The sequence below is a fragment of the Elaeis guineensis genome, chromosome 4, assembly GCF_000442705.2.
Source record: "Elaeis guineensis isolate ETL-2024a chromosome 4, EG11, whole genome shotgun sequence".
NCBI classification, from domain to species: Eukaryota; Viridiplantae; Streptophyta; class Magnoliopsida; order Arecales; family Arecaceae; genus Elaeis; species Elaeis guineensis.
This window is the reverse complement of record NC_025996.2, coordinates 126,158,879-126,230,967: the sequence shown is the minus strand read 5'-3', so window position 1 is coordinate 126,230,967 and position 72,089 is coordinate 126,158,879. Positions and strand designations below refer to the sequence as shown.

General features: G+C 38.8%; 1 protein-coding gene across 2 annotated transcripts; it reads left to right on the top strand.

The window, feature by feature from the left end:
* Window positions 1-22,680: 22,680 nt before the first annotated feature.
* Window positions 22,681-40,765, top strand: LOC105042454 (filament-like plant protein 4). 2 transcript variants are annotated; one of them, XM_010919679.4, is made up of 7 exons: window positions 22,681-23,033; window positions 23,355-23,429; window positions 24,799-24,925; window positions 28,579-28,756; window positions 28,974-31,407; window positions 31,558-31,612; window positions 39,957-40,765. In XM_010919679.4, the coding sequence occupies exons 3-7, from the start codon at window positions 24,815-24,817 to the stop codon at window positions 40,413-40,415; spliced, it is 3,237 nt and encodes a 1,078-aa protein (XP_010917981.1). In that variant the 5' UTR covers window positions 22,681-23,033; window positions 23,355-23,429; window positions 24,799-24,814; the 3' UTR covers window positions 40,416-40,765. The 2 variants fall into 2 exon arrangements, with proteins under 2 accessions (XP_010917981.1, XP_010917980.1); XM_010919678.4 differs by lacking the exon at window positions 23,355-23,429.
* The last annotated feature ends 31,324 nt before the right edge of the window (window positions 40,766-72,089 follow it).

The following is a 72,089-nucleotide window of genomic DNA, read 5'->3' as shown; positions in this document are numbered from 1 at the left end:
CCATGCGAATACTTTTTAGAGATAGGGGCATGGAGATTCTGACCTTGTGTCTATTCTGTAAGATAGAGGAGGAGTCTGCAGAGCACACCGTTCTGTGCTATCCTAAGATGAGGGTCATCTAGAGACAAGCGAGCGGCTATCCATAAGAGACGAGTATTGATTCGTGACTGATTTCCTTCTTGGACTTATCCGTCAGAGCGTGACTGATAGGATGACTGCGATTGGTTGTCGGTGGTCGAATGGCTTATATTGCTTACCAAATTTGGCTGTCGAGGAATAGCCTAATCTTTGACGATAAGGTGATTCCTACTTGTCGGGTGGTGGAGAGAGCTATCTGTCTAGCTCTAGAGTATTGCCGGTTTGGCACCGCCATTCCGTCCCTTGATAACCCCAATCATTGGAGCTCTTTGGCTGTCCCGATAGTGACTCATAGGGTACTATCCATTTCTTGGGAGCCCCCACCCTCGGGGTTTGTCAAGATGAATTTTGATGGTAGTGTCAAGGACAGAAGAGGTAGTGCGGGCTTCGTCATTCATGGCCCTGATGCTAGACTCTTGGCGGCTGGTGGTTCCCATCTCTTTGAGCTTTTTATTCCGAGTGCGGAGCTTCATGCCACCTGGGCAGATGTCATCTTTGTCAGGCAGCAGCTTCATGCGGAAAAGATCTACCCGAGGATGACTCTGTTACCATCATTGCTTGGATCCAAGGAGGTGCAAGGCAGCTCGAGGTTTATCCACTTATTTGGGATGTCTGGACCTCCTTCTGTCAAACTATTGCGGTCAGAGTTCAGCATGTTTACAGAAAGGCAAATACTGCAGCAGATTGAGTGGCGGCATATGCTGCGGAGCACTCCGATGACTGGATTTGGAGATAGGATGAGAATTGCCTGCTGGTCTTACGGTATTTCGTGCATCTTGATCTTTTGGGAAGAAAGATAAATACTGCAGCAGATTGAGTGGCGGCATATATTGCGAAGCACTCCGATAATTGAATTTGGAGATAGGATGAAAATTGTCTGCTTGTCTTACGGTATTTCGTGCATCTTGATTTTTTGGGCTCCGCTCGCATCAGAGTAGTGTGACCGCCCTTTTGTATCAAAAAAAAATGAAAAAAAAAAATTTATTGCATGCACCAGGTGCCAGGAACCAGGGCAAATATAAGGGGTAGCGTGGCGCGTTATCCACCATGGGATTTGACGTCGTCCAATTGCACCTGGTGTATGAGGCCTAGTGAAGGGAGAAAGAAATCGGCAATCTTGCTTGCATTTTTGCCGAGGCCCTGCCTACTTCAAAAGTGGCAAAGAATTCGAGCCGCAAAGGACTGTCAATGCGAAATTTTCCTTAATTACCCAAAGAGACATGCAATGCACTGGGATACAATCCCAATAAAGCTAATACCAACTACGAACTCCCTTCTCCCTTCTCCCTCCAAACAATCCACCAAGACTTGATAGATCCTGGTCAACCCTTGGTTCTAAAAGCATGCTTGAAGGAGAACCAAATCGACCTAACAGACTGGAATCCAATGAAAGGTTGGGCCACAATGTCGTCAGCTACCCCACAGCACACAAGCTTGTCCCCGTTCTTGCCATCCTTTTCAAAGATTGTCATCAATCAACAAGTTTATGTATCATAAGCCCCTAGAGAACTTTGACTTTTAAGAGGCATGATTCCCTTTCAGAGATACCAGGCAAGAGGATACTATTCAAAAATCAGAAATGAAAGAAACTAAACCGAGAAAACCCTATTGCTCTCATATCATCAAACAGGTTTGACATAAACCAACAAGATCTCATATTCAACTTCGTCATTTGAAAGCGATCCCTTTGGTCCCCTCTTGCATCTAGCTCTTCTACTCCACAATCAAAGAATCTAGCTTCCAAGCAATGTTGATCCAGAGTCCTTTGTGACCCACATCAAAATGTTAATCCAACTTCTAAGGAAAAGTCTCTACCACTAATCCTAATAAGCAATATATAACTAACCCTTTGAACTTGTTGCGGCCAATCCCTTCGTCGCCTAGTCGCCGAGAACGAGCGCCTGCAAAAGAAGTCTGCAATGACCGGAGATGACTCCGGCGGGGACCCTCCGACGGTCAAGTCAGAAAAGAGACTAGGCAACAGTAGACAAGAATCAAGGGAACTCAACGAGAGAGGGTGAGAGCGAGAGCTAGAGAGGAGGAGGGATTCAAGGGTTTCGGAAAGACCTCCCAGCACTGTTGCCTTCCCCGATATATATAGTGGAGCGCGGTATGGCGCCATCATTAATGGCGCAGACAATGGAAGAATTGTCAAATCGCCGAGGGCTGTCAGAGCCACCGTGAGGTTGTCAAATCACCGTGGGGCTGTCAAATCACCGTGGGACTGTCAAATTGCTAGGGTTGACCCATGCCTTAGGTAGGATAATGCCCCAAGGTGGCTGTGCCGCATGCCGGTGTCAGGATTGGCAGCCTCCAGCAGTCGTACGGCGTTTGGAGGAGCCGACCGACTATAGGTCGGCGGCTGGTTGAGGGGCGTCGGGCGGAAGCCCAGGAACCCTCCGGCAATCAGTTGGGCGCGTTGTGGGAGTCGGACATTGGGCTCCATAGTGTGGCCGATCGAGAGCGGAGAAGGTCTGCCCGACCGACATATACTCGGTCGGTCGGTGACTGCAGCCGTCGGTCGGCAGAGTCGGGCGCCGGTCATGCAGGCCCGACAGTGAGTCGGCGTGGGTGGGGTCGGTCGGTATACCCCAACAGTTGCCCCCCTCCACTCCTAAGTCGGATGGTGCGCTGGCTAATGTCTTTGTATGGGCGGCAGCATTGGGCGAAAGGAGTGGATTCCCATTGCATTAAGTCCTGATTCTGACGATCGTACCGCTGGCTGATCCGATGTCAGGTGCCTCATGAATGCCAGGTTATTCGCCGGCGTCAGACGTCCCATCGACGTCAGATGTCCCGTCGGGATCCCATCAGTGTCAGATGTCCCGTCGGGGTCCCGTCGGTGTCAGATGTCTCGTCTCGTTGGGAATGCAAACCGTCGTTCCCGTCGCCCCTTCGGGGATGCGAAACATCACGGCCTTTTCACCACGTGGCAGGTGGCCATTGGGCCGGGTCTGCTCGAGCGGATGGAGGTGACGTGACTCGATCTGAGGATGGGTGCGTCGAACCGTCGGGCCGAAAGATGGCCCGAATGTCACCACGTGGCGCGATCTGGGAGTTCCTCATTGGTCGTGCCTCCATCTCGACCGTCGGGGGGCACTATATATACAAGGTCGCCTGCATCCAAATTTCTACTCTCCCCATTTTGCTGTCGAAATTCTGCCCACGTAGTCCCCCATTCCAGGTAATCGTCTCCGCTTTTCTTCTTAGGAGTCTTCCTTTTCTTCTGGGAGCCTTCATCGTCGCTCGCCTTCTTTCTTGCTTTCTCATGGTTCTCTTCCTCCTTTTCCTTATTTTCCGTCTTCTGTTCTGGTTCATGGCTAGAACATCTCCAAGAGGAGGTCGGTCGGGGAACCCGACTGACGATCCTCGGTCGACCCCGAAGGTGGAGGTCTCTTCACTTTCGGGGCCGAACGTCGATCGGCTCTGGGAGCAATATTGCATTCCGGAGTAATTTCGGCTGTTTGCCCCTGGTGCCAACGGTCGGGTCAACAGCCCGCCCGAGGGCCAGGTGGCCTTCTACGTCGAGGACCTCCGAACCGATCTTCGCTTTTCGGTCCCGGAGTTCGTCCGGAACGTTCTGGACTATTACGGACTTTGTCCGACACAACTTGCGCCGAACTCGGTTCAGCTAATAGTCAGTTTTGCCCTGCTGTATCGGCTTTTGCCGACTATCCCTCGGATTTCGCTCTTTCGGGCATTTTTTATCCTCCGACCCCACCCTAAAGTCCGAGGGTGGTGGTACTTCAATCCTCGAAAGGGGTTTTCTTTCATCACCGGTCTTCCATCGTCGATTCATGGATGGAAGAACCAGTTCTTTTTCGTCTCTTCTTCTATTCCTTGGGGATTCCCTGCCCGTTGGAGGGACCCCCGAACCCAGCCGAACGAGAACAGTCGGGTGGAAGCCGGGGACCAGGAAGACTTCCACCGCCTGAAAGATATTTCGGTGTCGAAGCAGAGGGAGCTCGTCACCGAGCAGACCATGTACGACGTCGGTCTCAGTCCGGTCCCTCGCTTAGGTTCGCTTTCTGTTTTCCCCCTCCTTTCTTCTTTCCTTTCTTTTTGGGTGCTGATCATCTGTCGTCCTCTACAGATATGCCGCCGAGGGGGAGACTGACAGCGGCCGACGTCCGATAGTACGCTGTGCGGAAGAGGTCGGTGCAAGGGGCCGGACCATCGCGGCCTCCCAAGAGGCCTCAAGTGGCTCCACCGAGCGAGCCGGCTGGGGCGGAGGTGGAGCCCGTTATCGCACTGTCGGCACTGACGGTGTTCGTCGAAGTCCCATCCGAGGGACCATCGGTCGAGGGGGCAGCCTCGCCCGAAGGAAGGGCGGCCGAGGAATCGATCGAGGACGTGCCGGCTGCTCAGCCGGCAGAGGAGGATCGGGAGGAGGCATGCGAGCCCGAGCAACCCGCGTCTGCTGCTGCCGCGCCTTCGGGGGATACTCGGTCGGGCTCAAGCATGCCATCCTTCTCCGACATCAGGGCCTGGATGTCTGCCCGAGGGAAGGCCCCGATGGCGTCCGGCGACGAAGGAAGGTCGGCCGGTGGCGGGACGTCGACCGACTCTCCACTGCCCGACGGAGCATCGGCCCTGGCCAACCACGAATTGGCCAGGAGGCTATGCCAAGCGCTCATCCTTCCGGCCGACATTGAGGCCATGAAGAATCAGCATGTCTCTGACATGCTGTCTTCGTTTTATCCGACCATGATCCGGGTAAGTCTTCATCTTCTTCGTTTCCATTATCATTTCTCATAAGTTCGGCCTTCTGACGGTCGGTTTCGCCTCTCGCAGCTGATTTACAATATATCCGAGCTGGAGGTCGGATACCGAAGATTCGGCGATCTGCGCGCGGCCTGGAAGGACAAGGCTGCGGCCACCGAAGCCGATAAGGTTATACTGGTCGACCAGCTGTAGCAGTCGATCGATCGGGAGGCCCGACTTGAGGGGGAGATCTCTCGCCTTACTGAGGAGGTCTTCCGACTCACAGGTGCCTTGGCGACTTCGGAGTCCGAGCTGCAGTCGACCCGGGATGACGCCAAGAAGAAGTCCCGAACCATCCGTCGGCTGCGTCACGAGAGGGATAGCTTCGCCAAGGAGCTCAAGGCCGAACGCGAGCAGCTCTGAGTAAGCCTCGAGAACCTCGCTAAGGCCGAAGAAAGTCTGTCCATCACTCAGACCGACGCAGACATCGCGAGGGCGGAAGCAGAGTCGGCGAAAGAAGCCATGGGTCGGGCTATAGAAGACTTCCGCGACTCGGAAGAGTACCGGGAGGAACTTCTGGAGAGCGGCTTCCTCTCATATCGAGTGGGGTACGAGGATGCTCGGGAAGCCGTTCAGAGTTTGTACCCGGAGCTCGACCTCGACAGCATCGTTCCGTCAGAGCCGAAGGCCCCAGCTGTGGAGGAGACGGCCGACCCATCACTGGAAGGTCGCACCACCAGAGCGGAAGTCGAAACAGACGCGGAGCAGGCCACCGAAGGTCAAGCGGCCTCCGAGGGTCAAGCGGCTCCGACTCCCGAAGCCCGAGTAGATTCGCCGACCGTCCCCAGTCTCCGCCCGATGGAAGAGGCCGACTCTGAGGACTAATCGGTCTTTTATTTTTCTTTACTTCTGTTTATCATACTTGTATTCGGGCTTTGGCCTAGTTTTGTAAACTTAGCCCGAACTTCTAATGAAATCGAAGTCAAAGTCTTTTCAGCTTGGACTCTTTTCCTTTGTATATCTCTCTTCTTTCATGTGTCATGGGATACTTTTGAACACATAAGTCACTAACCCGATAGACTAGCTAGGACGTTCGGTAACACGCACCGCAGCAAAGGCGGGGCGAATTCCGACTTTGGATCAGCCTCTCGATTGTCGTATAATCCGACGATCGAGGGCTTAAGTTGGACATCTGTCGTCCGGTCATGAGTCGGACATGTTCGTCGAGTCGAAAGTCATCCGGCCCCCGGGCATGATTCGATGGTCGGATCATTTCACATGGTCCGATAGTCAAATGTCGCTCGAGGCGCTTAGTCGAATGGCGTCCAACGCGTTTAGTCAGAGAAACGATGACAAGTCGGATTTCCATTGCCCGGACCTAGGCCGGGTGCTTACGTCGCGTCGTGTGATAATCGGTGGTAAGCCGAATATCCTTCGACCGATCGTGACCTGGTCGGTAAGTTGCGAATGCGACATTGGTCGCATCGGCGTATTGCTTTTCTTGGCCGAGGCAGAGTCGGCGAGTCAGCCGATCATTTTGCCCGGGGTTTTGACTGTAGAAGGAGTGTGACTCCCGTTGTCGTGGATATATCGGCCCTCTTAAGCATCCGATGCATTGTCTGCGATCGGACCGTTGGTCCCCAGTGGAACGTTAGGTTCACGTCGGGACGTCGGGGGCTCGCACTTCTTGGCGAGTGCCGACCCATAGTCGAAGAGTCGAGATTCCAGACTCTGAAGTTTTGAAACTGAATTTGTATTTTGAGTGAGTGGATACAAAGTTCATTGGTAGTACGACTTTAGGTTGTCGGCATTCCAGGTCTGGGGAATGGCATTCCCGTTTAGAGTCTCTAGTCGGTAAGCTTTCGGTCCGTAGATGTCCGTTACCTTGTAGGGTCCTTTCCAGTTCGGAGCTAACTTTCCTTGGTCTAGAGGCTTCGAGACCTTTGCCTTTCTTAGGACTAGATCCCCAGGCCTGAAAAGCTTTGGTTTGACCTTGGCGTTGTAATATCGGGCCACCTTTTGTCGGTAGGAAGCCATACAGAGTTGCGCTTCGCGTCGGAGTTCGGGCAAGAGGTCCAAGTCGGCTCTCCGACACTCGGAGTTGTCTGGCTCGCGATACTGCTCGACTCTGGTCGATGGTAACCCGATCTCCAGCGGAATCATGGCTTCCATTCCATAGGCCAAACTGAAAGGTGATTCCCCGGTCGGGACCTGGGGTGTCGTCCGGTATGCCCACAGGACAGAGTTCAACTCCTCGACCTAGAGGCCTTTGGCTTCATTCAGTCGGGTTTTGAGTCAATGCAGTATGGTCCGGTTGGTCACCTCGACTTCACCGTGGGACTGTGGGTGCCCGATCGAGGTCAGTCGGTGCGTGATATGGAATCTCGCACAGAAGTCCCTGAAGTCCTGGTTGTCGAATTGTCGTCCATTATCGGTGATGATGGTATGCGGCAATCCGAACCTGAAAATGATGGACTTCTGAACGAAGTCCTCCATCTTTCGCTCGATAATCTGCGCCAGAGGCTCAGCTTCCACCCACTTGGTGAAGTAGTCGATGGCAACGACTATGAACTTCCTCTGGCCAGATGCCGGAGGGAAGGGATCAAGTATGTCGACCCCCCACTGGGCGAAGGGCCACGGGACGACGATGGGGGTGATTTGGCTGGCTGGTCGGTGTTGTACGTTGGCGTACCTCTGGCATGGCTCACACTTCCGAACCAACTCAGCCGCATCCTTCCTCATGGTGGGCCAGTAGTAGCCCTGTCGCAGGACTTTATAAGCCAAGGATTTGCCCCCCAAGTAATTTTCATAGATTCCTTCGTGTGCTTCTCTGAGTGCGTAGTCCGCGTCGGTCGGTCCCAAGCATCTGAACAAGAAAAGTGAGAACGATCTTTTGTAGAGTCAGCCATCTATTATCACGTATTGGGAGGCCGACCATCGGAGCCGTCCGGCCTCCATGGGATCTTCAGGGCTAATCCCGTCGGTCAGGTACTGGACAATCGGATCCATCCAGCTTGGTTCGATCGCGAGCTGTAGCACCTCCTCGACCTTGTCGATGCTCGGCTGCTCGAGATTCTCCACGAACGTCTGGCCCAAAGCGTCGTAAGCTGAAGTCGCCAGCCTGGAGAGTGCGTCGGCCCGAGCATTCTCCGACCTAGGGATGTGGAAGATCTCGAAATATCCGAAGTGCGCCACAAGATCTTTCACCTTCTGGAGATATTTCGCCATAGCCGGATCTCGCACCTCGAATTCGCCCTTGACCTGTCCCACGATCAGCTGAGAATCGGAGAAGACTCGGAGGCTGTCGATCCCCAACTCCTTCGCCATCCTCAAGCCAGCGAGGAGCGCTTCATACTCGGCTTGATTGTTGGAGGCTTTAAAGTCGAATCGGAGGGCGTACTCAGTGACCATCCCTTCCAAGTTGGTGAGCAGGAGTCCGGCCCCGCTCCCCTGAGCATTCGAAGCTCCGTCGATGTGCAGTACCCAGGTGGACCTCGGGTCAGGCTCAGAGACCGTAGCTCCTCCGGGGTTCTCGCCTTTCGATCCTTGGTCAGTTGTCGGGCATTCTGCGATAAAGTAGGCCAAAATCTGGGCCTTCAAGGTGGGTCACGGTCGGTACTGTATGTCAAATTCGCTGAGCTTCATCGCCCATTTTGCCAGTCATCCTGACGTGTCGGGTCGGCGCAATATCACCCTCAGGGGCTGGTTGGTGAGGACCACAATGGCATGCACTTGGAAGTATGGACTGAGTCGTTGTGCGGACACGGTCAGGGCGAATATCATCTTTTCTGTTTTCGAGTATCGAGCTTCAGTGCCACGGAGCACTTTGCTGGTGTAGTATACAGGTTGGTGAATTCGGCTCTCGTTCTCTCGAATAAGCACTGAACTAACCGCTTTGGGGGAAGTGGCCAAGTAGAGGTACAGCGTCTCCCCGGCTTCCGGCTTCACAAGCAATGGTGGGGAAGCCAGGTACCTTTTCAGGTCCTCGAAGGCCCGTTGGCACTCATCCGACCAAGAGAAGCCTTTCACCTGCCTCAGGGTTTTGAAGAACGGGAGACATCTTTCAGCCGACCGAGAGATGAATCAGCTAAGGGCGATGATTTTTTCGTTCAGCTGCTGGACCTCCTTCTTGGTGTTCGGGTGGCGCATGTCGATGATTGCTTTGATTTTCTCGAGGTTGGCTTCGATTTCTCGTTGCGAAATGAGGAACCCGAGGAACTTCTCCGAGGTCACTCCAAAGATGCACTTATTCGGATTCAACTTCATCCGATGTCATCGTAGAGTGCAAAAAGTTTCTTCGAGATCCCGAACGTGATCTATAGTCTGCGCACTCTTCACCAGCATGTCATCCACATACACTTCCATGTTGCGCCCGATCTGGTCTTTGAAGACCTTATTAACGAGTCACTGGTAGGTAGCTCCGACGTTCTTCAGTCCGAAGGGCATTATCCTGTAGCAGTAGAGGCCCTTTGCGGTCACGAAGGCGGTGTGTTCCTCGTCTTCAGGCGCCATTCGGATCTGATTGTATCCGGCAAAAGCGTCCATGAAACTGAGCAGTCGGTGGCCGGACGTCGCGTCTACCAGCTGGTCGATCTTTGGGAGTGGGAAGCTGTCCTTCAGACAGGCGCAGTTTAGGTCGGTATAGTCGATGCAAATCCTCCAACTCCTGTTGGCCTTTTTGACCATGATGACGTTGGCGAGCCAATCGAGGTATGTAGTTTCTCTGATGAAGCCTGCCTTGAGTAGCTTGTCCACCTCTTCGTCGATGGCCTTCTGTCTTTCAGGAGCAAAAGACCTTTTCTTCTGCCTCACTGGTCTCATCGCTGGGTCGATGTTGAGTCGGTGTGTCATTATCTCCGGGGGGATGCCTGACATATCCACTGCCGACCAGGCGAATATGTCGGCATTGGCCTTCAGTAGTTCCGCCAACTGTCGTCGCTCGGGGTCGGGTAATTGAGACCCGACCCATACCTTTCGGTTGGGATTCTCCGCTATCGAGATGGGAACGAGCTGTTCGGCTGGTTCACCCCGTTCTTCCTCCTCCCGTTGGTCCAACTTGTCGATCGTTAGGGAGCCCTTCAACTCCTCGCTTTGAGCAGAGATTTGAAAGCATTGTCGAGCGAGCTGTTGATCTCCGTGCATCTCTCCGACTCCATTTTTGGTCGGGAACCGAATCAGAAGATGATACGTCGAGACTATCGTCTTGAGAGCATTTAGTCCGGGTCTTCCAAGTATGGCATTGTAGGCCGATGGCACTTGGACGATCGCAAAGGTCAAGTGGACTGTGCTTTGTCGTGGTTCGGTTCCAGCCGTCACGGGCAAAGTAACATCCCCTTCTACCGCGACAGCGTCTCCAGCGAAGCCTATCAGGGGTGTAGAGACTTTCTTGAGTCGGTCGGCCGATAGTCGCATCTGGGAGAAGGTCGAGTAAAACAAAACGTTCGTTGAACTTCCATTATCTACAAAGATTCTTTTTACATCATAATTTGCTATTGTTGCCGAGACAACAACAGCATCGTCATGAGGAGTTTGGATGCCCCGAACATCTTTATCTGTAAAGGTAATTATATCGTTCGGGTGCGGCTTCTTCGTCGGCTCCCCTCCAGCAGACGTCCCCAGGCCCAGTCGTTTGAAAATCATGTTGATGACCCCGACCGTAGGCTGATTAGTCGTTGCTTCTTCAGTCGGCTGGGGTCATCGGTCGGCAACGGGGTGAGTCGGCAGGTTCCTCCGAAATTTGTCGAGATATTCCAGGCGTATGAGGGCTTCGATCTCATCCTTAAGTTGGATGCATTACTCGGTATTGTGGTCGTGGCCCCAATGAAATCGACAGTACTTCCGTCGGTCAAGGCCCTTTGCCTTCAGAGGCGGAGGTCGTCGCAGATATTCCTCCCCTTCGATCTCCATCAAAATCTGCGCACGAGGAGCAGAGAGAGGAGTGTAGGAGTCATACCTGGGGCGTGTCGGCCTTGGACTCCACCGTCGGTGCGACCTCTGGTTCCGCCGTGGGGGTGAGACCCGACCGTCGGTCGAGGGCCTGCTAGGCTTGGTAGGGTCCCGACCCTTCCTCCGCTTCTCCTTCAGGCCCTTGGACTCGATCAGGCACCGGTCAGAAGCTCCTTCGTCTGCGCGCATGTACTTGTACGCGCGCTCCAGCAGTTCGGCGTACGTCTAGGGAAGGGTCTTGTCCAAGGAGTAAGTAAATCGGGACGCCCTCAGCCCCTGCTTCATGGCCGAAATGGCCATATCTTCGTTGAGGTCCCAGACCTCAAGCGTGGCCGCATTGAATCGCGTCACGAAGTATCGAAGTATCTCATTTTCTCTTTGTTTGAGGAAAAAAAGGCTGTCTGAGGTTCGTGGTGGCTTTCGGCTGGTGCTGAAGTGGGCCACGAAAGAGTGCTCGAGCTGTCCAAAGGAGTGGATACTTCTCGATCGAAGACTGGAGTACTAGGCCCTGGCAGCTTTGCGGAGCGTGGTGGAGAAGCTGATGCAAAGAAGAGCATCGGTTGCCCCTTGAATCGTCATGAGAGCTTTGTAGCTCTCCAAATGGTCGATCGGGTCGGTGGAGCCGTCGTAAGGCTCCACGTGTGGCATCTTGAACCGATTGGAGATCAGTTCATCGAGGATGAGTCGGGAGAGAGGTTGGGTGGTCTGAAAGTCAACGTCGTTCGAGGACTTCTGTCCGTCCACCTATAGCTGGGCAAGCCGATGGTCGATTTCTTCGAACCTGCATTCGTAGTTGTCGATCCGTCGGTGCTGAGAGACCCTGGGGGTGGAGTCTCCGGAGGAGTCCGAGAGAGAGGCGGACGGTGTTCGCGGTTGCTTCTCCTTCCTCACTCGCTCCAGCTGGGAGGGAGATGACCGTCGAGATCGATGGGTGTCGCACTGCGGCCGCCCCTCCTCCTCTTGGTGGGAGTGCTGTGGCGGGTGCTCCCGAGGAGGCGACGGAGATCGGTGCGGGTTTTGGCGGCTGCTCCTGGAGGGCACTGGTCGTGCCGTCGGTTGCTCCGTCGGTGAGGGCAGCAATCGGATTGGTCGTTGCTGAAGGCTCTTGACCGCGTCTGTCAGCACGATCATCTGCTGCATGATCGCTGCGATCTGTGCCTCCGTGGTCACCGTGGGATGCAGAGAGCTAGGTTCCGCCATAGAGGGTGGAGGAGAGGCCTCTTCCCGATGGAAAGAGCGCATCGCCGATCCGGTGACTCTCGACCGTTGAGCTCTTATTCTTATCATCTTAGGAGATGTTTCGAGTTTCGTGGGGGTTACAATCCCTGGTGCTGTCGATGACTACCACCTTCCCCTTACCTGGCACGCCAATCTGTTGCGGCCAATCCCCTCGTCGTCTGGTCGCCGGGAACGAGCACCTGCAAAAGAAGTCCGCACTGACCGGAGGTGACTCCGGCGGAGACCCTCCGACGGTCAAGTCAGAGAGGAGACTAGGCAACAGTAGACAAGAATCAAGGGAACTCAACGAGAGAGGGTGAGAGTGAGAGCTAGAGAGGAGGAGGGATTCAAGGGTTTCGGAAAGACCTCCTAGCACTGTTGCCTTCCCCGATATATATAGTGGAGCGCGGTATGGCGCCATCATTAATGGCACAGACAATGAAAGAATTGTCAAATCATCGAGGGCTGTCAGAGCTACCGTGAGGTTGTCAAATCATCGTGGGACTGTCAAATCGTCGTAGGGCTGTCAAATCGCTAGGGTTGACCCATGCCTTAGGTGGGATAATGCCCCAAGACGGCTATGCTGCATGCCGGTGTCAGGATTGGCAGCCTCCAGCAGTCGTATGGCATTTGGAGGAGCCGACCGACTATAGGTCGGTGGCTGGTTGAGGGGCGTCGGGCGGAAGCCCGGGAACCCTCCGGCAATCAGTCGGGTGCGTTGTGGGAGTCGGGCATCGGGCTCCATAGTTTGGCCGATCGAGAGCGGAGAAGGTCTGCCCGACCGACGTATACTCGGTCGATCGGTGACGGCAGCCGTCGGTCGGCAGAGTCGGGCGCCGGTCATGTAGGTCCGACAGTGAGTCAGCGTGGGTGGGGTTGGTCGGTATACCCCAACAGAACTCTTCTCATCTCATGCAACTAGGGCTAGCTGCAGTTTGGATAGTTTAATTTGGGATTCATGGCAAATTCTAACCCAACCAGACCTCTGAATCCCTCAACCCGATCTTGTGTTGGGTTGGGTAAGTTGGCTCTCGTCAAATTGGTCGGATTTAGTTAGATTATATCATTTTACTCGGATTAAATCAAGTTAACAATGGGAATTTTTATTGAAATGAAGACTCCATCATTCATAAATTTCAATGTTATACATAATTTAATAAGATTAGAGATACACCGAACATAAATATGAATTATTTATTTATTTATTTATTTACTTATTTATAGGGTAGGTTAAGTCAAATTGCTTTAGAATAGGCTGAGTTCATGTTAGGTTTGTGTTAGATTCGGGCTGAGTTGAAGGTCAATCCTAAGCCAACCCCACTTGAGGTCTGTTTAGGATTTTTAAACCTAAGCCCAATCGGAATTGGCAAAGCTTCGATCCAACCCAACCCAGTGAATAGGTTGAATGAGCAAGCTTGGGTCAAGCTTAAGCCTTGTTGCATGCTCTATGCAACTCTAAATATTCCCTGTCAAAACAAAAAACAAAAATGTGGTACGAGCCAAACGTTCAATATTATCCTCAATCCCTTTACACTATTGTCTTCTAGCCTAAGTATTCTTTGGCTCCTTCCATCTAATCCTCTTTATGTCTCTATGGCCTATTGACTATACATTAGAATGAAACTTTAATGTTGTAAGGTTAGGAATGCAAAATCAAGTGATACAAAAGCTCATCCTTGACAAACTTCAGAAAGTATAATTGGGGATTAAACGTACAAGCCTACAATGATGATTTCCAAAAAACGCTTGAAAAATAGAATGAGAAGAGCTCAACCAAAAGTTCGCATTACCTTCGAGAAGGAAAAAGTCGATCTCTCTAAGCCTTTATAACCAATCTTCTTTCAAAATGACTAGGAAAACAGAAACCTAAGGACATGGATCAAGCTGATAAGGTTTTTTAAGAAAAGTCCAGGATGAAAAGGAAAGAGAAAATAAAAATATATTATTAATTATAAAATATGATTATGAACATATTTCTAAAAATAAATATCCGACTTGCATGAGTGGTCAACAAAATAGACTACCAGAAAGGATGCTGGACAACAATTGAAGGCAGTAGAAAAGGATATTGAAGAAGCATCATAAGAACTATAAAAGAGAGAGAAAGAAGTTAACAAGAAGAGCTGAGAAAGAGAGAAAAAAGAAATTGATTGAAGAAGGAGAAGGAAGAATGGTTCACTCCTAGAAAAAAAAAGGAGAAAGAAAGCTAAGAAACTCTTACATTAATTAAACTAATTATATAAATCCTGAAATAATCGATCTCAAGTCAAATGATGTCACCATCTAAAAAAGATATCTTATAATTGAGCATGGTATAGCTATTTCGGATGCAAAAGCAAAAACAATTGATGGCTAAGTTGGACGGAAGCACCGGTGTAACTACCAATATGTGAATTAAGAAGGATGGATGGAAGCGAGTTCTATTGCGGGCTATCTCTATCTAGTGCTGACTTTTAAGTTGGTTAGGTCTTATGTAACTAGAATAAGATTTGAGTCGATAAGACCAATGCAACATAAATCAGTCTACTGGTATTCATAACTAATATCTGAAGTATATACCTAAGAATTAATTAGCCAAAAGCTTTCAACATCCCATAGATAATGACCTCATAACACCTCACAATATTTTTAGAATTTGGTGAGCATTCTCAACAATATAAAATTAGATTTAGCCATCCAAAAACTCCAACTCAGGCACATCAAGCTCATCATTGCGACCACTTGCTAACTACAACAAGTTCAATGCTTAACCAAATCTTATGAAGTCAATTAACAATAAAACTATATAATTACTTAATTTGGTATTGTTCAAGTGGCTGTTTATATAATTTTTTATTGTATAAAAATAAAAATTATCACTTCAAAGTGTGCATTTATTATTCACGCCTAAACTTGGACTCCAGGAGGCAAGAAGGACTAAGCTGTCAATGGGCTGCCATGTACCTGAAGCCTCTAAAATAAGCAGCCAGACATGACGTGGCCATGTGAGGAAGGTGGCGCAGAACCGGTCTTTCCAATGCCGGACTCGTCTGGCCTTCATTGCCCACATCGTATCCGCCAACTACATCTACTAATTGGCCGTTCTGGCCGTACAGCGTGGAATCCTCGTCAAAATGGGTACGTGGCAGCCTCACAAGACGAGTTGAAAGTTATGGTATTTGATAGTTTATGCATGCTGCCAATAATCCGGTTGAATGGCATTATGGTTATTTCAAATAGAGAATGGGGTCCAAGCGGTCATTTACGGAACTCGGCATGCCGCTCCTTCCTCCTTTCAGCCGACGGCGGCCGACCTTTGCCACATGCGATATGCCACGTGTATACCATATGTCACGATGCCACTGGTAGACTCACCCCGTTGATGATCCTACTGCACCAATCAGGCGTAGACACGTCATCAGAGACAATCTGGTTCTCCTAGTTGCTGCCTACTTATTTTTGCTGCTCCGTCCGGTTAACGACATGGTTTCAAAACTTTGAATCGCTTCCTTTTTTATTAAAACAAAAAAAAAAAAAAAAAAAAAGTGGTCTGCCGATGCCACGTGTCCCGAGGTCGTGGGTCCCACATCCAGCGGGGCGAGCGGATGGTGGGGCCCGTAGTGAGTCGACCAATTTGCTGAGCCGCCGCGGTGCTGCAGGTGTAGGAGAGACGCGGCTCCGTGTGGGCCCCGCTGGAGGGGACCCGGTTTGGCTTCCGCCGTGGGAACGTTGTCCCCGACGGTCAAACCAGTGGCTGTAAATTATTATTATTTTGAGTCGAGGGAAGGGAAGAGCGAAAGAAAAAGACCGAAAACTCCAGAGTCGGTGCCGTTTCTCTTTTGTCAGACTGGCACAGGTGGGAAGAGGCCTGGGGTTACGGAGAAACAATGGAGACATTCCCAAGCAACAGCGCACCCACCGTTGGAACAGGACCCCTGACCATAGTTGTCATATTTACCCTGGGTTGCTGTCACCTCATCCATTGATAAAGAATCTGAACTCCGCACCGTTGCGGTTACAAACTGTACAAACAAAAAAAAAAAAAAACAATTATTATTTAATAAAAAAATTTCTTCAAAAATATCAATAATATAAAAATAAATTTATAATAAAATTATTTTTTAAACTCATGATATTATCATAATTTTAAAAAATATATATTAATCTATAATAATTTTTTTTACTGCTATGATTGTGTGATTTTAGAGGTTGCATATCAGTGATAATAATTTTTTTTATTAACATAGTTCTACATCAGTTTACATTATTTTTTATATAGAGTTTGTTATTATTATAAATAATTCTTATAATATATCGAATAAAATTAAAATAAAAATCATAAAATATTTTTCTCTCTCCTCTTTTCTTATTGCATATTCTATAAATATTTTATTACATTAGTTATGAAATAAAACAGTATTGAACCTACCATTCATCTCAACAGTTATGGCAATCTATTTTTTTCATAAAATGATTATTCTAAAATTTTAATCCAAATCTTTAAATCATATTTCACTTTTTTTTTTAAAGAGATGTATGTTAAAATATTAAATAATTATGACTACAATGATGTGATCGTCACAGATAATATATTTTGTTAAAAATTATTTATATTACCTCTTTTGAATTATGGGATACAACTCCACCTTCAACTTCAACTCCATAACTCTAGATTATTTTTTTTATTAATTGCTAAAAGTCATCATGAAAATCCTATTCTCTTATTTTGGATCTTGTCTTTTAGCTCTAAATACTACTTTTAGACTCTTTCTTAAAATCGTATTTTGTAAGCAAACTCACACATTGCATGTGTGCATGGTCCTAGTACTAGATAGTGCTACCACTAAATAACGCAAACTTCAATTAATGAGGCTTGATGAGGAATGTTTTCATCTTCAAAATGTGTCCAATATCAAATGATCAAACTCTTATTAATATGATGGCATTAAAGCTTTTGTAACTATATATATAGAGATCAAAAATAAACTTTGTTTAAATAATTATGTGCATGAGATTCAATTTTCTATTCTTGTGTGTATTCTCCCTTCCTCTTCCGATAAAAAGGCCGGTAGGCCTACAAGTGATAACTATCTACAAGTGACTCCCAACGTAACTATTCGTGTGGCCATAATAATTAGAGTGCTTTTGAGAATTAGACACACAGAGAAATCGGCCATGTTGGTCTTTCTTTATGGCTTTTAATCATAATTATACAAGCCATCAAACTTTGAGCCAATGATCATCTATGATCAACAAACCTTTTCATACTAGGACCACCGTCTTATTCTCATATATTACATTATTTTACTATTTTATTAAAGGCTTTATTTTCAGCCTTTTAATTCATTTTTGTTTATTAGGGTGGTACGTATTGACAGGTTGTGTATCAATAAGTATTTGATTTTTCGCAGCTAAGAAGTTGATTGATAGTTCTTTCTCAATTTTTATCTCCCGAAGGGGGTGCTCCATGGGGACCTATCTAAGTCAATCAAAACTTTGAGCACAAAGAAAAAGAGAATTAGCTTAGTATGGCATTATGTCCGTTATACTTTTAGGATCTCCTGATCATCTTTATATATATAAAAAATATGTCGGAGTTTGTTATGTCTAACTTCATAAATTATCAGAATAGAATATTTATCTACTAATCAGGATAAAATTTTTATAATCGAACCGATCATAGAAGGAATTATGATCGGACATATTTCGAGAACATTCATCAAAAGATGGATGGCCGCATGCATGATTAAAATACTAAGAAAAAAAGAATGGATAAATTCTATGGGTGTTTGAACAGTTTAAATAAACATCACATAATCGTCTCTTTTTTTATTGATGTCCCAATATATGCACGTGGCAGACGATGACGGTCCGACCATAATTTCTTTCATGATCGGTCCGACTATAGAAGTTTTTTTCTCACTAATCAAGTTGTTAGTTATGGGCATTTGACATGGCCACGTTCTGAGTATTTGTTGCAAGATTCCAACTAATGGACCATGTGACCCAGTTGGTCAATGCATTGAAATCGACCTATTATCGAGGTGTCGTTCCGATTAGATTTGTCTCCAAATGAATCGTGGGATCTTATCTTTTATGGTTGGCGAGATACCGATCTGAAGATCAACAAGAGTCTGAGTCGGTGTTGGTTGTAGATTTTCACTACTGTTATTGATAAGATATTGATCTGGAGGTCGGTGACACCCCAAGCCACGGATCAAATGGAAGCCAATGAGATTGTTTCATCTCGATGCTTGGAGACAGATTTGATGGTGCCCGTCGTTAAGGTCCATACAAATATCTTCGCCGGTTCAAGATTTTCAAGGATGAATTCCGAAAATACCGACCGTGGTGGCATGACTCTGCAACAATATACAAACTATAATGCATGCAATGGCTTCAAGACAGTTGGACGGTTGAATAGAAAGGCTTTGCACACCTGGTGTAGAGCATGACCACTGCAATCTTTGAATAAATAGAAATAAAAAATTAAATTGCATGGCATGGACAAATACTGAATCCATTGATCATGCTGCCCTAAAATCTCACATGCAGCATCGTAACGTGTGAAAGATGCAAATTAGCGACAAGACTGGACAATTGGGCCCAATATCCTGGATAAGTTATTCATGATTTAGGTTGTTTTCTGACCTCTCTCCGTTGCAAAGGAGATCGAGGGAATAGAATCAGCCGATACATTTCGACCACTGCAGTTGCTGGTACACCGAATGACGGTGCATGGCCCCTCCCCGGTCGCGGCGGTGCCACCGTCTGCACCGTGCTCTTCAACTGTTCCACCTTCAATTTTGTCAGACATCCCTGCATGGTTCCAACTTGCAGGTTCACAAATGGAGCTACTGTTCCAACCACTATATATTGAGCAATAATGCATGGAATAATTTTGAGAGTTGACAGGAGCAACCATGTTTCGGTTTCTTTTCTATCACTATTGATGATATAAGCCCTCATGATCCAAGTCCATGCAATCCATATAATCCTCCATGATATCTACTAAAATAGGATTTCTACGCATATCTTACTGTTTATTATTTATTTCTAATAATTTGTTGGTTTGCATGTGAGATAAGGATATCAAATAAGGTTTTTTGTTTTGATAGGGAACCATGTTTACGGAATCAATGTGCAGTTCAATACTATATAAGATAACATACCTAACATTAATATGGTATGAGATAGCATATTGATATGACATTGATATAGTATGATATGGGATGTATCAGTTGGATCGGTCTAGTATGATATTGTATGACATCAAGAATTATCTCGGATGATTATATAGTTGCTGCTAGAAGAAAGAATCAATTTTGTACTTGATATGTCATATAAAATCAATTTTAGCACTATATATGGATCTTGGGTTTTAAAAGTTGAGAAATACACCTTATAGTGCACGTTAGGTTTTTGTTTTTTATTTTGTTGAGAGGTGGGGGGAGGCTAGTACGGTTCTTGCTCGTAACATGATATTTATTTTAATAATATCTAAAAAATTATTTATATAACTTTGCCTATCGTCATTATTTTTTTGAAATTTAAGCCTTTGGATATAGACCGTTGATTATTAAAAAATTTGGTTGTGACTCTATAAACGCTAACTTGGACAATTTGCAAATATTACAAAAATAATTAGTGACAAATTAACAATATTTTATTCAATTTATATATAACTAAATATCTTATAAATATTAAAATAATATTCTTTTTAAGCTTTATGTTATGTTTATCATCCCAAGTGATATTTTAATTGTCAAATACTTAATAATATTAAAAAATAATTCAATAATTTTGAGTATAATTAATTATGAATATGATAAGTAAAATTGTTCAAGTTCCTTATTTTAGTAGTGAAAATGACTAGTGTCTACGATATTGATAACCAACACATGTTAATAAGTGTATTTTAATCAAATGATGTTATTTTATTAATGAATGCATTAATATATATATAATTTCATAATAATATTAGTTTATTTTACTTAGACATTAGGCAAGTATTAATTCTCAAATATTATTATTTCATTTAACAGAGCACGGTCATATCTATATTATATATAACACGTATTATTATTATTGAAATATTTATAAATAAAAAGCCATAATAATAATAATAGTACTTAGTTTGTTCAACATATGAGTTAATACTCACACTTACAATATTAAGATATGTATAATATGATTTAATATTATGAATATAATTGATAATATAATGATATTTTAATTCATGAATATACTCCTTGAGATATATATTTTACTTCAATTATTAATAAAAAGGGAGATAATCCATATTATATACTAATTCATCTCTGAAAGGGGTAATCCCACTACTTGTTTTTGGATGACTATATATATTTCTCAAATATCAAACCAACCATACATTCAAAACAGTTGGAAGCGGTTTTCTACACCATGCAACCAAATATGTGAAATCATGAAAGCGCACCGTAACAATTCTTGCTTCCCGGTAAACTAAATAGCAGAAGTATTTTTGCCCATCTCACTCCATACTCGCATAACCAAACAGACCCTAAATCATAACTTTCTCTATATCCCATCAAATGCATCCCATATGTTTAAAATGACCGTTACATAAACTTCTTGAACAATATTTTGCTATAAGGCCTACCATTTCCTTTTAATATTTTGGTATAATGATTCAATTTTGCATCCTAAATGCGGCATCACCATCTCTGTACTCTTGAAAAAGATCCAATTTTGCACCCTTGCTATAGCATCACTACTGTATTTGTAAAATAAAATTACACGGCATGCATAAAATTTCAAGATTTATTGTGATGTGTTGTTTGTATCGCAGAGTACTTCATAGCTATTGAATACTTCATAGCTATCACCGTACAATAGAGACTATGAATAGCGACGCACCATACATGATACGCAAAAGCTTCTTATTTGATGGTCGTGCAAATTGTACGCAGAGGATTCGTGCCCATGGGCAAATACGTAATCGAGGTCATGCTGCGATAAGATGCCACGTACACCATGGTACCATGTGACATATGCAAATTAGCGACGGGGGTGGACAAGTGGGCCCAGCATCCTGGACAACTTATTAATGATTTAGGTTGCCATCTGACTGCTCTGATGCAAAGGAGATTGAGAGAGAAGAATCAGACCATGCATTTGGACCACTGCGATTGCTGGTACACCGAATTAGGGTGGACCCAACCCGGTCGCGGCAGCGCCACCGTCCGCACCGCGGTCTGCGACTGTTCCGCTTTCCCCCACGCCCACCCCCAGCTCAGCCGACACCGCCCGCGATCGCATTCTGGCTCGTTCGTTGGGATGGATACTCCCTACCCGACAATCCAAACACCAGACGGTGACCACCCTCCCCTAAAATTTTCAATTAGCAAGCAATTTGACCCCTCATTAACACCCATAAATCATCGGTTAATCGAAAACGACCCATCGATCTCGACCCTCCAAATTACTTTTGTTGGAACGTCAAAAAAAAAAAGAAAAAAGAAAAAAAACATATTGACATCAATCATCGAAGTAACAACGCTACCATAGCATATAGAGCTGAACGGTCAACATCGTAATTAATTATTTAAATGATTAGGGTTATTTTGGTCATTTTGGCATCCGGCCTGCATCGAAGAGATGGGCCTGGGGCCCAAAGGGACCGGAGTTCAGGACGCACGCAGGCCCTTCTCTTTTGTCTTGACGAAAACGCCCCTGGCGTCGGGTTCCAACGCTGCCCGCACGCGTCTGTTTTCCCTCGATGGAAGCCGCACCCAGAGCCCGCAGTAAATAGATTTGACCCCAGGATCAGAAAGGGCCCAAAAACGACAACCGCAACTCTTGGATCCTCTAATCCAACGGCTGACCCGTTGACTGGACGCCCGCATTTCACGAATCTCGAGGCACACGGATTCACGTGCGGTTACACCGTCGCAGGGAGACGAAAAAGGCAATCGCTATATGTGGTATGGAGTTAAATTCCATAAAAACTGTCTTGTTTTGCTGTATAATATGGAGGATTTTATAAGAAAAAGAAGTTGGGGGGACCAGCTTTCATCATACGGAATAAAACACGAGGGTCCACGATCAAAGTGGAGGTTGAGGCGTGCCGAAGGCGGCCGTCGGATCGTTCAGGGTACACCGATCCCCCGACACCCGATCGGACGGCCCTCGTCGATCTATTTCTCCCTTTGCTGGGTCCACCGCTAGGGGCGGTTGTCGTTCGTATTAATCGCTCATCATCCGAGAGCGATGGACGGGCTACCACCTCGATGGTGCCATGGCTCCCAAAGTCAGCCCCTTGGACACAAATGGATCACGGATCAGACGGTGGTGATGGGTGCCACAGCGTACGTGAAAAGCCATGCGGTGTCAAGGGAAAAAAGAACAATGGGAGGGGAAATGGACGTAGCAACCGACTGATGGATGCGGAGATTCTATTCCAGGCGGCGTCAATTACCACCGTCCAAATCGTGAACTCCCATCCAGTGAGCCATCTTTGTCTTTTTTTTTTCCTCTCTTTTCTTTATTTTCAAATAAAAGTTTTTATAAAATTTGGGAATTGAAGTGGATAATACGTGTCAAAGAGACAGAGAAAGAGGTGGGGTTGGGGATTTGAAAAGAAAATGGGAACAAAGCAGGCATCTTTGGATCCTTTGTAACAACGCCTTGCTTTTTTTAAGTGGCACCTAACGCAAAGATTTTTACACAAGAGCAGCTCGCCTTTTGCTCTTTTTTTCTTTCCTCCTCTTGTCTCCACCCACCACCAAGCCCTGCTCTTCTCTCGGCCCGAAGTAGACAGGAGAGTATAGAAGAAGAGAGAAGGAAAAGAAAAAGAGAAGGATTGGAGGACGAGTAATAACTACGTCCTCCTCCTCATTCTCTCTCTATATCTACCTCATAACCTGGAGAGAGATCGAAATTAAAGGGAAAAAAAAAGAAAAAAAAATAAAAATTAGCGATGAACGCATTTTTCTTCTGAGAGATTTGATATAGTACTTGCCAGATCTGCCGCAGAAGTTTCCATTTTCTGGCCTACATTTCATCCGGTAAGCTACTATTTCGTCTTCTCCCTTCTTCAATCTCTGTTTCGGCTTTTCAAATGCGTGTCCAAGCGAGTATTCGGGCCTATTCGTTCGTTCTTCTCTTCTTATTTTGTTTTAGATGAGGCGATTTTAATTGGTTCTTCCGGGACAAAATTTATTGGCTTTTTGAAGGATTTCATGGGGTATTGTTGTCTTTTTTTCGGAGACTTTTTTTTTTTGGATTTTTAGGCCGGCATTTGCAAGGTTTTAAGCCGATGATTGTCGCTTTTTTTTTTTTGGATTGTGTCGGTGATGGAAAAATTATGATTTTTTAAGAAAATTCAGATGGTGGTTGCGTGGACTTTACGAGGAGATCATCATTTTGGCTGATCCGTTTTTACTTTTGGCTTCATTGATACGGTGAGGTTTGATTGGATTCTTAGCCCTACTTGATCAGATGTTTCACATTGTGGAGATCTTAAATAGTTGCTGAAAAAAAAAAATCCTTTCTCTTTGATTGTTGTTGGTTTCTTGATCTGTTATTTGACGTTTTCACGATCAAACGATGAGGTTATCGATCTGATGCTGCGGTGAAGTTTTTGAGTAATCCTTAAAAACTGATGCACTCGATCTGTCTGGAGGAACAGATTGTGTGATCATCGACATTGAGATTTCTGCATCCTTGTTTTCTTCTTAGAATTTCCATTTTTCTTTCTTCCGACTTAAGTTTTCTTCCAACTTTGCTTTCTTTCTTTCCACTGCCAAATTTTTGCTCAGGCGGTGGCAGTTTACGGCAACGAACAAAGTTTTGGTAATAGAAGCAAGATTTCGATCTGCTAAATAGTAATTCCGAGCTCTTCCTTGAGATAGGCATTAACCAGAGTGGACTCGGAAATCGATTGTCTCTGGTAACAGTCAGTGATCACTTGATGGCTTACGCAAGTCATAACGCTCCTTGTCCCACTAGTCTTAAATATTTGCAACTACCTTTCACCATGTTTACTTTTTTGTCAGCACTTATTTACTGCATATCTTCTTCAATTATTTTTAATAAATATTTTAATTTAATCGATTTACTGATCTCTTGTTTGGTATGATGCAAAATAGGAAATAATTCATGATCAGTGTTTAGCAATACCAGTTTAGGTGCATGATTCATTTTTCTAAGTTACATTCGGGGAATTCCAAAATCTAATCGAAACTTGGGGTTTGTTGGACGTTTTTAACCCGCATGGTGTTCATTTTCTTCTCAATTTTATATTTGAAATATGGTGACAAAAAAACCGACATACCACTCGGTAAATCCTTTATGATTTTTGTAAAACCATTATAAGGATATAAATAAAGATTTCCACCACCTCTTTTGCCTATTATTATAGTTTTCTTGTTTCTGTCGTCAAAAGTGGTAAACTTGGAACTGGAGATTTCCTTCTTCCTCCTTATCTAGACAATCTGCACCTCCACTCTTCTTAATTTTCAACTTTACATTTAATGGCCAATATCTTCTCAGGACACTACAAATCCTTTCTGATTACTGTAAGAAAGCAAGATTTGTATATAGTCTTCATAACTTCTTTTGCAATGTTTCATAGTTTTCTTCATTTCTATCCTTGGAAAAAATAAATTTAAAACTTGGAGTTCGCTTTTTTCCCCCATTTGAACATTCTGCAGCTTCACTGTCATCACCAATTACTTCAACTCTTTTGGCTGATATTTCTAGTCATCATTTCTGTTATTTAGCTGATATGCTGATGGTTATAAGATCTTTGACTTTTAAAACATTTTATAGGTTGCATTAGTTGAAAATGGATCGTCGAAGTTGGCCTTGGAAGAAGAAGTCATCAGAAAAAGCAACGACTACAACAGATTCCACAAGCACTTCTTCATCTAATCCAACTGGCAATCAAGCAGATCAGGTTTGCTTTCTCTCCCAATTTTACCTTTTGCACATGGTAGTTAGCTGTGCAGGTATGAACAATAAAAAGAAAATGCAAAAATAAATCCATGTAATTTAGGCATGATTTATGATTACACAAGCACTTCTCAAGAAATATAAGATTATAAAAACTTTCTTTGCCACACAATCCTACTTAAGAGTAGTGGATTTTATATATCTGATATTAATTTTAATTTGTCGCTTTTTGTCTCTCTGTTTGACCTGGTTTTATGGATTCAAACTCAGCACTCAACAATCTGCAAAGATAATATGCAAATATCTTATTGTACTGATGGATCTCTCACTTCCTGTTGATGATGATTTAAGGTTATTGAGAACTGGTTCATTGTAAATGCTAAAGCTGAGCATGGTCGGGTTGAGAGAAAAATTTTACCCGACCGAACCCAATCGGGTTGAAGAAAATTCAACCCGCTGCTTTCTTCAACCCGCTGTCGATCGTTTATCATGTAAAAATCATTTGAAGTCGACGTGAACGGTTTGTAGCGGGTTCAGATGGATTGTGTTAGTTTGGACTTCAATATTGACCCAATATTGATTTTAAGTCTAACATTGGCTGACTTAAACTTATTTGCTTTTTTTTTTTGGGAGGTCAATTTAATACAAAAAAGGTCTAAACCTCATAAGTTACAAATTTTAGGCTTATTTAAATCTGTACAAAATAAAACATAAAAAGAAAAGATTTACTTAATTGAAAGCAACTACATCTGAAAGCTTTCACTTTAGAATTATCTCAAATTGATGTGTTTCCATTAACACTTCAACATTAATATTTTCATGAATCCAAATGGGTGACACGGTGTTTTTTAGAATGTATTGAAGTCTAAACAATGCCATCCTAAAATGAAAGTGAGTTTGTGAAATACTACATTGGTCCTAAAATGAAAGTGAGTTTGTGAAATACTGCATCGGTTGGGTTCGGTCTCATACGGTTTAAAAGTGTAGGAATTGAATCCGACTATAAATAACCGATTTTTTACAAACCCTAACCCGATTCCATCCGATTTATGTCTTTCAACCGACCAAAATCGATGTTTATTGGGTCGGATTGGGTAGGTTTCTTCGGGTTTCGGTTATTTGCTCAGCCCTAGTAAATGCAAATGACTGGTGGTGGATAATTTAAAAAGTGTAATCACATGCCATTATTTTCCTTGCCAAACTCTAGACAATGGGGAGAATTACTTCTTTCATACATCTTAATTTTGTGACAGCTTTCTCTGCAAGTTAGACTAAATGGACCTTCTATCATAATGCAAGCTCATTCTACCATGGCTTTTGGGGCTTTTACAAGGTTCTTGGTCTGGAATGTAGGTTAAACTGAATTTGTAGTATGGGCCAAAACAATGTTGAAATTCTTTTTTGCTACTTAGGCCCTATGGACCTTGTTGCATGGTGCAAGCTCATACTTAATATTACTTGTGGGGCCAACTTAAGGTTCCTTAGTTTTGCATGTAGATTTGACTAGAAGTATAATTTTGGCTGAAACATTGTGGGAGTTCTCCTTGTTATTTACACCATATTTACCATCCTTCATGATGCAAGCTTATTGTGATGTGGCTTGTGGGTGTGAACCAAGGTTTCTTGGTCTAAGATGGTTTTGCATGTAGCATAGGCCAGTATCGTAGTTTTGTCTATCATTGCTATCATTTCGGTTTTTTTGCCATGAAAATATTTAAAAATGTTGTATAATTAATTAAAATTAGGAAAAGCAAATAGTGAATATATTAAAATTTGATTTTTATGAAACATAACAACTTAGAAAACATATTAGATCCCACTTCATGCTATAATAGACTGAGTGGTGATATAACTGTGTCTTGATACTGTTAGCATGGTGTTCCCATAAAGCGGATGCATAAGAACAAATATATTACATACATTGGTACCAAATACAATCATATGAAGTGATAGTTGTACTCATATGTTGCACCAGTTAAGTCAGAATTATATGCTAGTACAAGTTGGTTTGCTCATGATGGTCCATGTCATGGGGTCTTCGAGGTTGGCTTGAGCTTGAGCTAAACTCCGTGGTATATGGATATCTATGGTTCTAGGGTCATATTAACTAACACCATCCAAAGTGTAGCTAATAGACATGTACTGTTAGGGTCCTAGACATGATCAGACACATACAATTATGATACCCCATCTTTGCAAGATAACTTGAAAATAACAAAGAACATCTGGATTAGATACTCTATATAATCAAATTATGCTAATACGAGATATGTACATGGATGGATCTCATGTTGGAAAATTAGCCTTTTCTTGATACATGTTCCTTATCACCCAAAAAACTCTGTTCATGCGAAATCTTCTCACTCCAATTTGTTCCCAAGAATACTTTCAAGAATATTGCCAGCAATAGTGCCCTAAGGTCCAAGAACTCTTGTAATTAAATGTGCTTGATGAGTCAAAGAATATAGGTCATGGATTTTGAGATACTTTTGACCACATAACTCAATTCCCCATTTGTGTGTTAGGACAAGCTCTACTAATTATTGGCTAGAGGATGGCCCTATTCTAAGCCTAGATACTCTTGCCTTGGTAACTGGCCACTTGGCTGCTGACCGCTTAGTTCTGCCACTAACCTTGTAACGAGTGGATGTAAGCTGGTTGTTATGCCATACTGGTGATGCCCATACCTATTATTTGAAACCGAAAACAAAAGAAGAAGAAGAAGAAGAAGAAGAAGAAGAAGAAGAAGAATGTCTGAAGAAGAATGTCTGAATTGTGAATTTAGTCGGTTGAGCTTTGCTTATATTTCTAATCATATGAGGTGGAATGAGTCCATGATCCACTTAGCAAGCCATGCCTGAGCGATTTGTGTATGTGTTTGTTGCAGCCAGGCCCATGCCATTGAGTAGGAGGAGAGTCTGACTTTAGACTTGTAGAGCACATGGAGTTGGGTTTACATCTTTTAAACTACCCTCTAGTCACAATGACTTATGGTGGTCATCTTTTGATCCAAATTAAGTGGTCACATTTTTAGATTTAGTTCATTTTTTAAAGGTGAAAGCGAACTCTTTGTTTCTTTCGATTTATGTTATATGCAAAGACAAAGACCATACTACTTATCAACATACCCAAAGGACATCACCATGAGCTCAAATGCTTCATTTTTTTGGAATCAGGTCATATCTGAATGTGGACGTCATGTTCTTCATCATGACCTTGTATAACAAGTTTTAAGTATAAAAGTACCAATAGATTGTTTCATGTTTCTTATCGATATCTATGGACCTAAAAGTTGCATAAAAAACAAAAAAGTTACCAACATAGCTTATCTTTCAGTTCTAGGAGTTTGTGCACATTTGGCTGAGCAAAAGGTAGACAGATCATTCAAGTATATATGTTGTCAGCCGGCACAAGCTTTTGCTTCTCTAATTTATTTTTTCTTACCTCATGTTCTGCCATAATGCATGTTTATTAGCGATTTGCCTTTTATAAATGGATTATATGTTTTCTTTAATTATTTTGTTATATTGTTCTTTTTACACAGCACACAGATGACATTTTTTTTTTCCATTAGATTTTTTTTTTTGAATTGATTGATTTCTTCTAAATATGGTTGGGTTGGTTCTGCTCTCTCAAACTGCTTTACTCTGTTGGCAGGAAAGTACAAAAAGTGTAAATTATGTTCAAGTTTCTGCAGAGAAATATGCACATCTCACTGACTTGGAGGACCAAGTGAAGGTCTTGAATGAAAAATTATCTTCAGCACAATCAGAGATAACTACTAAGGAAAATTTAGTAAAACAACATACCAAAGTTGCAGAAGAAGCAGTATCAGGTATACCAGTACCTAGTCTTAGCTCTTTTGATTTAATAGCGATATAGTTTTATTACTGAAAGATCTCAAAACTTGACATTATTTATGAACATTTTGGAATATTTATCAGTGCAGTCATGCGCACATTTTTTTTTTTTTACGAGCTTGCGAAATATGAAAGAAGGCAATAATATTGATTTCGTAAGACAATGATTTTTCTGTTCTTTCCTTGCTTTAGGTTGGGAAAAAGCTGAAGCAGAAGCCTCAGCACTGAAAGTTCAACTTGAGTCGGTTACGCTGTTAAAGCTTACAGCTGAACAACGGGCATCACATCTTGATGGTGCTCTAAAGGAGTGTATGAAACAGATACGGAATGTTAAGGAAGAAAGTGAGCAAAAATTACATGATGTAGTTTTTTCAAAAACTAAGCACTGGGAAAAGATCAAGGCTGAACTGGAAGCAAAAATAGTTGATTTTGAACAGGAGCTCTTGAAGGCTTCTGCTGAAAATACTGCAGTGTCAAGATCTCTTCAAGAACGTTCTGCTATGCTGATGAAGATTAGTGATGAAAAGTCTCAAGCTGATGCTGAAATTGAAGTATTGAAGAACAACCTACAATTGTGTGAAAGAGAAATAAGTTCATTAAAATATGAACTTCATGTGGTCTCCAAGGAGCTTGAAATTCGCAATGAAGAGAAAAACATGAGCATAAGATCGGCTGATGTGGCAAACAAGCAGCATTTAGAAGATGTCAAGAAAATATCGAAATTGGAAGCAGAATGTCAAAGGTTACGTGGACTTGTTCGAAAGAAGTTGCCTGGCCCTGCTGCATTAGCTCAGATGAAGTTAGAAGTTGAAAATTTAGGCCGAGATTATGGAGATACCAGATTACGGCGCTCTCCTGCTAAAAATTCAAGCTTGCATCATATATCAACTCCAGTTTCAGACCTTGCCTTTGAACACATTCAGCAGTTCCAGAAAGAGAATGAATTTCTTACTGCACGTCTGCTGGCAACAGAGGAAGAGACAAAGATGCTAAAGGAGGCCTTATCAAAACGTAATAGTGAGCTACAAGCTTCAAGAAACATGTGTGCTAGGACAGCAAGCAAGCTTCGTAGCTTCGAAGTGCATTTGCTTGCTCCAAACCAACAAATGAGCCCCTCAAAATCAAATAGCTTCACCCCCTTCAATGGCATCTTAAGCCAACATGAAAGCAACCCACCAAGCTTGACCTCCATGTCTGAAGATGGTATTGATGAGGAAGGAAGCTGCTCTGAGTCTTGGGCTACAGCATTAATGTTAGAGCTCTCCCAGTTCAAGAAAGAAAATAATGTTGACAAAAGTAAGAAGGCAGACAATTCAAATCGTTTGGAAATTATGGATGACTTTTTAGAGATGGAGAGATTAGCATGTGTATCATCAGAGACCAATGGGACTGTCACTATTTCTGATAGTGTGGTTGATAGGATGAAAATTGAAAACGTTGAAGCCACTTCAACGGCTGATATTCAAAAGAATGGGGGTGGTGAAGGACTACAGCGGGCTTTGGTGCCACCTAGAAACCTGGTTTACACTGGCAAGGAGCAATCAGATGGGGAGTGTGTATCAAGCAAGTTTGCTTCTCCACTGTCAGAATTGCAGTCACGAATAGCTTCTTTGTTTGAATCGGGAGCCCAGGACACTGATATGTCAAAACTTTTGGAAGGTATTAGATGTATTGTGCAGGATGTACAACAAGAATTGCCTCAGCACTCTGGTTGTGTTATCAAAGAGACTTACTCTGCAGATGCTACCTGTGATCAAAATGAAGCTATGGGTGAAACTACAGACGGTGTGATTTCTTCAAAGCAAGATCATAATTCATGTTGTGATGCTAAGCATGTGATGGATCCAGGATTGAAGAATGCAATTTCTCAGATTCATGATTTTGTTGTTTCTCTTGGTAAAGAAGCTATAGAAATTCAAGGCAGGACTTCCGAAGACCGTGGAATAAATGAGAGAATCGAGCAGTTCTCTGCCTCTGTCAACAAAGTTGTGTGTAATGAAATAAGTTTAATTGATTTTATTCTTGCATTGTCCAAAATTTTGTCTGAAACCAGTTTTAACATGTCAAGCGATAAGCGCAATGAAGGAGAAAGTAATAGTTCTGATTGCATAGACAAGGTAACTTTACTAGAAAATAAAGAGGTTGAGCATGAATCAGCAAAAGAGAATTTCTCAGGAGTGCGTTTGCTTGTACCTCATTCTTCCTCTGACCCTGAGATTGAAGGGCCTGTTGGCCATGACTTTGAAGTAAAGGCCACATTGCAGAAGTTCTCCCTGGAGGAATTTGAACACTTGAAATTGGAGAAGGAGAACATGGAGATGGAATTGGCTAGATGTAATGAAATGCTGGAATATACAAAGTCTCAGCTGGTTGAAACGGAACAAAACCTGGCGGAGCTTAAATCACAATTGGCTGCCAGTCAGAAATCAAACAGCTTGTCTGAGACACAATTGAAGTGTATGGCTGAGTCCTATAAGACACTGGAATCACGCACAAAGGAATTAGAAGCTGAAATAGTCCTGCTGCTTACAAAAGCAGAAAGTTTGGATAATGAACTTCAGGAAGAAAGACGCAGCCATCAGGACGATTTGGCCAAATACAAAGATCTTCAGGAGCAAATTGAAAGGTTAGAATTAAAATTACCTACCTATCATAAATTATGATTTTTTTATTTCTCTTTCTTTGCTTTCTGTCTCTTACGGGATTATTTTTGTTTGCCCTGTTTAATTTTGATTCTCTCTTATGATATCCTAATATGCTTGTTGTTTAATTGAAGGAATGAAAAGAGTTTAATGTGCTCTGATGCTGACAATGATATCAAGACAAAACAGGTAAGGAGGATGGACTCCAAACGTGTATAACACTATGAATGTTCAGATAAAGTAATTTGCAGGATTGGCATCTATATTTTCTCCTATAGTACTTGAGCCTTTTTCTGTTGGGATAATTTTGCTTGTGCTCTCAATCTACTTTCATTGTTCTGTCATAGTTTATATTCATTCTCTTATCTAGCAGAACTTAATTAAGTAGATTGCAACCCTATTCATTTAAATCAGCTTTGCTAACATTTTGTGGATCCTCTACGTACTTTCTCAGATCAAATTTGCTGAATTATATTGCTAAACTTTCACACTACAAATATAAACTGTTGATGGTTAGCAAACACTCATTCCAAATGTTTCGTAACTTTGTCACCATTGGCTCATCATCAAATATTAGATGGTTTATTGCAGCTCTCGACCTAAATCTACAAACTCTACTATGTCCCCTGCCAACTAATTTCTCCATCAATTAGGTGACCTAGGCATTATAGATAAGAAAGGGGATGGTGGACCACCTTGTCTCACAAAAATAGTTTTAATTAATCTTCAAAGTTTGCCAAGTTGGAACTTCAAAAATTTCAGCAATTCACATAATTGAGGCTTGATCACAGCCCACATAACTCAAATCATGAAAAACAAATTTTATACTTACTGTATCACATGCTTTTTAAAATTCAGTCTCGTGGGTTCCCAGAGCCCTTCTATTTATCAAATATTTGTCATTTCTTGTGCCAATAAGATATTCACCATTTTTAGCCCCTACTTTTATTAAAGAATACTAGCTAGCAAAAGATAACTTTCCCTGTTGTCCACTTGAAATATGGTGGAGTTAGGTGTTACTTTATAGATGCGCTGTAACTACTAACTAGTAATTGTTCTAAAATCTCCCATGGTAGTAGTGGATTTTGTTTTGGGAACCAGTGCCAAAATGGTATTCTTAACCTCCTTAAGGATCAAACTATTGGATTAATAGTTCTTAACCTCCTTAAGGATCAAATTTCAATGTTTTTTGGGTGAATAAGGCACTGAAATCATCTAGTCTAGGTGCTTCATTGGATATCATCCCACAAATAATGCTTTCCACTTCTTTCATTTCCAAAAGTCATCCATGCCCTAGCTTCATGAGATAGCTCCCCCTTAATGTAATATTGTTAGGCTCTTTGTTTCATTCCATAAAACATTGCGATAAAATCAAATAGGTTCCTAGTTGATGTCTTTCATTATTGCTTATTTTTCCCAATTCTATGTGGTCAATGTCTTATCTTGTTCCTGACTCTTCTGTTCTTGGGTTGAGCATAAATTTTATCAAGTTTTTCTGTCCCCATGATCTAATCAGTGAGCTCTAGATGTCTTCTGTTAGACTTGCTCATATTCCAAGATCTGACATATTGATTCCTCATCTTAGTCTCCATCTCAGGTATCTCTACCAGACACTATTTTGCGTTAGTAGCTGAATTCTGTTTAGCTTATTTTAATTCTTGTTCAACAGCTTGTTTCCAAGCTCATTTAATGCTTATTTTAGGTCGTTTAGACTCCATTCTGTTCAAGTTGTCCCCAGAAACAACTTGGTTCTCTTTAGCCCAATCTTTTAATGCTTGTTTAACAGCTTTTGGATTCTGTGCTGCTCCAAACATATGATTGCAGTTAATTTTTTATTTCCAAGCTTCACTAATTAATCATATTCTAGCTGGAAAATCTAATTTCTGGGTTGAAGAATCTAAGCTGTTCAATTGGATTATTTTAATATTTCCAAAATGGGAAACCGATCCTCAAAATTTTTTATTTCCTTTGGTCATGGTTGGGCAGATATAGAATTTGATGTAAATTCCACATCTTTATTTATACTATCAACCTCTTCTAGTGGTACATTGACTGATTAACTCCTGTAGAACGTTATACAAATCTAACATTGTAAGGGAGGTCTCATCTTATTGAACATTGGGGTCTGCAATTATATGTTATTGACCTAACCTTTCTACACAAAAATGAAGTTCATATCCAGATCAATCATTGTGTTTATGCATATCGTTCAGGTTGTGCTTCACAATGAAATTATTGCTGCTTTGGTAGACAATATAAATCCACATACAAGCATTAATTATGATGCTAACATGACAGATAATTTAAATCTAAATGTAGATAACTTTTGTGAAACATAGAAATATAAATTCTAATCTATGGCTATGGGGAAGTATCTGAGCCCATAACTGTATTAAATTATAAATTTATAATAAAGAACATTTGATGAATATAATTTTTTTTTACTTTCTTCTGGCCAATATTGATTAATAACTAATAAAGTGGTCACTCAATTTAGATGTGGGACCTGGCTAGATTTTTTCCTCCATTTATAGCTACAACAGTAGTAAAGCACATACATATACGTACATGCATGCATTCATAAGTACATGTGTAAACAATTGATTCTGCCTAATTTTTGCCAACTTTGCTGTTGTCTCCACTTTTTCTAACTTGAGGTTGGTGTCATATACCTTTTTTTCGAGTAGACTGTTTTAGTAAATCCTTTGTTAGTTTTACAACTTCCCTATTGTTCATACCATTTAAACAAGGACCAACTATTCTGTTCCATGAAGTTGCTTTTCCAATTCTTACCACTGAAACTCCGAAAGAGCCAGTGTAGACTCTGATATGACATGAAACATAACTTTCCTTTGCATTTGAGGTTTCCTCGTATTTCAGGTGCCAAAATTCTCGATCTATTTGAATTTTGGAAGGCTGTTAGTTCTCTTGCCTGTCTTTCCATTCCTTTGAACATCTAATTTGTATTGTTTCCATCCTATTTAAATTTGATCTTGATGTTAAATTTTCATTTGAAGTATCCAAGTTTTCATTTCCCTTTTTCTTTCTCTTAGTTGTTATTTTTCAGGTTTCAATCTAATTCTTGCATTGTCAGTATGTTCTGTAGCTTTGCTGAATATTGATCCATTTTAATATTTTGTTTTCTTGCAGCACTAGCGTCTTTTGGCCTTTTAGAGATTAGATTTACACTTTTGCATCTTTGTCCAGCTATGTAACTGTTGGGGACTTTTATTTCTTTTCACAAGTTCTATGTTGTGCTTGAATCCTGGCATTTCTTGCCATCCTGATCTTCATTGTGTTTGTCCAACATATAACGACCTAGGACCACCCAAAAAGGCTAGCCATAGTTTATTAATTGAAGTCTTAGGCCATGCTTATGTACCAAGACCTTTGCAATACACACTTGGGTAGGACTAAACACATACCTATGCAAGTGCTTGCACGCTACCATGGTTTAGCTTTGTGCCCTTGCTATGATAAGGGTCCAATTAAAACAACATGATTGGCTCATGGTCAGCCCTAAAAAGGCTAAACAACATGATTGAGCTATGATAGCCCCGAGCAAGATGGGCCGTAGGTTGAGTCAGTTTTGCTACCATTTGTAATATTCTACGATTTTACCCAAAAAAGCTAGCTAAAAAATTATTAATTAGGATTCTTGACCTTGCTCAAGTATCCAAGACCTCTCCAACACACAAGTGGGACTAGATACATGCTCGTGCAGGCAAGGTTCATGGACACGGTATCGAAATCCATGCCGATTGCTGGCCGATACGGTACAGTACCGTACGGTACGGTACGGTATCGAATGTTAAAAAATAAAAAAAAATTTCACCCAACAGCACATAAAAAAAAAGAAAATCAAGCCAAACCGGCTGGTTCGGTTCAATTCAAAATATTTTTCGAAAATCCGGTCTGAACTGGATCGATTCCCCACTGGCATGATATGGTATGGGATGTACTGGCCGGTATGGAATGCCATGCATGCAGGTCTTCACACAACATATTAGCACTATAGACTTCTATGATATATTCTGATAAGACCCGACCTCCTTTGACCTATTTGAGGAAGTTGATACATTGATTTGGAGATTCTTAGTGGACAACATCTTCGTCACACATTTTATTGGCTTTATTTTGAGTATTTTTGGCTATTTTATGTATTTTTAATTGCTATTTATTATTATAAAGTCATTCGGTGTCTTTAGGAGGGGTAATTATGTCATTTTGAGACTTTATTATGGGTTGATTTGTCAAAGCTTACTGAGACGTGGGATTAGCCCTATCTCATATAAATATTTTGTAATTTTTTATTTTTGGATTACAATGGAAAGTAATTGAGAGTAGCCCCAATCTAATGTCTCTCTTTCTCTCTTGCTTTCTTGCCTTCTTCCTTCTTTCTTTCTTTCTCGATCTTTCTCTTCCTTTCACTCTAAACCCTAATCTTATCAATTGGTATCAGAGCCAACGATTCTCGGATGGTGAATACGTGATCTACCGCAAACAAATCGGATTCGTTTGAAGAATCAAGTCCTTCGATTAAAGAGATCTTGAGTCAAATGATGGCAAGATTCGACAAGATTGGTAAAAGATTCGATGAAGCACAACAAGAAAATGTTCGATCGTATCAAAGACTCAATGATCGGATGGATTTGCTCCAAAAAGAACACCAAACAATCTCTACCCCACCTCTTTCAGTGCCGAATACAAGCCAATCATCTTTTTCTGTTGCCCAAACCTCTTGCACCACCGCCACTGCATCTTCTGGTGGTGCCTCACCATCCGGCGCCCAAAAGCATGGCGTTGCCTCTGGAGTTCTCATAAGGGCGCCACTGCCCAGTGGCGCATTGCCCCAAGGGACTTCCTAGGCCCTATTGTTGCCCACGCCTGAAGTGCCGCCCCTTTTTATGCCTCCAGCAGCACCTAGGCTGGTGCCCTACCCTATCGTGCCTCAAACAGCCCATGTTTTCGGAGTCTATGGCCAAGAACAGCTGTTGGCTGCACCTACAGGGCTGCCAGATGCTGCCCAAAACAATAATCGAGTGCCCCTACACCAAATAAATGCCAATAATGATCCCTTCGGGATTGCTGCTACAGTGGCAACTTTCTTTGAGGCCAACAATCATCGTGGGCGGAACTTTGATGATGATGATTTCATGGATGATGAGTGGCAAGATCAGGACTTTTATGGAGAAAGGAGATTTCGGCACTGAGGATGTAGAAATCAAGGCCTGAATCATAACAAAACCTACATGCGCAGGATGGAATTTCCAAAATTTTCATGATCCAACCTTGAGAATTGGTCTTTCTTAGCTGACTTATATTTCAAGGCTCATGATGTGGCAAAGGAAGATAAATTGTTTATGGCAACTTGCAATTTCGAAGGCTCGGCTCAAGATTGGGTATAGACTTATGCCCGTGCACATCCTCCACTGGATTGGGGAACCTTTTTGCATGCAGGGAAAGATATGTTTTGCAAACCTGAGGTTGAGTTATGAGACACAATTAATGGAAATACAACAACTCTTAGATGTTGCAACTTATAATGTTGAATTTAATCGGTTGGCCTCAAGGGTGTTGAATTGGGCTAATAATGTGTATTTGGGAGCTTATATGAAGGGATTGATGTCCGAAATCCGTGCTAAAGTGGCCGGACATAGGCTATAATTGGTTTCTGATGCTCAGTTTCATGCTATAAATGCTGAGATAGAAGTGATGGCACTTACAAAGGTAACTTCGAGCCCATTGACTACAAATTTCCATCCTAAGTTTACCCCAAATGAATCTCCAAATGGGGGAAAAATATAATAGCTCCAACAATGTTAAAACCACTAATCTCACTGAGTTACGACAACAGAGGGCCAAGGGACTTTGTTATAAATGTGATGAGACGTGGCACCTGGGGCATAAATGCAAAGCACACCATATGATTTTGGAAATTGTTGAAGAATATGAAAACGTGGAGATTGAAGAAAATGAAGCACCCATGTGAAGGAAGCCTTGACCTAGTGGATGTATTTCCCTCGTGAGGATGCTACTTGGGAGGATTTTTTTGAGATCCAGCAATAGTTTCCTAATCTCGACCTTGGGGACAAGGTCGCTTTTGAAGGGAGAGGGAATGATAAGACCTGACCTCTTTTGACCTATTAGAGGAAGCCGAGATATTGATTTGGAGATTCTTGATGGACAGCGGCTTCGTCATGCATTTTATTGGCTTTATTTTGAGTATTTTTAGCCATTTTATGTATTTTTAATTGCTATTTATTATCATAAAATCATTAGGTGTCTTTAGGAGGGGTAATTATGTCATTTTGAGACTTTATTATGGGTTTATTTGTCAAAGCTTATTGAGATGCGGGATTAGCCCTATCTTACTTCTATAAATACTTTGTAATATTTTATTTTTGGATTACGATGAAAAGTAATGGAGAGCAGCCCCAATCTCACGTCTCTCTCTCTTTCTCTTTTGCTTTCTTGCCTTCTTCCTTTCTTTCTTTCTCAATCTTTCCCTTCCTTTCACTCTAAACTTTAATCTTATCATATTCATTTTCGTTTTCTTTTGTTTTTATCTTTTAACACAGCAATAACCTCTTCTTATTCAGTGCTTTCTAAGACTTTTCTAATTGTTTCTATTTTTCTCTTAACAAAGTGTATTTTCTGGTTCTTGCATTATACATCTTGTCATCATCTGACACATTACTAGATTGTCTTTAAGTTGTCTTCATCTTCTTTGGTTGAATATTTGTTGTCTTTTTTCATATCATGTACTCCCTTCATAAATTCATTTGTTATATTTATGTACATCTTTGGTGATCATACACTAGTTGCCAATTCTTCTAAACTCACCAAATTGGTAATTTTGTACTCTATTACTGGAGGATTGCAATTTTTCTCATCGTATGTGCACCTCATATTTGACAAGCCTTGTCTCCGAGGTCTAAATGTTCTTCAACTTCTGAACTCTTTTCTTTTGCTTTCTATAATCAGCTCTAGCCCATGGCTTTTCCTTAATTCATCTCAGAACTCTTTCAATAAGATAGAGCTAATATTCTTTCCATGTCTGTCATCTATTGGTAGTTCATCTTGTGTGAATTTTGTTTACTTGTAGTCAGATTGCTCCCTCATAAGCAATCATGTGGTCATAGCCTCTGGGAAACGAACTTGGTCTATCACAACACCAACGTGATTGATAGGGGCAAGCATAGCTCGTGTAGAGGAAGCCTACAATTTCATGGACAAGCTACTGAGGCCACTTGTCTTGGCTTTTCTTTTTTCTCATCTTGGTCTTATTATATCCACATGTTCTTTTAGGTTTGCTGTGGTTCGATGTTCCTTGAGCTCTTCCTTTCCCATTTACATATCTACCATAGAGTTTATGGTTGCATTTCCTTTTTTTGAATTCTTGTGGCAGGCCCTGTTCTGGCTTATGAGTTTTGAAAGAAAGGGATTTAGGAGAAGTATACCAGCCTATTAAAATGTGTCACTAGAAGATATTTTATGCTTGTCTCACAAATGTTCTGCATGAACTTGTTCCCACCCATTTTTTGAAAAATTAGAAAGGAAATTCAAGTTAAAATACAAAGAGATACAACAAAAAATCAAATAACAGAGGAGAATTTGCACATGAATATTGTATTATAGATTCATGATGAGTTCTGCAGATGTACTCCTTAGTGTGGTAATATCTGCCTATTATGGTACATCTTTGGCTTCATTTTTGGTGAAATGTTGCGATCTAGTTCTTGGTTCACAAGTGTCAGTTATCAAAGGATAAGGGTTATATTGATGGTTTCACTAATGGTTTCCAGCATCAACACTTTCCATAAAGTTAAGGTGACTGATTCTTAGAATCGTTTGTCAGTGATGCTAGAGGATGCTTTCAATAGTTACTGCATAAGGTGGTAGCAACAATTTTATTGAGTGTAAAGTAGTAATGGACCTTGAAAGACCATAATTACAAGAGACATTCCATGGGATTCATAAAAAGATATTAGTTTTTTTCTCCCTCTCTCCCCTCTCTCTCTCTCTCTCTCTCTCTCTCTCTCTCTCTCTCTCATACATGTGCACACAAATATTCTATTTCTGCAGCTAGTTATTGTACTCTGTGTTTAACCTTTTAAATTACAACATGATATAACAGCTAGGAGCTCACAGCTTTAATTCTGTACCAATAACTATGTCAGAAAGCACCTTATTATTTTTGTTCTGATGTAAGAGTCGCCATCATCTTTGATTCTGTACCATCTATTAGGGATTGACCTTCCATGTCCAAGTGTCCACTGTTTGACCCCTGCAACCAGAGTTTTCTTATTTCTAGTTTGCTATCTAATTTGAAAGCCTATACATACAGCTTAATTAAATATAAATTGTCTTTCTCAAGAATAATCTGGCTAGTTTCCATTTGAAGTGCATTTTGTAGTGAGACTGAGGTCCAAGTCCTGGTACCATTAACATCTTTTCCGCATTATATATAGACTTTGAAAATATGAACATCCTTGAGTTTTGCGCTAAACTTTTATATGCATCATAACAGGAGAAGGAGATAGCAGCAGCAGCAGAGAAGCTTGCAGAGTGTCAGGAGACGATACGTCTTCTTGGTAGGCAATTGCAAACAATGCGTCCACCAGCTGAATCTTCCACTTCCTCTCCAAACAATAGACACCGAATGAGTGATTACTTGTTGGAAAATGAACCAGGCCCAAGTGGCTTTAACCGTCAAACCTTACCACACTTGAGTCACTCCGAGATGGAAAATGCTGCTGTCCCTATGACACACACAACCGGAAGCGAGTCTCCTTTGGATGGATACAACTCCCACATGAGCCCACCTGACACTGAAGCGAGCTCATTTCCTAGATCACCTATCAGCTCAAAGCGCCAAAAGCACAGGTCATCCAGAGCATCATCCTCTACTTCCTTTCCTAACACCATGCCTGAGAAACAAGGGCGTGGTTTCAGCAGATTTTTCTCAAAGGGAAGGAGTGATCATTGAGGCATGCCTTGAGGGCAATTCTCCACTGCATATAATTGTGTGACTATACTTGATCTGATCAGCCATGAATTATTAAATATCTTATAAAGCTCGAGCAATTTGCGGTCTTTCAAAGTAGTTTTTCTAAGCTCAATAGATCCTGCTTGCAGAAGATCATGTTCATTTCTATTAGACAGTGAAGGTGTAAAGGTTACTGTAAATTGGCGTGGAGGAGCGCATTCATTTTTTTCCCTTGTGAAGAACAAAAGGGTTGTATTAGACAGCTGTGTTTTTGGCACTACTATTCGTTTATGTACAGCTAACTTGCATAAAAGCTGTTGCAATTGAAAATTATGGTATCTTTGGCAGTACATTTTGTTCATTTATAAGCATTACCTGAGAGTTTTAAGAGCATAACATACAACTCTACTTGTTAACGTGACTGCTACTGGCAAGTTTTCAAGCCTACAGTAATGATAAATTGCTCGTTATCGTTATCAATCTTGTGCATGACATATCTAAAATAGCATATCTACATTTTTGCCCCCATTTCATGTGTTTTAGGGTGGTTTCAATTCTTCATATGAAGTTGTTAGATGTATGATCTGCTAACAGTAGACTTCAGCCGTTCGTGGCCATGATAGTCTACCAATATCATGTTTTGTTAAAGGTACCACTTTGAGGCTTATCAGCATGAAATGAGTTTGTTCTCCAAGAGGAAAACCTTCCCCTTTTATACTGTAATCACTCCTCTCACTCCTTTGGCCAGGTTCAACTTTGCAATGTTTTCTCCCCCGACGATCAAAGAAGCTTTTGATCTGGTCATAGTCATCCAAAGGTTTGAAGCAGATATTTTCCTCTCATATTGTTCTCCAAATTGATAGAACATTGCCTCCTCAGGCATGGGATTATCAAGTTCTCTTGTTACTCTAAACACCTTCCAAATGAGTCCACAGTTGCTACAATCAAAAAATTAAATTTTTCTTGCTGTTCTACTTCCTACAATCAAAAAACTCAATTTTTCTTGCTGTTCTACTTCTACAGGCTTGGTATCGATGAATAGAGAAGAGAGATTATGTTGTTTCCTCAAATTATTAATAATGTATATTAGTCAATAAGAAACTAGTCCTTGTTTAGTGATATTAATATTTGATTTTGGGCAGTGCTTTTCCTAAAGTTTACAGCCACAAATGTTGTTTAAGCGACACTTCCATTCATTGTTCTGTTATCTTGAAGCTACACATTACGCCATTACGGTTATTGGCAATAGAACTTCTTGAGTTCTTTCATATTTAGGCTGTGTCAGTCTTATAATTATTTTGCATTCTGTATTTTTTTACCGCAATAATGATTATGTTGTCCAAATGGATCTTGCAGTTTCCAGACATACACTCTTTTCGTTCTCCAGGCATGTTATCCTCACAATCTTCACAAATCTTCTGGCAAACAAATTCAAAGCACATTCCCCATCTGATTCCTATTTCCTATTGTGGTCGACCAAGCATTTCGATAAGGCATTAGGAATGGCCATCAACTTTGATCAACGGGTTGAAATTGAGGGTCAAACAATATATAAGTTGGAATCCTTTAGCAATTGGCAACTTTCGTTTGATAATATCAACTTCTCAAGATTTAGTAAACCATAAGAAAAGCCAGTTTTGATTGGATGACCAACTTTACCAACACTTTTCTCCGTTTAAAAGAGAAGCCAACCTTTTTATCCCACAAATTGCCTAATGCTATACATTACCAAAATACTAAACTTTCAGGCAATCTCCTTCCACATCTTTAATCTCATATTGATTCTAAGCATTTTTCCAGCCAATCTCTGCAGCCTTCTATTCTTGGATAAGCTCATCGTCCGACCTTCTATATAGACTCCAACCTTGCTTGCTTCATGATAATGTTCCATATTAGCCTCAATAACAGTCATGCTATAGGAACAGGATTTTCAATCATTCTACTGCTCGAACAAGAGAAGTATTAACTAATATATTCACACAAAGATTTAATCATAAAAACTTTAGTTATTTGGTAGGCAAATGCAAAGATCACCTATTTTTATTAGGGTGTAGCTAGGCTAGATCCAAAAGCCACGGGTATCCGATTGCAAGTGACTTTACCAACTTTGCCATAGGTTCAGTGCTCAACCATCCATACAATCATCTATTAATTATGTAGCCTTATAATTTTCTACTTGTGTATTAAATGTTTCTATTTTAATTTAAATTGTGCAATTCAATTGTCCAAATATTTGTTAGTGATATTGGCTCAATTTGGACATCCAATATGGTGATTCTAAAAACCAGTGAAATTTGTGCTCATCTAGGGTTTTCAATTATGTACAGTGATGGTCTGGAGTGTGCTTGCACAGATGCGCACCCATGCACACACATAGCATATAATCTCACCCAAGACACTACTTTGATTAATTAGTGTGAAAGACCATTTGTACACTTATTTTAATAGGTTCATCATGGGCTTTTAATTCAAGATGCCTTCTCGGACAGGGAGGAGCTGGATCAAATTTTTAATTAAGGATAAAATGGTGCTCAAACAAAGGAGCGGTTGGCCATTCAATGATTCAAAAAAGTCTTTACTAAAAATGAGTCGGTTTGACGAATCAATCAAGTCCTTGCTTCTCATCAACATCTCTTGTTTTAGTAAATTGACATATAGACTAGCAGTAGGCTTCACAACAGAGGCCGCCATCTTCAACAAATTTCGATGAAACACCAAGTAGTAATCCATATAGCCTCATTATTGGCCCAAAAAAATCTTCAATCTTCACTGTGTTTGATGTTTCAATTTTACTAACCCTCGATCAAAATCATTAAGGAAGCAACAAAATTCTCGGACTCAAATAAGCATTTTTTAATATTTTATTATTTGTTTATTTTGTATGCTAAAGGAGCTGGGCCCTTAATTATAATATTATTTAAGATATGAGAAAGTTTTTGTGCACCACATATGGTGCAATAAATTTGACATAGAACATACCATCCAATCATATTGGAGCACGTAGCCACTGCTTACCAACACACATTTAATAGTACATTTGATGCCTGCAGTTTTATTTTTTCTTTTAAAATTTTAAATGACAAAAATGTCTCTAATGTTCTGAAAATTTATGATATCCTATGGATATATTATGACATCTTGTGGTCAAATTATGATTTTCTGTATATAAAAAGTTATAATTTTTTTCAACAGTCATAAAGAGGGAAGGATATTTTTATCATTAAAATTTGATGAAATTTTTAAATGATAAAAATATCCTTCACTTCTTTATGATATTCTATGGCTAAATTATGAACATGAAGTCATAATTTGATCATAAGATGTCATAATATAGCCACATGACGTTATAGTTTTTTTAAAAGAGAAGGGATATTTTTCTTATTTAAAATTTTAAATGAAAAAGCGGAACTGCAGGTATTAAATGTGTATTGAAAAATGGTAACTGTATGATCCAATCAGATAAGATGATGCATTTTTTTTACACTGCATGTGATGTACAAAGAATTACTCTTAAGATAAGATATAGATTATGCCTTGGAGGCTTGACTCTAATGGCTGAAGTGAGAGGCCCACCAGGCCTAATGCCTGCTGCTTGCCAACCTAGCACAGGCTTCAATTGTTGAGAAGCACCACACAGGATTTGTGGGTGGCCGCCCCACGCGAGGGGACCTCACAGTTCCATTGTTGAGAGCCTAAGGTTTGGAGTTGGACATGATCTTGGCCCCAATGATTGGACTCTCCAGCTAAGGCTACATATATGACACTAGGTTTTAAGAAGAATATCTCACCATCAACCCATGGTTGGCTCTCTGTATCCACTCCTTTCATTATTGGGCCCAATCAATCACATGCTGAGCCACAATTTCCACCGGGTTGTTCGCAAGGGCCCTACTTGTCCTTGTTACACCCACTTTGTAGGCCCACAGGCCAGATAGAATCATGTCTAATGTGTCCTATTAGCCTCCTTCTGCTGTGAGGAAAGTGACTATATTAACAGTTTTTGATACAAAATCTCTATTAGATAGAGGCTTAACATCAGCAGACACAAGAATCTTCCATAGTCAAAAAGTTCATTAGGGAGGATGTATCCATATCAATATTAGTAGATGTTCTTATCCTATTGTTAATGGAGTCTAATAGCTACCAAAAGACAACCTTCACCTTAGATTTGGACCATTCAGAGACCATATGCAGCTGTTGAGATATCACATATCCCATGATAGTGCAATGACAATAAGGACAAGAGGACCTATTGACATTTTCTTCTTGGTACTTCTGTAGCATGAGTAGTTGCACTCTTTTCATAGGTTCATCAAGATTAGAGAAGTTGCCATCATGATTCTGAATGGCAGTTATAATAGGATTGTGATAGATGTTCATGTTGTTTGGCTGGCCTCCCATTTAACTGTGCATATACACAGAAGATAGAATCGAAAGCATTATAACCACCACTATCAAGGAGATAATCTGGTCATATTTGACCATGAAATGCATGTTGAGATCTCTCTTGTTGTGTGAGTAATGCAAGGGATGTGTAAGGGCAAATCTGACAATTTCTTCATGGTAGTATGTTTTTTGTAATTTCTTCATACACTACGTTATTAACAGGAAACATCATATATAAAAATTCTAATACGTCGAAAGGCCTAAAGTTATATTATATATGCAGATACATGACAAACGATAGGTGGCAACTCGTATTCTCTCATTATTCTGTTATAACAACTGTTGTATGATGGATAGTTGTCATTATTTGTCCTTTTTTGCTTTTTGTTTTATTAAAAATACTATTTCTTTGTACACATTAACATAGAATTTTCATGTTCAAATCTAAATAATACTATCATTTACTCTGTGAGCAATGACAGTTAACTAAATAACTGGTTTTAGCTTGGTTAGATTCTAAAAGCACTTTATTGGAGACCAGGTGGGTGTTATCCTTAAGGAATATTGGCATTGTTTAAATGATAATGACATAAAAGTGTTAGATGCTTCTAAGAAATGTTTAGGGCCCGCGGGAGATGCCTCCAACAACAGACAAACAATAAAGGTGCTTGTGACATGTTGATGTTGTTTATCACCATCCCATCTTGTTGACAAGCTGTGCTCCCTTCACCAGCCCAGGCAATATGATCTATCATGGTCTTAGGGTTTATCAACTATACAACTATTATCAGTATAGTTGCACCTTACTACATCACCATAACAATGGTATATGGGTTGCCCAATAATGGCACTGCAATTGTACAACTGTTATGAAGAATGCATGAGATTTATTATGCTAAATCAGAAAAATCCATAAAAACTAGACTACCGCAAAAGCTTTTGAAATGGAAATAAATAATAGTAGAATTGCTTAAGTGGGTTTTATAAGAAAGCAGGGCCGGCCCTGAGGTAGGTCGAACTGGATGACCGCCCCAGGCTCTGTATTGATGTTCCAATGGGATGTAAGGATGGCTTTCTACAATATTATAATAAAAAAAATAATTAAATAGATTAATGATGGGTTTTACATGCTGCTTAACGAATATATCTATAGAAAATTATTGCACGTAGATTACTTTTTCAATGATAATTAATGTTTAAAGTATGTTAATTTTTAATAGAGAAGGTCCCATTTTTTCATTTAGCCTCGGATTTAAAAAATGTTAGGACCGGCCGTACAAGAAAGGACAAAGTTATATTAAGTAAATTTGTTTAACAATTGTAGATAACCTTTAGGGTCAATAATTTTTCTACTTAGTTACTTTGGACTCTTAACCCTAAACATTTGACTTTGATCCTAGAGACTTGATCCAACCGAAATCTAGCATATCTGACTTAAACTTAGCCATCTTATTCAGTACCAGATTGCATCGGTCATGCTCGATCAAGTCTAATCATCTCAAATTAGGCTAGATCATATCGGATTTATCATATACCAACCTAATCCTTCTTGTCTTCACCAAATCCTAGTTCAATAACCCCAACCTTGGGCCAAACACAATATACCCACCCTAAATGCCTAGGATCTATACTTGTATTAAAATTGGACATAAATTTATTCAGTGTATACCTAAGCCTATTTGTCATAACTATAGTTGCATTACCTTGATAAAAACTTGTCCCATAATTCATTCCCATATCACGAATAGACACTAATGGAATTGTAAGATATATATGAATATATTATGATAAATTTGCTTCATTTTTTAATCACCATCAATCTCTCTTCAGGGACTACAAGTGGCACACTCATAGGCCTCCTTCTCATTAGTTCTTATGACTACCTTGATTTTCCATTTCCTCCCTATTTGTCATGTGTCCTCCTGAATACTAGCCCTCCATACTACTTTTCTTGTACCAAATCCTAGCATCATTGGAAAACAAAGGCAAGATGTAACAATCTCTCTCTCTCTCTCTCTCTCTCTCTCTCTCTCCTTCCTTGATACCTTTTTGATAGTATACATTGAATTAAACTTGGTGGAGCATTTTGCCCTTGTACTCATTGCTAGTGACTTATTTAGCCTTTCAAACCTTATCTCGACCAAGCACAAATTACAATCATACCATCCAATTCTCCTCCATAGGATCTTCTCCTGTCCCTTCAACAAAATCTCATCTATCTATTCCTTCTCCATATCATCAATCCAAGAGGAGAAGGGATGTGCCAATCTTCTTCGACCTAGCATCCCTTTTTGTATTAATTTTTCTCCCTAATCTTAGACTTCCATCTCTTTGATTCTTCTGTCTCTCCTGTAACCAATGAGACTTTATCCTTTCATATTAATCATGGCCACTAGATCTTAGGAGCTATCATCCTAAATCTTAATCTATCTTCTTCCCCTCTTACAAAATCTTATGGAAAAATTAGTCTCACTCCCCATGGACTTTTACTTATTTTGCACATACACCCCTTTTCTTAAAAAGTTTCAATTAAGCACATTAACTTTTAATTTTTATCAGTGTAGCCCTTTCCATCCATCTCCATCAATTCATTGATAGTATAAATTCACATGTAACTATCTCCCGACTATGTTGAATGGGTTTTATTCTAAAATTACTTTTATTTGATAGAAAAGCTTAGGATGGCAAGGTAGGTGCTGCTAAGTACTAAGACAATTTAGATGGTGTATGAGCAAATGGATGAAAATTGAGGTCATGCCTATTTAATTTTTTCTTTCTTAAGATACCAACAAAATACTTGAAAGCAATTCACTATATGAAGCAACAAATTGGTAAAATGTCTGTCTACAAATTAAGACATGATAATATATGGAGCTTGAGGAAATACAATCATAATACCAAATAAGTTGAATGCTAGTATTCTTGTTAAGACTTCTGGAAACATAAAATTTATTTTGAATATTGAACAAGTTCAAAATCATTCAGAATCACAAATCATTGATAAATTCACAAACGACTTTATAGTCTAATCAAAATCATCAGACAATCAATGTCACCTAAGTTTAATTTACCATCATCCTAAAATCAGCCAAAATACCAAAATTTTCATAAGTAGTTTACAAGTAAACTAATACACAATCAATACATCCAAACCAAAATATCAAACTACAATATCCAAACCATATATATAAACCAAAATATATCCACCCAGTTCTGACTAATTCACAAATGTATACCACAATACCATACATCCTAAGTAAAACACAAATATCCATACACCAGTAGTGTTTTTTTTTTCCTCTAATTCAAAGTAATCAAAGGAGGCCTATATGAGTATTAGCACTTTCTTTTTTAGTCGTTGGCTAATGGAGATGCCAACAATCTTTTCTTTAAGAGTCTGTTGATCTAGAAGAATTATTGAACTCAATATGGACTACTTTGACTACTATAGATAGGGTTAGATAGGGTCTAGAAGTAAGATCTATTATATTAAGAAGTCAAATCACGAGCCAAATTTTTGAAGACCATAATTTGATCATATAACATTTGATTTCAATGATTTTTTTTTTTAAATCGAGAAATTTTTCAAGATCTATGTCATGTTGCTACACTCTAGAAGGCGGTGCCCCAGGAAATTGGATCCAAATTCCTTTATTTGGGATCTGAAATGGGTTGGTTAAATAAAAATTTTTCTTTTAGATAAGATTTTGATCAGATATAATTTCTAATCTAAAAAGAGTCCAGTAGAACAATAGAAGGTAAAGTTGATATAAAAGTCAAGATCTTTCTCTTAAAGATTTTTGGCTTTTCTAGACTATTTGTATTAGATATGTTTATCTATATAAAAGAGTTCTCTAAAACTAATTAAGAAGATGAATCTGATCCAATTATATAAAGCAGAAGTTCTTCTATAAGTTAGGAAGAGAAATCTGATCTAAATTGAGTAAGGATATATCTTGCTATTATAAATAGAGGTTATGTATCCTAATTTTTTTTAATGAATCAAAGATACAAAAGGAAACTTAAGCCCTACTTCCAAAAAGCCTCTCTTCTTCTAATTTACTTTTATAAAATTTGAGTTCGATAAGTTGAAGAAAATCTTCTTTCTTTCCAATTAAATCATCCCCTCACATTGCTATCTTATATCCAATCCTAAAGTCCTATCTCCTTTGGTTTTCTCATTTATCTAAGCTAGGTGTAGACCCCTGTAACTAGAAGGTAGCCCACAAAAATTTCTCACACTATATTTCAAAATGACACTATAAGACACATGAAAGTTTCAGAATCATTATTTAAAGTCTTCCAACCAATTAGCATCTTCTTTTTGGTGCACTAAAATCTAACTAGATGATTCTTTTTTTTTCTTTCCTCAATTTTTTTTCTTTATGGTAGGTTTCTATTTCTTCTTTTATTTTTATTTTAGAACAAGGTTGGAGAAAACTCCTTTTGTAAATTGAAATAGAAGATAATATAGAAAATCCTATCAAAAGTAAGAAGGAACACAAAATATGACAACATAATCTTATAGTCTTTTCACCAACATAAAAAAACCTATCAAAACCTATCAACCTAACTAGTTGATTCCTTTTATTTTCTTTCTTCAATTTCTCCTTATGGTAGGTCTCCATTCCTTTTCCTTTTATTTTATAAAGAAAGCTTGAGAAAACTATCTTTGTAAATTGAAATAGAAGCTAACATAGAAAAACCAATCAAAAGTAAGAAAGAACACAAAATATGACAATATAATATAATTAACAGTTATTGCACCAACATTAAAATATCAAGGCTGAAAAACAAAGTTACAAAATAGAAATTCAAAAAAAAAGTAAAGGAAGAAGAGTCAAGACAAACTAAGAAGAGACTAACCGGTGCTACCTAATTAATAAAATTTATTCTTATCTAAACTTATGATGAGCAACTAAAGTCTTTTATTATTTTTTTCAAAAGAGATTTGTAGGCAATAGGCTATGTAGCAGGGTCAAGCCTTCTCTAAGAACATTTAAATCTCCAAATTATCATGAAGGTAGTAATATTTGAATCCAGGCATTGATACATGCAATCACCAAAAAATTTAATTAGCTTTGCAAACTAGTACATTCAACAAAAATATAAACTTTACCCAATATATATATATATATATATATATATATATATATATATATATATATATATATATATATATATATATATATATATATGTATGTATGTATGTATGTATATATATATATATATGTATGTATGTATGTATACATATATATATATATATGTATGTATATATATATATATATATATATATATATATATATATATATATATATATATATATATATATATATATATATATATATATATATATATATATATATGTATGTATGTATATATATATATATATGTATGTATATATATATATATATATATATATATATATATATATATATATATATATATATATATATATATATATATATATATATGTATGTATGTATATATATATATATATATATATATATATATATATATATATATATATATATATATATATATATATATATATATATATATATATATATATATATGTATTATATATATATATATATATGTATATATATATATATATATATATATATATATATATATATATATATATGTATGTATATATATATATGTATATATATATGTATGTATATATATATGTATATATATATATATATGTATATATATATGTATGTATATATATATATATATATATATATATATATATATATATATATATATATATATATATATATATATATATATATATATATAAAGATTTAAATAGGCACTTTAAGCATCTTCTCAAATGATTTATATTAGTAATGAATTATATAATTATTATTAAATATTTGATGAACATTGATTTTGATATCAAAATTATGACAATATCATATATCGTCACTAAGAATAGACTTTTAATTATCATTCTGCAATTCTATCATTAAAGATATGTATGTATGTATATATATATATATATATATATATATATATATATATATATATAAAGATTTAAATAGGCACTTTAAGCATCTTCTCAAATGATTTATATTAGTAATGAATTATATAATTATTATTAAATATTTGATGAACATTGATTTTGATATCAAAATTATGACAATATCATATATCGTCACTAAGAATAGACTTTTAATTATCATTATGCAATTCTATCATTAAAGATTTATATTTACAATGATCATTTTTAAATGTCATCACTAAAATCATAATTTTTAGTGATAAATTATAAAATCATCATTAATGAGTTGACAAAAATAGATTTTTGTACTAAAATTATTTTTTCACCTTAGAAAAGCTTTATTTAATGATGAAACTTTTGTGACAAATGAAAAACAGTCATAAAAGATATATATTTTATAATGACATCTCATTTCTTTGTTAAAGATATTGCCTAAAAGGTTTGTTGTGATCATTCATTATTTTTTTCATGAAATATAAGTCTTTTATGACTAATCTTATATTTTGTAACTAAAAGTTTATTATCAAAATTTTGAATTCTTGTAATGGAGTTTGGTGGTGCAAGTTTTATAATTAAAAATACAAATAGTTTGTTAGTGGTAGTAGAAGTCTGTTTATTTGGGATGATAGTAACCATAGCTAAGTTACGTGCTACTTAGGAAGGATTGGAGGTTGCAGTGATGCATTGAAAGTAAGCCATATTATACCTGAAGGAGATTCAATGACCGTAGTTCAATGGCTTTCTAAATCTTCAGTATTTGAGACTAGTTCCTGTTCAATATAACATGATTATTGGAGAGTGGTTGCTTCTCTAATATCTTATGAGGTAACATATATATGAAGATAGGAAAATAGTGCAGCTGATTGAAAAATTATAAAGATACCTCTTCGAGTTTGGCAAGAAATGGTTTAATACTAAAGTTTTAAAATGTTTCAATTAGACACCTTAAAAAATTTTTGTTATAGTATAGTTTAGCCACCTATCTCCATTATAAATCATTATAACATGATGGTCACGTGATTACAAAACATTCCTAAGCAATATCCTTTCCATGAACTTAGCACAGGGTTTTTATTTTGGTGAGAAATTGAAGGAGAAAGGAAGATGATCATGAAAGATTAGAAAAAAAGAACAAAGATAAAAAAATCAAGGTGATCCACTATTGGATCATCTATTAGTTGATTTGAAATCTATGCAAATGGATGAATGATAGAGGACGAAGTGCTTTAAGATCTATATAGGCAAATGAATAATAAATTATAGAGTAGTTTGAGATTTATACAGATGGATGAATGATAGAGAATATGGAGTTTTGACATCTATGCGGTTGGAGATCCAATTCTTGTTGGTGGGTCAAGACGGTCTATAGAGGAGGTGGGGATCAAGGTGGGTCCGAATGAATGGTCACCTATCGCTTGGGAGGAGGTGGACAGATTAAACTCGGGCCCGGTTTGGCTAAGTTTTTATAATATCAAAAAGTACTTTATGGCTCTCAGAAAGTACTTTGGAGTGATACAATGATGTTTGATAAAAATATCGAGAAGCTGTTTTGACTTTGCCACAAAGCTAAAAAGATATACTTGAAAAAAGCTGTATTTTGAAACTTTCTCCAAAAGTACTTTCTGACTAATATCGGAAAGCTGTTTTGCTTTTTCTAAAGCACTTTATCAATAAGCTCTACTTCTCAAGAGCTCTACTTTTCAAAAACTCTACTTCCAAAAATTTTAAAAATTTTACTGCCAACAGCAATTCCAAACAGGACCTCGGTGGACTCAGGCGCCGATGCTAGTTAAGTGCCCTTTAGTCTCACTCGAGCAGATGAATATAGGAGTAGAAGTGTAGTACCCTAGGCCCCAGCTCTTATTCTTATTGGAACAGAGTAATAGAGGCATGGTGCCCTTAGCCCTTAGCCTTGCTAGATTGAAGTGCCCTCGGAACAATGGCACAATACCCTCGAAACAGAGGAAAGAGGTGCCCTTTGAATAGAGGCATTGTGCCCTTGGAACATGATTGTGTTAGCCTTGCTGGTGCATGCAATGCCCTTGGGTGTAGGAGAAAATGGGAATAAGAAAGAGGGTAAGAGCGTGTATGGATCTACTCATTATCTGGCTTATAAGTGGATCTCGTCGCTGGCGCTTGATCTCATAGATAGTCTCATTGGCGGCACAGAAATATCTTCTAGCTCGTAGTGGACTTAAAGAAATAAAGCAAAAGAAATCATAGTTAAGAAAGAAACAAGCCAATTCAGTGTCAAGGAGCAAGAATTTGTAATGACTCCAAAGAAATTACATGTTTGTATTAGAGATTACAAGATCCAGGTAAGAAATAAAGAGAAAAAATGAAAGGCTTTTTTATTGGTGTCTTGGCATGATTCAGTACACTTTATACTCGGAGGAGACCTCTAAGGGGGTTTCTCCTGGCACGAGCTTCATCTTACTCTAGACCTTCTTGTATCTCCGGTGGTGTTTCTCCATATGCTAAAAGAATCTAGATCTAATATAATAGAACTGGGGAAGCAGGAGAAATCAGAAGTTGGTGGGTGTTAAATCTACAAAAAATTAAGAGAGTGTTTGGTTGGGAGGAGTAAGGGTTTGGAATCGGAATTAGAATGGGTGACTTCCATTTTAACTGTTTGGTTAGGAAGAGTCCTATTCTAGTTCTAATTCCGATTCTGGGTAGAATGGAAATGGCTCAATCTATATAGAATTTAATCCCTACTTTCTTCTATGAATTCAAATTTTCATTCTAATTTCGATTTCGATTCCGATTACAAACCAAACACTTCGAAGAATTTGATCATTCCGATTTCGATTCCGAGCCATTTTGATTTTCATTCTCATTCTGATTTCGGTTGCGAATCAAACACCTTTTAGGAGACCAAAGCTTGGGAATGGAAGAAAAATTAGAAGGGGCTGCAAATTCTCATCTCAGGAGCCATTTATAGATGGAATCACTGGCTGAATTTTAAACTTTCTAAATTGCAAGAGGGTTGGATGATGTCATGGTATCCATCATTCTCTTAATGAAAGAGTCATATATCAAGAATTCAAATTTAGTAGTTTGTTAGTTTAGATGCTGTTTCTCATGTTTGATTATTAGAAATTCTTCCCTTCAATTAGATTTTGAAGGAAAAATTTGTTAGATGTCCAAAATATCATATATATATATCTATTTGATATTCTCACATTTTTCACTCTTTTAAAATTTTTGGCTGGATTTTAATTGATTTGAAAAATGATAAAATTTTAACCAAAAAACCTAGGCTATAAGTGGATGCCACAGTTCAAATTTGAGCCTAATCTGATCTTATTTGATATATTTTCAAAAAAGCATCTAAATTTGGCTCAAAATCGAATTAGGTCGAGATTAATCAACCTGATTACATAGGAAATTTGTCAAATTAACTGCAAAATAGTCCACTTAGACCCATAAATCACTAATTAGGATGAAAGGGTGGTTGAAAAATTGAAGATCACTTCATAGAAAACTTGATCAGGATTAGCAAACCAGGCTGAACGAGTGAGTTGGGTTTGCTGATTCAAGGAAAATTGATGGACTTAATAGAAATTTTGATCAACTGAACCGAAAAATCGATCAATTAGATATCAAACTAATTTGGAGAGCGGACGAATCAGTTTTAAAACAAAGCAAGATGGAAGAAATCAGTTCAAAATGTGTAAATTGGGGGTCGAAATTTGTAAACTAAATCAATCAATGCAATTAGGTATATAGTTAGCTCAACCAAGTGTGTAATTAATTAATCCAAGATGGAATGAAGTGGTCTTTTGACCAATTCTAGGCTACACAGAGGAGGGAAAGGTGGGTTAGTGGGACAACAGGTTGCCATGCAACTAAATTGGTCCCTCTATTTTGTGTGGGTCCCGTATTGCCCAAATCAAACATACCAATGCTGGGTTCAGGCCAGGAGTGGGTAAAGGATGACCAGCACCATTACAGACATCAGAGATACATGTATTTTATGAGTAAGGCTGATGGAAATTCCAGATAGAAGCATATAAAATAATCCATACATATCATGAAGATAACATTGGTCTACAGTTTATCTCCTGTCTCTTTCCAAACGATAATTTGGAGATCTCTGTCATCCATGTTCCCAACTGGTGTGTTTCCTGTAGATTTCCGTCACACACGTGATCTTCTCTCTACTAATTCTACGTGAATAGAAGGGAACACATGGGTGGGGTCTCCAATTACTATGTTTCCTCCGCAAGTTGCTCTGCAAAACGTTTCTTCTACGTACCAAGTTGTGCAACGTTGTTCAGCGAGAGGGGGGGATGCGTCACTTAGGGTGGAAGTCCTGTAGTTTTAGACCATTACCTTGGAGGGTTATAAGGAGTAGGACAGGAAAACAGGACCTTGGACTTGGACTTTGACCTATCCATCATCAATAGGCCCTATCTGAATGGACGGTGGATGATTTAACCATAGGAGCCTAGATAAAAACTTGATGACCGAAATATCCAAAGTTTGTCAGAGAAATTGATCGGAGAAAACTAGAGATTAGGCTCATGTTGGGGATCACAGTACACCATTGCATAATTTATCGCTTTGGAATGAAATTCTCTGTGGTACTCAAAAAGTATAAAGTATCATAGGGTGCTGTGCATATTTTGGGACATCTATAAAAAAAAAAAAAAAAAAAAAAAGATGATTTTGTGATGTTTATTTAAACTGTTTAAATATTTTTAGAATTTATCTATTTTAATGTGTACGTTTTTAATGAACGTCTCTGAAGCATGCATAGCATTCTACAGTACTTTTTAAGTACCACAGAGGATCCGCTCTTTTTTCTTTTTTTCTTTTGATAGAAGCAGTATAAGTCATGAACCATATAATAGGGAACAACCTTGCGTAGCAAAGGCGGGATTCAATCATAAATCACACGTTCTAGTTGCTAAAATTTTTACTAGCTTGATGAGTCAGGCACATTCATATACTTATGATGTTGTACATGAGATTTCTTTATTTTTATTTAATTATTTACTAACTAATTTAGAAAATAATCAGGAATAATAATTTAGTTAATTTTATAAATAGATTATGGTAAATGCACAAAGCAACTATAGATGCACATGGGTGGGACTGTGAGTTTATATATTTGGAACTTGAAAGAGCTAGGATTAGAGGGACCATTCATTTCTTGGCTCTATTGACTTCTGCAGGGACACCAAATTACATTTTATCTTTTGGACTTCTATCACATATAACATATTTCATTGAAAAAAATATATAGCATATTCCATTGCATATATAATATCAAATTTAATATTATATCGACCATAATTTGGGAGCAAAATATCCAACTTCTTTTGAGATCAAGTTGAGTTATTCTTTGTCTTGGGACTTGAGCTCTGGTTGGTTTTCGGATTGAGTTGAGTTTTAAATTTGGCATGAGTGGGTTGAGTTGAATTAACTCATTGTTTTTAACCAAAATATATTAACTCTTTTTTTTTTTTTGAAATATTGGACCAAATCAAAGTTGAGTACTTCTAGAACATGAATGCATTATTTTTTTCAGTGGACCAAATCAAAGGGAAGATTCCCTTGTCGCTTTGTATGCCAACTGCTTTTGATGGGCAATCTTAATTAATTATATTGCGTAGGGGATCAAGTGGGAGTTGCTTCCAGTTGGTTGCACTTGGCATGGTCAAGATCGTAGGAGATGTCGCATCCCAACAAGGACACCCAAAGGACCACTTCCTGTACCGGGCTCCCCATCCTCCCAAAGTGTTACTCACACTACCCACCATCATCAAAAGACTCCTGTAAAGCCATTACCATCCACATTATCCTGGGCCACCGGTTCCTGGTTTCATTTCACCATCCCAATTATATTGTTTCTAGCTTTAACTTGAAAGGAGACCAACAAAAGAAGGCTGTTCATATATTTTGAGCTAGTGATATCCGCACCATAATAAAGCAATCTTACTATTACACGGAGACTTTTCTTATAATATAAAATAATTAAATATCATTCAAAAAAATAAAAAAGTTATTTCAAATCAATTGTTTTCGACTTGGAATAGAGATAAATTACCGTTCACTTGCTTCAAATCAATTGCAACATGTTAGGTGTTCATGAACACCTCTCAAATATAAATCTCCTTATATTTATGTTATGCTGAGAAGTAGAAGAGCAGAATATTATGCATTTGATCGAAGAGTTACTGGCTAATCTTCTGATGACTCAAGAAGGCCCTTTCTGTTGCGAAACATCTACAGTTTGGGCATATTTGATTGAAGGAGTTTTATTTCTATTCTAATTTTTGAAGAAATAAAAATGCTCCGGTCCTTCAAAACCTAATCCTTACTCTATTGTAGGATTGAAATTTCATTTCTATTCTGATCATAGACTAAACACATTGGGAGATATGACTATTTCAATTCTTATTATAATCTATTTTGATTCTGAATCTAATTCTGATAGATTTTAGTCGTAAATCAAATGCATCCTATTTAGATAGCATATACCGAAGGTGATTGAGTTGCTAGATTTATTGTACGTTGAGATAGGATATTATATTCAATTTATCTCATGTGCATTTTGAATTTGATGTCTTAAAAAAAAAAAATTAAAGCTGTGAAATGTGGCCTGTGACTAATAATTCGTATCATGGCTTGCTGTCCAAATTTTTTTATTCAATTATCCAATTATTTAATTTTATCCCTTATCAAATAAAACATAACTTCATATTATATTTTTTTTTCAATTTCAAAATAGCCAATATCTTATTTTAAGTTATCAATATATGATACAAGTATACAATAAAGAATTATATATTTGTATGTTCATATCAGCAATCAGGTAGCAAACAATAACCGTCTAGTGTGAAACCAAAAATCATCATACATAATACAAAAATATATACATGCATACAGGTGATCATATAAAGGGATCGTTACCTATATTAGTAACTAACTCAATTCTAGCAAATGCCAATCCACTTTTTGATCTATAAACTCAGGAGCAATGTGTTTGGCACAACCCCTTCTTGCCCAGTCAATTGTCTCCCTATCGAATAAAATCTCATTCTAGATTAATCATAAATAACCATGATTAATATTAAATTATTACAAATGGATGGATAGATGGTCGCATAATGTCGAGCCAGAATCTCGATTATGTATTACTAGCTCAAAGTCCCATCGCTGCATAATGTTGGTTTGGGACCCTTGGTTACACAATATTGGTTCGGAGTCCTGGGTCGCATAATGTTAGCCTAGGATCCTTCCAAGTGTCAACTAGTCAACTGAGGTTGACCTAGATATCTAGATCCTCCATCAATCCTTAAGATATATATGTAGAAAGATAAAAAGAGAAAATAGAGAGAGAAAGAGTGAAGAAGAGAGAGAAAGAGAGAGCAAGAGAGAGGAAAAGAGAAAGCAAGAGGGAGAGAGAGGACCATGGTTCTCTTCTCGAAAGAAAGGAAGAATATGAGTTCTAGGGCTAGCCATTCCTAAGGTGGTGACCCCTGATAGTAGTAGCAAAGGTGTCATTTGTGGCAATGTCCCATTGTAGTGGTGGTCGACTGGATGGGAGTAAAAGGAAAAAGAAATTTGGTGGAGTAGGAAAGGGTCTATTCAATAAATTCGGCGGTCAACCGGCTCAACTCAAGCCATTGATGATAGCTTTGGAACTGAGAGCAGACTATGGAAGAGAAAGGGAGGTTGATTACCTTGCTCTGGTGAAAAAATCTATGATGGCTTGCAAGGATGCTCTGTAAAGACCCGAATATTAAAGCAGGGGCAAGAAAGTAAAAAAAAAAAAGAAAGAAGTGCATACTTGAGAGGGGAGGAAGAGGACTCCGATCGGGAGTCTTCTTCCCTCCCATCAGAAATCATGATTAAGTCACCAAATTAAATAAGGAAAAGACCTAGATTCAATCTATAAAACAATTGCCCTCCTCCTTAGGTAGACCACTCCCGATCCTCGATCAAACGTCAATAAAAAAATCATGAAATTTCTCCTAATTCCATCGATCGTTCCTTGGCAAACCACCATTGATCTCTCATTGAAGATGAGGTAAGGACCACTTCTTCTTCTCCTCTCTTTCTAATTCTAATTTATCTCTGTTAGTCTTCACTAAGATTGGTAAGTCATCAGATTTTGTTTGAATTCAAACCTCCTTGATTTTTCTCCTTTTCTTTCCTCTCGCTAGACCGACTACTATTGCCGGATTGCGGTCTTATTTTAGTCACTGAGGGGTAGAGCTTCCCCCTGTCAGAGCCGTCGAGGCACCATCGGAGAAGGCTGAGGCCTCATGGAAGGTGGGTTGATTAAGACCCCTCTCCTATTTTGCATGGTAAAAAGGAAGAGGGAAACAAGAAGAAGAGAGAGAGAGAAAAAAAACAAAAAAGAAAAAAGAGAAAAAAAAGAGAAAGTTTTCTCTCTCTTCCTTCTCTCCTCTCTCTATCTTCTCTCTCCACTTTCTCTCTCTATAAATTTTTTTCTCTATTTTTCTCTCTAGATTTTTTCTCTCTTTTCATAAATTTCTCTCTCTAACAATCTTATAGACCAGTAGAGGGTTCTCAGATCATTTGGGTCTTGGATCTATAGTGTTAAAGTTTTTTTTATAATTTCTCCATTCTTAGTCGCATATAATTTTTATGTTTGGCCTTGATTATGTAGAGATATAATTATATATACAAGATGTCGAGTGAAAACATCTTGATCTCGAGTTTATAAATCAAAGGGTTGATCAGTAGCTGTACTTGAGTCTAAGACTGGTAGACGTAAGAATCCCTGTGCATAATTATCATTATATATGCTATTTTTATCATTAGAATAGTATTGTTGGTTTTGCATCATTAGATTCATGTTGTTGGATTTGTTATATTTGAGACACTATAATTTTTTGTATGATTTTCAGTATAGGTACATTATGTGTCGACTATATATATGTATCAGTGATTGATGATATAAATATATGGATATAATATATTTATCTTAATCATATTATAAGCTGAAATTAATTTAATTGAATTAACATGTAATAATCAGATAGAAAAGATATGATCTGGATTAGCCTCATCATGTGGAGCAGCCTCCAAAGGCTTATGCATAAAAATTTGATTCGAGAAAGATCATGAAAATTTGATCTAATAAATATCATGAGAATTTGATCTAATAAGATTGAAGAACAATTGATCAAAAGCTTATGACTGGGATAGCACCTACTGACTTATACATGAGAATTTAATCAGAGAAAGATCATGAAAATTTGATCTGAGAAAGATCATAGAAATTCGATCCAAAAAAATCATCGCTTGGTCTTAGTTAGTCCAAAGCCAAAAAAAAGATTAAAGAATCTAAATTTGTAATAATAGAAACATATGATGAGATATAAAACTAATGCTGAATAATAGATTTCACTTGTTGACGTATAGTGATATATCTCTTTTGAAAAGATATACATTTGATACATATTTATGTGGATGTTTGGATTATTATGAATATTTGATATGAGATTTCATACTTTATGCTTATCATTATTTTAAAATTATATTATTATATTGGTGTGGATGTGCGAATATTCTTACTAGACTGTAAAGCTCATCATCCCTCTTGCTCTTTTTTTTTAGAGTCACAGGACGCATATTGTACTTGGCTAAGGTTGGAATTATGATTTGAAATGATTGATTAGATAGAATATTATCAATATTAGTTGGATGATCGAATTTTATAAATTATATAAGATTGATATTTGTGAATATGAAATTATTTATTATAAGTTGAGATCGATAGTATTAATGGGATGTTGAGATTGTAAGAAATTTTACAGGCCTTGTATATTCTTTAGGACTTGTCCTAGGAAGTGGGTAGCCATCATGTATTCGATTCGAGAGCTAGGTTCGAGGTGTGATAGAATGGTATCAGAGCTTAGGTTATGATTATTCAAAATGATGACATTAGTGATTAGGATGTGATGGAATAGTATTAGAGCTTAAGATTATGATCTCTAGGTACTACGAGTTAAGTGGTATTTTAGTATAAGATTACGATCACTAAGGATATTACAGGATGATATCACTTGGGTCTGTGATATAGTTAGAATCAAACTTAAGGATTATGATTACTAGAGATATGATCAAAGTAGCATAAAAGATTCAAAGTCTGAATTTTGGATCAATAGGTATTGTGATGAAATTTATGCACAAGTAGCATATAATATATCTAATAGAGTTGATGAGGTATGTCTTAGATTTCAATAAGTAGAGTTTGACCTAAGTATAAGAGATGTTGATCTAGAATAAAGTGGGATATATATTTGATATGTTCTGTTAGATGTACTTATTCAATTGTTATTTAGATGATTTTAAAAGTCTAAACTTGATATAGATGAAAATCATGATGACTTTTGATGTTGATTATTTGATCATTATAATTTTAGATTTATTAGAAGGAGGTTTGTTTAGGATGGGGCCTAAGAAAAAAGTATGAGAGAGGAATATTTATTGAGCCTTGAATCTATAAGAAGATCATGTATGAAACTCGCATGTAAATGAAAAATATATTTAGTTTTTTGGTGGATTAAATTTTATTATGAGAGCATGACATCCACAACTTGGTGAAATCTTTAGTTATCTAAATTATCATTTTTAGATCTGATTATTTGATTTTTGGAGATTTTTGGGTTATAATTAATATGGATTGTGATCGAGGTGATTCATAGGGATTGGATCGATAATTTATATCTCGAATTGTAATTCAAAGAATTAACAATTTATAATTTTATTGGATCAAAAATTATTTAGCAAATCTGCAAAATTCAGTGGATTTAGATCGGAATGCGCAACGAAAATGTGATGGTTTAAGTCATTTAAGTTTGATTAAAAAGATTTGTTCTAATTCATAGGATGTTATGCTAGAGGATTAATTTTTTTTTTCAAGTGAAGAAAGCTATCTCGGAGCTTAATGATAAGATAAAAATTTTATACCCTTAAGATTTTGACTTTGCAGTGAGCCAATTTTGAGAACAAAATTATTTTAAGGCCAGGGGTGAATGTAAAGACTGAATCTTAAAGCAGGGGCAAGAAAGTAAAAAAAAAAGAGAGAAGTGAATATATGAGAGGGGAGGAAGGGGACTTCGATCAGGAGTCTTCTTCCTTCCCGAATCCATCAAAAACCATGATTAAGCCATCAAATTAAATAAAAAAAGGCCCTAGATTCAATCCATAAAAGGACTGCCCTTTTCTCCTTAGGTAGACCACTCCCAATCCCGATCAAACATCAACAAAAATCATGAAAGTTTTTCTAATTCTTTCGACCGTTCCTTGGCAAACCACCATTGATTTCTCATCGAAGACAAGGTAAGGACCACTTCTTCTCCTCTCTTTCTGATTCCAATTTATCTCTATTAGTCTTGATTAAGACCGACAAATTATCAGATTTTGTTTGAATCTGAGCCTCTCTTGTTTTTATTCTTTTCTTTCCTCATGCCAGATCGGTTGCTGTCATCGGATTGTGGCCTTGTTTTAGTCACTGAGGATCGGAGCTAACCCCTTATCAGAGCCATCGAGGCATCGCTAGAGAAGGCTGAAGCCTCATGGAAGGTGGGTCAATTAAGACCCCTCCTCTATTTTCCATGATAAAAAGGAAGAGAGAAACAGGAAGAAAAAAGAGAGAGAGAAAGAAAAAGAAAAGAAAAAAAAAAGATAAGATAAGAAAAAAAGAGAGAGCTTTCTCTCTCTTCCCTCTCCCCTCTCCCTACCTTTTCTCTCCACTTTTTCTCTCTGTAAATTTTTCTCTATTTTCTCTCTCTAATTTTTTTTTTTCTCTAGATTTCTTCTCTCTCTTCATGGATTTCTCTTTAGAAATCCTATGGACCAATACAGGGTTTCTAGATCATTTAGTTGACCCTAGGAGGGATCCTGAACCTATAGTGTTTGGGTATGTTTTTGTAATTTCTCCATCCTTAGTCACATATAATTTTTATGTTTGGTCTTGATTACGTGGAGATACAATTATCTGTACAAGATATTGAGTGAAAATATCTTAATTTTGAGTTTGTAGATCGAAGAATTGATCAATAGTTATACTTGAGTCTCAGACTAATAGAGGTAAGAATCTCTATACATAATCATCATTATATATGTTATTTTTATCATGAAAATTGTATTATTGGTTTTGCATCATTGGATTTATGTTGTTGGATTTATTACATTTGAGACACTATGATTTCTTGTATGACTTTGGTTGCCCAGCAAGACAACCTAAGGAGGGGGGGGGGTGCGCGGGAGGAGGGGGGTGAATTGGATTATTAAAAAATTTTAACTAAGCAGTGCAGACTGTGTAGTGAATAAAAGATAAGTTGAGAGCAAATAAAATAAATAAGACAGCAAGCATACAAACACAATAAATTTATAGTGGTTTGGTACACTTTAAGCACCTACGTTCACTCCTCAAGCGATCTCTTGAAAATTCTACTATAATCAACTAGATTACAGCATGTTTGTTTTGACTGGACTCATAAACAAATCCAATTAATTTTAACTCAGGTCAAAATCAATCAAAATCTTTACAAACCTTATTCCAAGGCTCTCAAATCAATCCCAAGTTTGAAACAATCCAACCCAACAAGTTTCAACTCCTACTGAAACTATTATAGAATTTTTGAATTGAAAATAGTATAATAATTTAGAATCTTTTTAATGGCTGATTTGTTGTCAATGATGCTCTCTTGAAGAAACTTTGAATGCCAGCAGCAAATGCCCTTTGCTTCTCTTTGATTGCAATCAAAAAAATCAAGAAGAATTTAATTTGAAGTAAGTGAACACTCTTGAAAGCTAATGAACGCTCAAACATGTTCTTTTCTCATGAATAGTGATTCTTCTCTTTGTTCCTTGCTCTTCCTTTTATGTTTTGATCATTCTCTCCAAGTGCTGAGTGATTTGAACCAAAACTAGCCATTTTTGACTATTAGAGATGGAAAATAGCCATTGAAAATTTATTGGGATGAAATTGAGCTTGCTGCAGAACTAACCGTTATGCTTGTCAGACACCGTCGAGTCGGCTCAAACTGATCTCGAGCTTACTCAATTTGGATTTGAGCCTGCTCTATTACATTTCGAGTCTGCTTGACTTTCGATCTTAGAAATCTAGCATTCTGTCCTACTGAGAGAGCCGGCTTCAATTCTGATTGAGTCGGCTCAATTCTCAGACTTTCAAAAATCATCTTTCTGTTCCACTGAGAGATGTCGGCTTCAATTTGGATCAAGTCAGCTTGACTCTCAGAACTTGAAAATCAGCTTTCTATCTATCTGAGAGAGCCAGCTCGAATTCAATCTGAGTCAGTTTAACTTCGTGCCAAGCCAACATGCTAGTCCCTGTTTGTGCTGGAGCTGGCTCGATTCATAGATGAGTCAGCTCTAATTTTCACAAGAGCTTTTTTTGAGCCATTTGTCTCTGAAACTTAAATTTACTTGATTTAATTGATCTTCAATCATCCTTAGAGCCTTCCAACGATGTTTTTCTTGATAAATATATTCTTTGACATAGTTGAAGAATATTAGTATTATTTTATGCTCTAATATTTTGTGATCATCAAAATTATTTTTGGGATCAACAATCTCTTCCTATTTGATGATGACAAAATATTGAGCATATAGTTGTATATATATATATATATATATATATATATATATAAAATAATTACTCAATGTAAAAAGATATACAGTATCAAGGCTATAGATTTTTACATTTAGATATATACTATATGCATAAATAATTTCTGATTTGATCTACTGTACGTAAGAATTATGCTTTCATTCCTAGTTGCATTCAAGTCATTAAAATTTTAGCTCCCTCTTGATAAGTGCTTGAAATTTTAGCTCCCCCTTAATAAGTATTTTTTATAAAATAATATATTTAAAATTTAGTAGATTCATAGAGCTCAATTACAATCAATATGCTCAATTAAGAATTGATATTACTCAATTTTCTCTTCCTTTTTGTCAACATCAAAAAGAATAAGTGCAAAGAAATTAAGATAAATTGAAATAAATATTCATTGATAGATAACATTCATTACAAACTTACATTGTTTACAAAAATTTGCCTCACAAACAACACATCATTTGACGTTACACTACATCACGCAGCAAAATACTAAAGATAAGAGACATCAAAAGATATATAAAACCTAAGAAATCTAGTCCTCATTAGATAGAAACTCTATGATAGGCTCAGGAGGATCAAAGGATGAGGAGGAAGTAGCTCTCCTGTTTCGGGTCCTAACAGAAAGCCCAGAGCTAAGGGGAGGAAAATCAGTGCCAGGCCGAACAACGGCACCGAAGGGTGGTCTGACAGTGGAGGAAGATGGGTGAGACTGACTAAGGGTAGGTCTAGGCTGGCTAGGAGGTGGTCGAGATCGGGATGGAAAAATTCGAGTGATGAGCTGACCGATCAGAGACATCATCATCTGTATCACCGTAAGGAAAAATCCAATGCCGCCTTTTTCAGAAATAATAGCATCCTCAACTCTCTTGGCAACCCTGACAGTCGCCTGAGTCAAACGCTCGATATCTAGAGATAGATCAGAAGTCTGACTCTGAGTTTTCTCTAAAATCTCTAAGCACTGGAACAAACCACTGATTTGCTGACTAAGCTCCTCAAACTGTCCTTGAGATGATATCCTATGCTCTTCAAGATCCAGAAGCATTTGCTGTCTAAAGTCAGTAAACCTAGCTCCCACTCTCTTCGAAATCTGTTCCACAATCTACTCTACAACCCTTTCAGTACTGAAACCATGATGCATAAAAAGGGTGTGAGGAGAGACAGGAGCACCAGGTAGATGCTCTCCTGCAACTGATGCGAGGGTCGATTCTGGTGCTAGTGAAGAAGGTCTGGCTGCTGGTGCTGGTGAGGATGGGTCGGTAGAGTCTGAGGGGGATGATGAAGATCCAGATGCATGAACATGTGCTCGCTCAGCTTCCCTTACCCATTGACCATTCATTTTCTAGTATCCCATGTGATAAAGCGAGTGAATAGTGTAAAAGTTAATGTGAGTGATGGACTGAAAATCTTCACCTTCCAAGTCAATCTCAGCATCAATGAAAATCAAAGTGAAAACCATTCCATAAGGCAAATAGGCCTTGGTCTTAAACCTCCCAGCAGTACACCTGATTTGCTCAATCATCATATAAGGTAAGTTCAAAGCAGTCCCCTCAACCATGTAAACCATAATAGCAAGATCTTTTCTTGATATCCAGTCAAATCTTTTCGTTCTAGAAAAATGTTAGATGTGTGCCCTAGATACCAGATCGGCTGACACATTCCTGTACAAATCTAAGGGCAAAATTATAATTTTGACTATAAATGAATAAAAGGGTTATTCTTCTATCACATTGTGTACATTGTGTCTGTGATACATCCTTTGAGTTAGTGAGAATGTTAATTCATATTTTCAAGAGTTGAAAATTTAAAAAATGAATTTACATAACTAACTCATAAACTGCTCCTGACCATAGGATCATCACGAGGATGGTGATCGATCCGAAAGGTTAGTGTACGATCGCTTCCTTAGGGTAGATGAGTCTTGAATCTATGGTGTGGGATATCGGAGTGAGAGTACAGGTATTCATTGAGAATGAGAGTACTAAGCGTGACCACCTCGAGCAGTCATAAGAAAGTCTACCTTCTCATCGATGACTAGCTCGATGCTGTAGTTGTGTATCTAGTTCTTTGACCTGAGGTGCATCGTCGGTTCACCTTGAGTATGTTATAGTTTGACTACACCATAACTCGATCTCCTAGCCATCCAGAACCCTGAGGTGTATGTTGGCTGCAGCATATTCATTGTAAGAACCAGATCGCATCAAGATGGGATCTATCAACCTCGGTAGACGTGAGGAGTAGTCCTATGGTGATCGAAAGATCGAGTCCTTAAGCCCATGGCCATGACAGAGTGAAATAATGAAAAAGAATTTTTTATTGAGGTTTCACATCGGACTCGGATCGATCGATTGATTCATATGACTGATGTTGGGTTTGACGAGTTCACCTTAACCCTAATTCAGTCGGGACTCATGATAAAGGAACTCCATCACACAGGTAGCTGCACCAAGAGGTTTATCTTTAGTTCTGATGGGTTGCCATCATATACTGCTAGGTGTCACTGGTAGATTTTGAGAGCAATTAGAATGATTTTGATGATCGATCATTCTAATTGTCTGAATCAGAAGAGTTCTGGTCCATCGAAAGGAGTTTCGATGATATCGATGATGAGATCATGACATATCTCATTACCATACAGAATTGAACCTAACTGGGTCACACAAATAAAGGTTAGGATCTGGATGTCATCAATTAAACAACCCAATTGATTTGGATAAGATCCAATTAGGTTCAAAAAAATCGTGCTAGCACTCGATTGAGCCTAACTTTCTCCTCGTGTAATCTTTTCGGTCTCTACTGAGCCAAATGTGATCTGGCTCATCCAGAGAACCTTGGAAAGATTTTTTTCAGTCTAATTGAAGCTTGTCCAGCTCAGAAAAGGTTTGTCTTAATTTATGAGATGAATTTAAGACAACACCTGCTAATTTCTAGCACCTGCCAATTTTATTTTAGGATATCTGTCAAAAGTTGACATATGGGTCTTAAACTGAAGAGGACTTATTGGAGGATTTTTATGGAGTGTCCACATGCCTAAACCTAATCAAATTAGGTGTCATAATCAGATTATAGCATGAGCCCAATTGGATTTAAGTGGGCGCCCCAAATGGATAAGAACCAAAGAGTCCTGATAAACTTGGACTCTTTGGCGCCACCTTTTTTGAGCCTATCCATTGTTGGTGCTAACATAGGAGAGAGCATGGAGATTCTTATCTGATATGATCAGATGACATCACTCCATCAATCAGAATTTTTTCAAAATTTATTGGAATTTTTTGATTGATCGAATGATGTGGCACTACGCAGCATACATGGTCTATATAAACCCTGCTGCACCTAGGGTTTCAGGGCAGAACTTGTTTTGCGCAAAAAACCCATTGGCTGCCGCCCCCTCCCCTCTTCTCCATATCCTCCCTGCTCTCCTTTCTCCCCTCTTCACATCCAAGAAGTTGGACGTGTTGGGAATAGTGTCCCAAAGCCAATCGTCAGCCTGTTGACGGTTGTGCTCCTTTTGTATTAGTACATGAATTATAAATAAATAAAAGTTATTTTGGTATTTTTTCATCACAAATGTTTCATCTTCTAATGAACTCCTGTGTTGTGGTGAAGTCCTTAGGACTATTTAGACTCGACAAAGGAGGATTTGTCGCTTAGTCCTTAAACCTGTTCGCGATCAAATGATACGTTGTGACGAGGACGACAACGTTTATCGAGCATAGGTCGTTGTGTGCCATATGGGTTAGTTGTCCTCATAACCAAAGAGTGTGGAGACACTGGTATGGCATATAGGTGAGATGTAATGGTACATCTGCACTGAACGTGACCAACTCCGGAGCTATTTTTGCTGTCAAGATTTGCTCCGATGGGATATGGGTATAAATGTCTCTCCGACCTGAGACCGCCACGGTGACTTGCAAGCAACTCACTGCACTTAGGCACTAGACTACCTGAATTTTTAATTCAGTGACGGAAGGCTGCTGGGTATAGTCAAGTACTTGACTTGTCGGTGCGTGTGTCAAGATGGGATTGACCACTCCAGTTTAGGAGCTGTGTACAGTCGTATTTTAATTTAGCAAAATCTTGACCAGAGTAGTCCTAGTGAGGAGTCACAGGACTAATTGAGTTGAGCATGATTCAGATGATCTTATCAGGGTTGACAGTTTAACCCTGAGTCGTCCTAAACATAGGGGTCAAAAGGGATGAATTATACGGTAACCATATTCACGTAGGTTCTGAATGTTGCGATTGTGACTATTCGACCTATCCGATCGTCGGGTACCATTGCTAGATGGTCATTTCGATTAGTACAGGAATTGGTTCTTGTGCTACCGGCTTAGGTTCAAACCTGTGGGGTCACACACATTAGAGGTTCCTTTCTGATCTGATGGCTGATTATGAGTCTTATGTGTCTGAGACTCTATGATTGAGAATTAGGATTCTCTGATCATGAGTTCCACACATTTTGGGTACCGGGGTCAAAATTTTGTATTTCAAATTTTGAATTTGAAATTTGAACTCTTTGATCAGGGTTTCATATCGATGGTCTCTGATGCCTAATTGCCCATCGAATTTGGACTCAATATTTATGAGAGATTTAATTAGTGATTTGATCGCTAATTAACTCAATTTGATTTAGTAATTATTTTTAGATCAAGTCCAATTGATATGGATTCAGTTTGGATTGACCCGATTAGGTTAAGTGTTGATCTAATCGCTAAGGTGGTTTAGTCCCTGATTTGATCAGGGATTAGGCTTAGTTAATTCCTGATTTGATTAGGATTTTATTGAGCCTAATTAAGCCTAATTATATTGGATTTAATCTGGTATAATTATGCTTAACCTATTTTAATTAGGTTGGCTCAATTTGAATCAAACCACCTTGTTTTAAATTCCCTGCGCCACCCAACTTCCTTGCGCCCATTTGAATTCACGAGAAAAAATTTTCTCGTGAATTTTCTCCCACGCAAAGCTCTCTCATGCCCATGTTTTTGTGTGCCAATTATTTGGATTAACTTGGTTTGTTACCCATCCAAATTCAAAGGGGTTTTGAATTTGAATGGATAACCAAATAACCATGCGCCAGCTTATCCTCTTTTGTGCGCCCCATATTCCACACGAGAAATAGTTTCTCGTGAAAGTCTCCATGCACAAAAAAAGAAAAAAAAAGGGCCACGCCATCTCTTCTTTCTCGCACAAATGGATGAGGATAATATTGGTTGACACTTGAATTCAAATTTGATTTGAATTTAAGTGAGCAACCACCTCTTCTTATCCACTCACACGCTTTCAACATCTCTTGCGATGTTTTATAAAATGAGAAAGGGAGGGGGCATGGGCAATTAAAAGAAAAAAGAGATAAGGGGTGTGGGGAGGTTCTGAAAAAATTTTGAAGTGTTCAAAATTTACCGAGAGGAGAAAAAAAGGAGAGAGAAGTGGGCGCAGGGTTTTTGGTGTGTACCCTAGGGTTTCTACCTAGGGTTCGAGAAGTGAGATTGGTGTGCCACGAGTGTCGTGAGTCCACCAAATTTTAGGAAGAGATCCATCAGCCTCTCAACCAATCGTGCAGACGATCCAGAGTATCCGAGGAGTCGGCACACATCGATCGAAGGAGTTCGATCAACATCAGCCATCAAAAGAGTAAAATCATGAACTAGCATTCGTGAGGAACCGATCAGACAGGAGCTTCGTGTGGATGATCCGCAGAGGCCAGACACTAGTGTGGCTGTGACGTGATGATCAAAGCCCTCCAACGGTGATCAGATTGCGGTGATCGACTACCCGTAAAAGGTGATGTGTTCTGAACACAGTACAGTAAAAAGTTTACTGTTTCAAATTTAAATTTCAAATTTAAATGCATGCTATTGTATCATATTTAGATCCTAGTGTAGAGTTAATTAGTATTAATTAATGAGATTAATTAATAATTCTACTGTAAAATAGTAATTTTGAAAAAGTTTTAAAATTACCATTTTGCCCCTGCACTGAATTTTTACTTCAAATGATATCAGAGCATGGTTCTAGAATATGATATACATATGCATGCATAGATTAAGGTGTAATCTATAAGTTTAAATTTAAAATTTAAAATTTGAAATTTAAAATTTGAAATTTGTTAGAAGTTTCAAGTTTGAAATTCAAAATTTGAAATTTAAAATTTAAAATTTAAAATTTAAAATTTGAAATTTGAAATTTATTTGAAATTTCAAATTTGAAATTTAAAATTCAAAATTTGAAATTTAAAATTCAAAATTTAAAATTTAAAATTCAAAGATTGGAAATTCGAAATTTGAAATTTGGTTGAAATCTCAAATTTGAAATTTGAAATTTAAAATTTAAAATTTAAATTTTGAAATTAGTATATTTAGATATACTTGATCCAAGTAGCAAGTAATCTAATTGGGTTGGTTGCCATGGCCGTCCGGTCATAGGAGAAAAGTAGGGTTTAAAGGCCCTCTCTTCCCATTCGATGGGGTCTCTTATGGCGGTAGGGGTGCCGATGCAATTATATCCCATACCGATGAAGCAGTGAAAGGACTTAATTATAAAATTTATCATGAATGTGTTAGATTAGATCTAAAAAAAATTTATGATTTATTTTGAGTTATTTTCTGTTATGAAATGAGCAATAGGATTGCTGTTTATGAATTGTGCTGACCCGTTTGTGAAATGAGTCAACACATTTGGTGAACAGAAAATAAAATCTTTTAAAATTTAAAAATTATTTTCGAAATATCAAATCCTGACCCATCAGCCCAAGTACTTAATTGAAAGAATTAAGTGTTGTCTAGTAGGTCTAGAATTATGAATTAAGACCTAAGACAATTGCATAAACTTGTGGGTCAATGGGTTAGATGAATTAGGTCCATAAATGGTTAGACCTAAGGTTAGCTTAAAAAATAGACTAAATAGAGTAATTGGTCAAATCTAATCAAAAGTTGAATTAGATTAGGTCAAGGTACTCTAGACTCAACTTCAATAGTTGTAGTTGAATGGGTCCATGTCTTTAACTAGACCAAGATGGACTTAATTCATGGCTACGCGATGGAGTCCTATTTACTAAGTTGATCAAAATTAAAACTAATGAACCGGTTGGTGTCTAAGGTAAGTTCGGCAGTTTTGACCAGTGGTTCTTAAGCGGGAGCTACTCGCATTGATTCGATCATTGACGAGTTAATGACAAATCCCCACCACTGATCTCACTTACCTGGCTAATCTGGTAAGTTAGATTTTGATTAGATCACTTGGTGATTAGAGCTCACCCATGTCATTAGGTAAATCAGTGTGACTGATTTAGGTGCTCCTAATGCCAGCTTTAATTAAATCTTTTTTAATCTGACTTGGTGAAGTCAATGGGAGGATTGAAATTGGCTGGATGATTTCTTCTCTACTATCCTTTAATAAAATTCTCAAAAATTATTAGGTCCCTAAAATAATTAAGTTATAATGATAACTAAGTCAATGCCTCCCATTAAGTGAGTGATAATGAGTCTATTAGTTCAATGATCATTGGAGGCCCAAAGGCCTGGTGCTCATTGGCTAATGGAATTATCATTCATAATATGATAATTTGGTTGAGTCTTTCTGATGGTGGTTAGGTTGGTCGGCCAAAGTCGGACCTGATCATTTATTGGTCTGATTCACC

Coding starts and splice junctions, on each gene's coding strand:
- LOC105042454 (XM_010919678.4), top strand. CDS start 24,815: ATGGATCGTCGAAGTTGGCCTTGGAAGAAGAAGTCATCAGAAAAAGCA. Junction 24,926..28,578: donor CTGGCAATCAAGCAGATCAG/GTTTGCTTTCTC, acceptor CTCTGTTGGCAG/GAAAGTACAAAAAGTGTAAA. Junction 31,408..31,557: donor CTTCAGGAGCAAATTGAAAG/GTTAGAATTAAA, acceptor GTTTAATTGAAG/GAATGAAAAGAGTTTAATGT.